The sequence below is a fragment of the Ovis aries genome, chromosome X, assembly GCF_016772045.2.
Source record: "Ovis aries strain OAR_USU_Benz2616 breed Rambouillet chromosome X, ARS-UI_Ramb_v3.0, whole genome shotgun sequence".
Classification (NCBI taxonomy): Eukaryota; Metazoa; Chordata; class Mammalia; order Artiodactyla; family Bovidae; genus Ovis; species Ovis aries.
In genome coordinates this window covers 93,184,337-93,256,425 of record NC_056080.1, presented here as the reverse complement: position 1 = coordinate 93,256,425, position 72,089 = coordinate 93,184,337, and positions in this window count along the sequence as shown.

The following is a 72,089-nucleotide window of genomic DNA, read 5'->3' as shown; positions in this document are numbered from 1 at the left end:
TAAAGAAGTATATGCTTGTTAAGAAAAATTAGACAATGCAGAAATGTTGGAAAACAAATAATTAAAGAGTTCTCCTGGGTCCATGCTGTAATACTAAATTTGGTGTGTGTTGTCTGAGGCTCTTGTAATTGATATGCTGATATGACTACAGAGAAGCACATTACTAATATTAACTGATTATACTCATGAAAATCCTCTGAAACTTGCATTCAACATTGTATTTTGGACATGTTTCCACACCAGTATCCATATTGACTTGCCTTATTCTGCCAGTGGCTACCTAGCATTTCGTTATAAGAATATGCCTGGGATTGCCAATTTTTTTCTGAATAAAGCCAGGTAGTAAATATTTTAGGCTTTGCAGTTCACAAAACTACATAATCTGCTACTGTAGTATAAAAGCAGACATACACAATGGATAAACAAATGATGGTGGCTGTGTTCACAGGTTGTATATAAAAAGGTGTTATCAGGATTTGGAGTATGGATTATAGTTTGTCAATTCCTGGAATCTAGCACAATTCATTAAATGATGAAGGTGGTGCTTATTTTTTAAAACCTCAACTTAACAAAATTAAATACTCACACATTTTTTAATTGAAGCTATATAGAAGACTCTAAAATTAAAAGGAATAAATTTTTTCTCACCCTTCATTCCCTTGTCCCATTCAAAAAGTGTAAGCATTTTGCTAGTTTCTATCTTTTAACTCTTCAGGTGGTTACCAGATCTTTAAATAATATTCTTATATTGTTATTTCTTGATTTAAGTGCATGTTGATCACATAATGTTAAAAAGGTAAAAGAAAAATGTTGATTTTATAATGGTAAAAAAGAGGAAGTGTTTACTTCATTGTTACTTCCTACCTCTTCCTCTCAACATTATTATGTTATTACTTAATTTCTACTGAGGTTTGTATTATTTAAATTATATTCAGTGACTATAATGAAGTATTCTGTGCTTTGTCCTAGGTTAATTATTTAAAATATTATTTTGCATTAACATTTTTATGTTAATATAAGTATATTTATTACAGAACCAAGAATTGACAGATCATACTGGCCATATTTCAAATCTGTCTTCTTGTATACCTTTGACATTATTGTGAGCTAACTCCCAAATTAACACAGACATAATGCTGATATATGCATAGAGTATATAAATGATGCATGCATTAAAAGTACATTTATTTTCCCACATGCATTTAATTGAAATCTTTGCCCTCATTTTAGAAGACAAAGTTTAAAATAATTTACCTCCTGGTTTTCAAAGATATTATTTCATTACATTCAAGCATTAATTGCCATACCTGAGAAGTCTGAGGTCAGTCTGATGTTCAAAGTAACCTATGGGAGTTTTTAAATTTTTAATTTTGGATACTTTTTATCCTTAGCAATTTGACAGCTCTTAGAATGCTTTAAGGTGTCATGTCCTGTTTTTTTAATCACTATTATTCATTTAGCTCTATTTAAACAAAAGTTAGGGCTTATCAATCTGAAGATTTGTGTCTTTATTCTGTGAATTTTCATTTTAAGATATACTGAAAATCCATGGAAACATAAATGTACAGCTACAATAAATTGTTAAAAAGAAAATCTCACTTAATGACTACTCAGATTAAGAAATACATTGAAAGCAATGCAGAAGCACCATATGGTCCTTTGCGATCACAAATCCCCTCCCACTCCAATAAAGTAAATCAGTATTCTGTGTTTTATCATAATTTTAAAAATGTTTTCCCCACTCAAGTATTCATGAAAACTACACATTCATTTTTCCTGTTTTTGAACTTTGCATAGATGAAGTCATATTTGTATTTTGTGTCTGAATTTAGTTGGTTAATAATATGTTTGTGAAATTCATCCTTTTAATTTCTACACAGTCCTCTGCTATAGTATTTATCAAAATTTACTGATTGATTCTATGATTGATGAACATTAGGGTATTTCTAGTTTGGGACTCTTATGAATGATGCTGTTATAAATATAACCTTACACATCTTGTGTTGAACATCTGTTCATATATCCATTGAATGAGTGTCATTCTGCTAGGTCATAGAATATGCAAATGTCCAACTTCTGTAGACAAGGTCAAAATGTTTTCCAAAGTTTACACTCACACTGGAGATATATGGAAATTATATTATTATTGCTCTATATCATTACCAGCACTTTTTATTATGAGTTTTCTCTTTTAAATTTTCTTTTCTTTTTTGGCTGTTCTGGTGGTTACGTAGCATTTTGTGAGGTAAACAGCTGTGTTTGACTTCGTGGCACCAGTCTAAGACCATCTGTTGTGTAAAGAAATAACAATTTTACAGGGTTGCAAAGCAAGACGAAGTTACTCTTGGATGGGCAGATAAGGAATGGCATCTTGGAGAATGTCGTTTGCACAGGAATTGGAAGGAGAGGATAGTGATAATCATGGGTATTAAGTAAATTACATCTTTACGTAGTGTGGAATATTTCAAAGAAATGATTCACTGAAGTATCCCAGTGAAAAGTACGACTACTTTTCTGTTTGACAGAAAATTGAGACTCAGACAAGTGACTCTCCCAAAGGCACACAGCAGAGAAGTGACAGAGTCAGTGTTTTAACTCAAGTGTATCTGCCTTCAGAGCTTATATTTTGGAAGGAGAAACATAGGTAATGCCTTTCATTGAAGAGTGACCCTATGTGATGATTTCTGTGTATGGTTGATTTCACAACAATCCTTCAAAGATTTAGTTGATACCTCAATTTCAGAGCTGAGAAAATTAAAACTCAGAGAGTTTAAAATATCTAACTTGTTTCACTGTGTGATACTTTTACCTAGGTAAGTAAAATCACCTGAGCAAGGCAGGTAAAGATGATAATACATTCAATATATTTGCTGGGATTGTGTCCTTTGGTGTAAGTTGGATGTTCTGCCAAAGTATAGTATAAGATAAAAATACAGGTTAAAACTATGCTAATTTAGGCCTTGACTACGAGATTAAGTAATCCAAGTCTATGCCCCAACGAGTAATGCTGAAGAAGCTAAAGTTGAACGGTTCTATGAAGACCTACAAGACCTTTTAGAACTAACACCCAAAAAAGACGTCCTTTTCATTATAGGGGACTGGAATGCAAATAGGAAGTCAAGAAACACCTGGAGTAATAGGCAAATTTTGCCTTGGAGTACGGAAAGAAGCAGGGCAAAGGCTAATAGATTTTTGCCAAGAGAAAGCACTGGTCATAGCAAACACCATCTTCCAACAACACAAGAGAAGACTCTATTACATGGACATCACCAGATGGTCAACACCAAAATCAGACTGATTATATTCTCTGCAGCCAAGGATGGAGAAGCTCTATACAGTCATCAAAAACAACACCAGAAGCAGACTGTGGCTCAGATCATGAGCTCCTTATTGCCAAATTCAGACTTAAATTGAAGAAAGTACGGGAAACCACTAGACCATTCAGGTATGACGTAAATCAAATCCCTTATGATTATACAGGGGAAGTGAGAAATAGATTTAAGGGCCTAGATCTGATAGATAGAGTGCCTGATGAACTACGGAATGAGGTTCATGACATTGTACAGGAGACAGGGATCAAGATCATCCCCATGGAAAATAAATGCAAAAAAGCAAAATGGCTGTCTGGGGAGGCCTCAGAAATAGCTGTGAAAAGAAGAGAAGTGAAAAGCAAAGGAGAAAAGGAAAGATATAAGCATCTGAATGCAGAGTTCCAAAGAAGAGCAAGAAGAGACAAGAAAGGCTTCTTCAGTGATCAATGCAAAGAAATAGAGGAAAACAACAGAATGGGAAAGACTAGAGATCTCTTCAAGAAAATTAGAGATAACAAGGGAACATTTCATGCAAAGATGGGCTCGATAAAGGACAGAAATGGTAGGGGCCTAACAGAAGCAGAAGATATTAAGAAGAGGTGGCAAGAACAGACAGAACTGTACAAAAAAGATCTTTACAACCAAGATAATCAGGATGGTGTGATCACTTATCTAGAGCCAGACATCCTGGAATGTGAAGTAAAGTGGGCCTTAGAAAGGATCACTACGAACAAAGCTAGTGGAGGTGACGGAATTCCACTTAAGCTGTTTCAAATCATGGAAGATGATGCTGTGCACGTGCTGCATTCAATATGCCAGCAAATTTAGAAAACTCATCAGTGACCACAGGACTGGAAAAGGTCAGTTTTCATTCCAATCCCAAAGAAAGGAAATGTCAAAGAATGCTCACACTATGGCACAATTGCACTCATCTCACACACTAGTAAAGTAATGCTCAAAATTCTCCAAGCCAGGCTTTAGCAATGCGTGAAGAGTGAACTTCCAGATGTTCAAGCTGGTTTTAGAAAAGGCAGAGGAACCAGAGATCAAATTGCGGACATCTGCTGGATCATAGAAAAAGCAAGAGAGTTCCAGAAAAACATCTATTTCTGCTTCATTGACTATGCCAAAGCCTTTCACTGTGTGGATCACAATAAACTGGAAAATTCTGAAAGAGATGTGAATACCAGACCAACTGACTTGCCTCTTGAGAAACCTATATGCAGGTTGGGAAGCAACAGTTAGAACTGGACATGGAACAACAGACTGCTTCCAAATAGGAAAAGAAGTATGTCAAGGCTGTATATTGTCACCCTGCTTATTTAACTTATATGCAGAGTACATCATGAGAAACTCTGGGCTGGAAGAAACACAAGCTGGAATCAAGATTGCCAGGAGAAATATCAATAACCACAGATATACCGATGAAACCACCTTTATGACAGAAAGTGAAGAGGAGGTAAAAAGCTTCTTGATGAAAGTTAAAGAGGAGAGTGAAAAAGTTGGCTTAAAGCTCAACATTCAGCAAACAAAGATCATGGCATCTTGTCCCATCACTTCATGGGAAACAGATGGGGAAACAGTGGAAACAATGTTAGACTTTATTTTGGGGGGCTCCAAAATCACTGCAGATGGTGATTGCAGCCATGAAATTAAAAGGCACTTACTCCTTGGAAGAAAAGTTATGATCAACCTAGATAGCATATTGAAAAGCACAGGCATTACTTTGCCAGCAAAGGTCTGTCTAGTCAAGGCTATGGTTTTTCCAGTAGTCATGTATGGATGTGAAACTTGGACTGTGAAGAAAGCTGAGCACCGAAGAATTGATGCTTTTGAACTGTGATGTTGGAGAAGACTCTTGAGAGTCACATAGACTGCAGGGATATCCAACCATTCCATTCTAAAGGAGATCCCTCCTAGGTGTTCTTTGGAAGGAATGATGCTAAAGCTGAAACTCCAGTACTTTGACCACCTCATGCAAATAATTGATTCACTGGAAAAGACTCTGATCCTAGGAGGGACTGGGGGCAAGAGGAAAAGCGGACCACAGAGGATGAGCTGGCTGGATGACATCATGGACTCGATGGGTGTGAGTTTGAATGAACCCCGGGAGTTGGTGGTGGACAGGGAGGCCTGGCATGCTGCAATTCATGGGGTCGCAAAGAGTCGAACACAACTGAGCAACTGAACTGAACTGAACTGAACCGAACCAGATTAAGATGTTTTAATACTATTCTGCAGTTAGTTGGGAAACGGTGACTTCTGAAAACTAATAGGATAATTGTTGCTGTTGTTCAGTCACTAAGTTGTGTCCGACTCTTTGCAACCCCATGAACTGCATCATACCAGGCTTCCCTGTCTTCACTACCTCCCAGAATTTGCTCAAAGTCATGTCCATTGAATTAATGATGTCATCCAGCCATCTCGTCGTCTGAGGCCCCTTCTTGTCCTGACCTCAGTCTTTCCCAACATCAGGGTCTTTTCCGATAAGTCAGCTCTTTGCATCAAGTGACCAAAGTATTGGAGTTACAGTATCAGTGTCAGTCTACTAATGAAAACTCAGGGTTGATTTCCTTTAGGATTGACTGGTTGGAACTCCTTGCTGTCCAGGAGATTCTCAAGAGTCTTCTCCAGAACCACAATTTGAAAGCATCGGTTCTTCAGTGCTCAGCCTCTTTTATTGTCTAATTCTCACAGCCATTCATGACTACTGGAAATACAATAGCTTTGACTATATGGACCTTTGTTGGCAAAGTGATGTTTCTGCCTTTTGATATGCTGTCTAGGTTTGTCATAGCTTTTCTTCCAAGGATCAAGCATGTTTTAATTTCATGTGTGCAGTGACTGGAGCCCAAGAAAATAAAATCTGCACTGTTTATGCTTTTCCACCTTCTATTTGCCATGAAGTAATGGGACTGAATGCCGTGATATTAGTTTTTTGAATATTGAGTTTTAAGCCAACTTTTTCACTCTCCTCTTAGACCCTCATCAAGAGGCTGTTTAGTTTCTCTTCAATTTATGCAATTAAAGTGGATAATAATATTTTGTAAAGGTAAATTTGGTAATGTAATATCATTTGGGGTGTTGAGATTGGCGTTTGGAAAACTGGAAAGAAAAATACTGCCTCAACTCCAGAGAAGATATAAAGGGGAGATGGTGAAAAGGAAGATGGGGATCAAGGGTTAGAGAGTAGGCCTGTTGGAGACATTCACATCTTTGCTCCCTAGTAAAGATGTCTGATTCATAGTCTATATTTTCTTTGCTTGAATCAAATACAATTTTCAATAAAAATTATTGAAAAGGAGGAATCTATATAAAGTTATTGCTATCTCTAGAAAATTACTATTTCTTCACATGTGTCTAAATGGTTCATTTCCTTTGTAATGTGAAGCCCTTAAGGTAGGAGAAAAGCACACTATTAATCAAAGGGGAAAAAAAATCTTAAAAATGTATATATGTAGGCTCTTTCACACAAGCACAAAATTTGGATATAAAGTTACATACTTAAATGACATCTGAAGGGCCAAGAGTTAGGAGGTTAGCGAAAAGGTACATGAATCATAAGGAAATGGCTAAGAAGATAATCTTAAATCTGCAGTGGTCATTCACATTAATAATATTGGACAATTTGTGATCTGTCAAATCCTATGAAGATTTGTAGTGCCCTTTGCTCAGATGAGTAGTCCTTGAAGTACAGTTAGCATTGTAGTGTGAAATATTAACTGGCTTGCCATGACAGAATGAGTCTAGGCAGCAAACATCTGATACTGTGAGAGCCTTATATTAATGAAGATCAAATGTGGCTACAGCTATATCCAGGAGGCAGAATCTCTGCTTATAGCTGCCAAAACAAGATAATGAGAACGTCCGATTAAAAGTCCTGTCAGTTAATTTTAATGACAACAGTATAGCAACTAATTCACTCCATTAAGTGTCTCCTTCTGATAAAATAATAATTTAATCAGTTTTGGACACATTGGATTTTGCCTTGAAGATCTCACACACACACACACACACACACACAAACGTGTATAGACACACATATATTCTACAAATAAATATGTGTATATATGTACACATATACTCATGCATAAATATATTTCTTTATGAATTGTGATCTAATTAATTACATATTATAATTGATTTCCAGCTTCATGACAATAGATGCTATTTCCTAATTCTTAGGAATGTATCATGAACTACTTATTGCCAAATTCAGACTTAAATTGAAGAAAGCAGGGAAAACCAATAGAACATCCAGGTATGACCTAAATCAAATCCCTTATGATTATACAGTGGAAGTGACAAATAGATTCAAGGGATTAGATCTGATAGACAGAGTGCCTGAAGAACTATGGGCGGAGATTCATGACATTGTACAGGAGGCAGGGATAAAGACCACCCCTAAAAAAGAAATGCAAAAGGAACAATGGTTGTCAGAGGAGGCCTTACAAATAGCTGAGAAAAGACATGAAAGGCAAAGGAGAAAAGGGAAGATATTCATTTGAATTCAGAGTTCCAAAGAATAGCAAGGAGAGATAAGAAAGCCTTCCTCAGTGATCAATGCAAAGAAATAGAAGAAAACAAAAGAATGGGAAGGACTAGAGATCTCTTCAAGGAAATTAGAGCTACCAAGGGAATATTTCATGCAAAGATGGGCACAAAAAAAGGACAGAAATGGTATGGACCTAACAGAAGCAGAAGCTATTAAGAAGAAGTGGCAAGAATACAAAGCAGAACTATACAAAAAAGATTTTCACAACCCAGATAACCATGATGTGATCACTCATCTAGATCATTCATCTTGGAATGTGAATTCAAGTGGGCCTTAGGAAGCATCACTATGAACAAAGCTAGTGGCAGTGATGGAATTTCAGTTGCACTATTTCAAGTTCTAAAAGATGATGCTGTGAAAGTGCTGCACTCAATATGCTAGCAATTTGGAAAACTCAGCAATGGCCACAGGACTGGAAAAGGTTAGTTTTCATTCCAATCCAAAAGAAAGGCAAAGTGAAAGAATGTTCAAACTGCTGCAAAATTGCACTCATCTCACATGCTAGCAAAGTAATGCTCAAAATTCTCCAAACCAGGCTTCAACAGTACGTGAACTGTGAAATTCCAGATGTTCAAGCTGGATTCACAAAAGGCAGAGGAACCAGAGATCAATTTGCCAACATCTGTTGGATCATTGAAAAAGCAACAGAGTTCCAGAAAAACATCTATTTATGCTTTATTGACTATGCCAAAGCCTTTGACTGTGTGGATCACAATAAACTGTGGAAAATTCTGAAAGTGCTGGGAATACCAGACCACCTGATCTGCCTCCAGAGAAATCTGTATGCAGGACAAGAACCAGCAGTTAGATCTGGACATGGAACAACAGACTTGTTTCAAATTGGGAAAGGAATACGTCAAGGCTGTATATTGTCACCCTACTTATTTAACTTCTATACAGAGTACATCATGAGAAATGCTGGGCTGGATGAAGCACAAGCTGGAATCAAGATTGCTGGGAGAAATATCAATAACCTCAGATATGCAGATGACACCACCTTTATGGCAGAAAGCAAAGAAGAACTAAAGAGCCTCTTGATGAAAGTGAAAGAGCAGAGTGAAAACGTTGGCTTAAAGCTCAACATTGAAATACCTAGGATCATGGCATCTGGCCCATCACTTCATGGCAAATAGATGGGTAACAATGGAAACAACGACAAACTTTATTATTTTGGGCTACAAAATCACTGCAGATGGTGACTGCAGCCATGAAATTAAAAGATGTTTGCTCCTTGGAAGAAAAGTTATGACCAACCTAGACAGTATATTAAAAAGCAGAGATATTACTTTGCCAACAAAAGTCCATCTAGTCAAAGCTATGGTTTTTCCTGTAGTCATTAATGGATGTGAAAGCTGAAGTATAAAGAAAGCTTAGTGCCAATGGACCTGATGTTTTTGGACTGTGGCGTTGGAGAAGACTCTTGAGAGTCCATTGGGCAGTAAGGAGATCCAACCAGTCCATCCTAAAGGAGATCATTCCTGAATACTCATTCAAAGGATTGATGCTGAAACTAAAACTCCAATACTTTGGCCACCTGATGTGAAGAACTGACTCACTTGAAAAGACCCTGATGCTGGGAAAGATTGAAGGCAGGAGGAGAAGGGGAAGACAGGATGAGATGGTTGGATGGCATCACTGACTCGATGAATCTGAGTTTGAGTAAGCTTCGGGAGTTGGTGATGGACAGGAAAGCCTGGCAAGCTGCAGTCCATGGGGTCGCAGAGAGTCAGATACGACTGAGCAACTGAGCTGAACTGGAGTGAGGAATGAATTTAAATCCAATTCTTTTTTTTTGGATTATTAGAATGATGGAATGAAGCAGCCTATATGGTTTTCTTAAATGTATATTGCTGAATGCTTACACTGTTCCAGATATTGTGTTAGGCAGTGGAGCCCAATGAACATATAATCCTTTGTAAAGTGTATCATCCTGCTCTTGGACTTTTTATGGACTTCTGAACTGCCCTTGTGTCCAGACTGAAATTAAGTGGTAAGTAATCCTGTAACCTTGATTGCTACAGGGGATGGAGGAATTCACGGCTATCATTTTAAATATCGATTGTTTTACTTCTTTATTACTATGAAGGAAGGTTATATTTTTATTGGAAGTTAGAAATTATTTTTTTGCAGGTTTAGTGAGATATTATTGCCACAAAACATTGTGTAAGTCTAGGTTGTACTTGTTGATTTAGTGATTAGTGATGTTGAGCACTTTTTATATACTTGCTGGCCATTCATATGTCTTCTTTGGAATATATGTCTATTCAGTTTTCTATGCACATTTTAATCAGGTTGCTATTTTATTATTGAGCTATACGAGTGTTTTACATATTTTGGATATTTTACTCTTATCAGATGTATGAATTTCAAATATTTTCTCCCTTTCCTTGGGTTGCCTTTTCATTTTGTTGATGGCTTCCTTTGCTGTGCAGAAGTATTTAAGTTTGATATAATTCCATTGTTCATTTTTACTTTTGTTGCCTTTGCTGTTTGTGGCAAATCCAAGGAGTTTTTCAGGACCAATCTCAGGGCACTTAACCTCTATGTTTTTCTCTAGAGAGGCATGGTATCAGATCTTACATTCAAGTCATAAAGGTATTTTGAGTTGATTTGTGTGTATGCTATTAAGATAGAGGTCCAATTTCATTTTCTTGCCTAGAAGTCAGATCCTATTTGTTTTTCTGAGAAACACATCAATTGATATTTAAATTTGAAAACATAACACAAAAAATTATATTTGTAATGTGATTAAACTGTATTATACAAGAGATTGTCATCGATATGAACAAAATGAAACCTGTGTAGATTAAGTTTCTGTTGGGAAACAATTTCTTCATCATGGGCCTTGGAAGATTAAAATACTTGATTTGAGCTAGGAAAGACATGTCTCGGGAAGTTTACTTTTGGGAGGCAGCCATGATTGTACTTGGGCCTGCTCATACTGGTTGCTATATTTAAAGGAATTTTGTGAGCTGATTAATGCCATGTTGGTAGCTTTGAAAGACACCATGGAAATCAACAATTGCTACAGATCAGTTACCTTCCTACCTTGTCTAAGAGAGCCAGCTTTTGTCACTGTTCCACAAAGTAGAATTTCTCTCTTTTTATTTTCACTAGATCTTCTGCAATTAGATTTTCCAAATATACATAGTCTTTACTTATGGTTAGAGGTTACAGTACAATCGTAAAGCTTATGGCTCTTTTGAGTTTTTTCTTTGGTCCATTCAGTTCAGTTCAGTTGCTCAGTCATGTCTGACTCTCTGTGACCCCATGGACTGCAGCACACTGGCCTCCCTGTCCATCACCAACACCTGGAGTTTACTCAAACTCATGTCCATCGAGTCAGTGATGCCATCCAACCATCTCATCCTCTATTGTCTTCTCCTTCTGCCTTCAATCTTTCCTAGCATCACGGTCTTTTCTCATGAGTCAGTTCTTCACAGCAGGTGCCCAAAGTATTGGAGTTTCAGCTTCAGCAGCAGTCCTTCTAATGAATATTCAGGACTGATCTCCTTTAGGATTGACTGGTTCCATCTCCTTGCAATACAACGGACTCTCAAGAGTCTTCTCCAACACCACAGTTCAAAAACATCCGTTCTTTGGTGCTCAGCTTTCTTTATGGTCCAACTTTCACATCCATACATGACTACTGGAAAAGCATAGTTTTGACTATACAGACCTTTGTTAGCAAAGTCTCTGCCTTTTTTGTGTGTGTGTGCCACTTTATTTTTTTAACTGAAGGATAATTGCTGTACAGAATTTTATGGTTTTATGTCAAACATGAACAAGAATCAGCCATAGGTACACCCATGTTCCCTCCCTCCTGAATCTATATCCCATCTCCTTTCCCATCCCTACCCTTCTAGATTGTCACAGAGCTCCTGTTTGTGTTCCCTGACTCATACAGCAAACTCCCATTGATTATCTATTTTGCATATGGTATTGTAAGTTCCCATGTTATTCTGTCCATACCTCTCACCCTCTCTCTCCTCCCCTTCCCCATGTCCATAGATCTGTTCTCTATGTCTGTTTCTCCATTGCTGCCCTGAAAATAAATTCATCAGTACCATCTTTCTAGATTCCATACATATGTGCCAGTATATGATATTTATATTTCTCTTTCTGATTTACTTCACTCTGTATAAGTCTCTGGGTTCATCCACTTCATTAGAACTGACTCTAATGTGTTCCTTTTTATGGCTGAGTAGTATTCAATTGTACATATGTACCACAACTTCTTTATTCATTCATCTGTCAGTGGACATCTAGGTTGCTTCCATGTTCTAGCTATTGTAAAGAGTGCAAGTTTTGAACACTTATCAGCAAACCATAGGAGGTGAGACATCATATGTGCTTAATATGGGCTCTACTACTTCCTTGTTTGGCATTACTAAATGTGCTCTGGTTTCCTCACCTGAAAGTGGAAATAATGATTTTTCTACTTAACACCTTAAATTACAGTGGATATTAGATTAATCAACAGAAAACACTTTGAGCTATATTTGTTTTAGCTATTGCTTATATATTATATAATGATATTAATGTTATTTTTGCTATTGTTAAGAGACAATTAAGAGGTCTCTGCAACACTGTAGCAGACAAGGACTCAGCGAGGTGTCCAGTGGTTGTATTATGTCTGCAGGGAGCTATATAATGTCCATGTTTAGAGTTCTATATTATAATTCCATTTACAAACTCTTAGTCTGTTCTCAACTTTTATTGTGAAGAATTGAGGGAAAATTTGTATCTGAATCATTGCTTTTATTATTTGTTCTTCCCTAACTACAATGGGGAGAAACAGATAATAACAACAATCCTTAACTACAATGAGGTTTCCCAGGTGGTGATAGCAGTGAAGAATCCACCTGCCAATGCAGGAGATATAAGAGTCACAGGTTCGATACTTGGATTGGAAAGATTGCCTAGAAGAGGGCATGGCAACCCAATCCAGTATTCTTGCCTGGAGAATCCCATGGACAGAGGAGCCTGATGGGCTACAGTCTAGTCCATAGAGTTGCAAAGAGTCAGACACGACTGAAGTGACTTAGCATGCAACTACAATGAATCAGATGAGGGCAGCAATCTTCTATATTGTTTTCTAGTGAATACCTAACACCTTGAAAAGTGGTGCACAATAAGTGTTTAATACATATTTCTTGTATTGTATGAAGAATGAAGAGATGGGCATACTGCATGGAGGAACATGGTGAATTGTGCAGGGGATTTGACTAGAAGATTAGGTAATGAAAGAAAATAGTGGAGGATTTGTATATGTTGATAGTTGCATTATTTCAAACAGTGAAATAAGTTTATGAACACAGACTTGTGTTTTGGCTGTGTCCAAATATATTGACAGAAAAATAAATGCCTTCAGATGAATCCAATCAGCCCATATCATGCTTCAGCTTCTGTAGACTGTGGGATAGCTTTTGCCAGAAGTTATTTCCTTTGAATCCTTACTTGAATATTATATGGTTCTGAATGTATTCAAGGCATCATCTGTATCAGTTCAGAAGTATACGTGGTCCATATTAAAGAGAATTAATTGTTTGTTATTGCAATGTGATTCAACAATATGCTCTTAGATGCTAAACATTTATTTATAGATATTATTTGTATTAAAAATTGAAACATAATGGAAATACAATGTTATATTAGTTTCAGGTGTATTATATAGTGATTTGATATTTGTATATATTATGAAATAATCATCATAATAAATCTAGTATCTATGCCTATAGAAAGTTATTACAATATTATTAATAATATTCTTTATGCAGTATATTACATCCCATGGTTTACTTATTTTATAGTTGGAAGTTTGTACCTGTTCATCCTCTTCATCTATTTCACACCCCCACCTCCCTCCCCTCTGACAACCTCAAATTGGTCTGTTTTCTTTGTTTTAATTTTAGAATCTACATATAAGTGATATCATATGAGTCCTCTAGATCAATCCATGTTTTTCACAAATGGCAAAAGTTCATTGTTTTTTAACAGCTGAATAACAATCCATTGTATTATATATATCACAGCTTCTTTATACATTCTTTCACTGATGGTCACATTACTTGTTTCCATATCAAGGCTATTGTAAACAATGAAGCAATGAACATTGATGTGCATTTATTTTTTTAATTAAAAAATTAATTAATTTATTTCAAATGGAAGCTAATTACTTTACAATATTGTAGTGGTTTTGCCATACATTGATATGAATCAGCCATGGGTGTACATGTGTTCCCCATCCTGAACCCCCCTCACACCTCCCTCCCTAGCTCATCCCTCAGGGTCATCTCAGTGCACCAGCCCTGAGCACCCTGTCTCGTGCATTGAACCTGGACTGGCAATCGATTTCACATATGATAATATACATGTTTCAATGCTATTCTCTCAAATCATCAAACCCTCGCCTTCTCCCACAGAGTCCAACAGTCTGTTCTTTACATCTGTGTCTCTTTTGCTATCTCACATACAGGGTTATCACTACCATCTTTCTAAATTCCATATATATGTATTAATATACTATATTGGTGTTTTTTCCTTCTGACTTACCTCACTCTGTATAATAGGCTCCAGTTTCATCTACCTCATTAGAACTGATTCAAATGCATTCTTTTAATAGCCGAGTAATATTCCATTGTGTATAAGTACCACAGCTTTCCCATTCATTTGTCTGCTGATGAACATCTAGGTTGCTTCCATGTCCTGACAACTGTAAACAGTGTTGCAGTGAACATTGGGATACATGTGTCTCTTTCAATTCTAGTTTCCTTAGTGTGTATGCCCAGCAGTGGGATTGCTGGGTCATATGGCAGTCTTCTTTCCAGTTTCTTAAGGAATTTCCACACTATTCTCCATAGTGGCTGTACTTGTTTGCATTCCCACCAACAGTGTAAGAGGGTTCCCTTTTCTCCACACCCTCTCCAGCATTTATAGTTTGTAGAATTTTGGATAGTAGCTATTCTGACTGGCTTGACATCGTACCTCATTATGGTTTTGATTTGCATTTCTCTGACAATCAGTGATGTTGAGCATCTTTTCATGTGTTTCTAAGCCATTTGTATGTCTTCTTTGGAGAAATGTCTGTTTAGTTCTTTGGCCCATTTTTTCATTGGGTCATTTATTTTCCTGGAATTAAGCTTCTGGAGCTGCTTGTATATTTTTGAGATTAATTATTTGTAAGCTGCTTCATTTCTTATTAGTTTCTGATTCTGAAGGCTGTCTTTTCACCTTGCTTATAGTTTCCTTTGTAGTGCAAAAGCTTTTAAGTTTAATTAGGCCCTATTTGTTTATTTATGCTTTTATTTCCATTACCCTGGGAGGTGCGTCATAGAGGATACTGCTGTGATTTATGTCAGAGAGTGTTTTGCCTATATTTTCCTCTAGTAGTTTTATAGTTTATGGCCTTACATTAAGATCTTTAATACATTTTGAGTCTCTTTTTCTGTATGGTGTTAGAAAGTGTTCTAGTTTCATTCTTTTGCAAGTGGTAGACTAGTTTTCCCAGCACCACTTGTTAAAGAGATTGTCTTTTCTCTATTGTATATTCTTGGCCTCCTTTGTCAAAGTTAAAGTGTTCATAGGTCTAAGGATTTATCTCTGGGTTTTCTATTTTGTTCCATTGATCTATATTTCTGTCTTTGTGCCAGTACCATACTGCCTTGATGACTGTAGTTTCATAGTATAGTCTGAAGTCAGGCAGGTGATGCCTCCAGTTCCATTCTTCTTTTCAAGATTGCTTTGGCTTTTCGATGTTCTTTGTATTTCCATACAAACTGTGAAATTATTTGTTCTAGCTCTGTGAAAAATACTGTTGGTAGCTTGATACAGATTGCACTGAATCTATAGATTGCTTTGGTTAGTATACTTATTTTCACTATATTGATTCTTCCAATCCATGAACATGGTATATTTCTCCATCTATTTGTGTCATCTTTGATTTCTTTCACCAGTGTTTTATAGTTTTCTATATATAGGTATTTTGTTTCTTTAGGTAGGTTTGTTCTTAATTATTTTATTATTTTCATTGAAATGGTGAATGGAATTTTTCCTTAATTTCTCTTTCTGTTTTCTCATTGTTAGTGTATAGGAATGCAAGGGATTTCTGTGGGTTAACTTTATATCATGTAAATTTACTATATTCATTGATTAGCTCTAGTAATTTTCTGGTGGAGCCTTTAGAATTTTCTATGTAGAGGATCATGTCATCTGCAAACAGTGAGAGTTTTACTTCTTCTTTACCAATCTGAATTCCTTTTATTCCTTTTTCTTCTCTGATTGCTGTGGCTAACACTTCCAAAACTATGTTGAATAGTAGTGGTGAGAGTGGGCATCCTTGTCTTATTCCTGACTTGAGGGGAAATGCTTTCAATTTTTTACCATTGAGGATAATGTTTGCTGTGGGTTTATCATATATGGTTTTTATTATGTTGAGGTATGTTCCTTCTCTGCTTTCTTTGGAGGGGTTTTATCATAAATGAATATTGAATTTTGTCAAAGGCTTTCTCTGCATCAATTTAGATAATCGTATTTTTTTTTAATTTCAATTTTTTCATGTGGTGTATCATATTGACTTGTGAATATTGAAGAATTCTTCATCCCTAGGATCAAGCCCACTTGGTCATGATGTATGATCTTTTTAATATGTTTTTGGATTCTGTTTGCTAGAATTTTGTTTAGGATTTTTGCATCTATGTTCATCAGTGATATTGGCCTGTATTTTTCTTTTTTGTGGCATCTTTGTCTGGTTTTGGTATTAGGGTGATGGTGGCCTCATAGAATGAGTTTGGAAGTTTACTTTCCTCTACAATTTTCTGGAAGAGTTTGAGTAGGATAGGTGTTAGCTCTTCTCTAAATTGTTAGTAGAATTCAGCTGTGAAGCTATTTAGTTATGGGCTTTTGTTTGCTGAAAGATTTCTGACTATAGTTCTGATTTCTGTGCTTATGGTGGGTCTGTTAAGATTTTCTATTTCTTCCTGGTTCAGTTTGGGAAGTTATGCTTTTCTAAGAATTTGTCCATTTCTTTAAAGTTGTTCATTTTATTGGCATATAATTGCTGATAGTAGTCACTTATGATCGTTTGTATTTCTGTGTTGTGATTTCTCCATTTTCATTTCTAATTTTGTTGGTATGATCCTTCTCCTTCTTTTTCTTGATGAGTCTGGCTAATGGTTTGTCTATTTCATTTAACTTCTCAAAGAACCAGCTTTTGGCTCTGTTGATTTAGGCTATGGTCTGCTTTGTTTGTTTTTCATTCATTTCTGCCCTAATTTTTATGATTTCTTTCCTTCTACTAACCTTGGGGTTCTTCATTTCTTCCTTTTCTAGTTGCTTTAGGTATAGAGTTAGTTTTTTTTTATTTTTTTTATTTTTCTCTTGTTTCTTGAGGTATGCCTGTATTGCTATGAGCCTTCATCTTAGCACTGTTTCACTGAGTCCCATAGTTTTTGGGTTGTGTTTTCATTGTCATTCGTTTCTATGCATTTTTTTTTAATTTTTTTCTGTGATTTGTTGGTTATTCAGAAGTGTGTTCTTTAGCCCCCATATATTTGTATTTTTAATATTTTTTTCCCTGTATTTGACATCTAACCTTAACACATTGTAATCAGAAAAGATGCTTGAAATTATTTCTTTTTTTTTTTTTTTTTAACTTACCAAGACTAGATTTATGGCCCAGGAAGTGATCTATTCTGGAGACAATTCTGAGTGCACTTGAGAAAAAGGTGAAATTCATTGTTTTGGGGTGAAATGTCCTATAGATAACAATTAGGTCTAACTGCTCCAATGTATCATTTCAAATTTGTGTTTCCTTGGTAATTTTCTGTTTGTTTGATCTATCCATAGGGGTGAATGGGTTATTAAAGTTTCCCAGTATTATTGTTTTACTGTATTGCTATGCTCCTATGTTGGGTGCATATATATTTAGAATTGTTATATCTTCTTCTTGGATTGATCCTTTGGTCATTATGTAGTGTCCTTTTGTCTCTTCCACAGCCTTTATTTCAAAGTATTTTTTATCTTATATGAGTATTGCTACTCCTGCTTTCTTTTGGTCTCCATTTGTGTGAAGTATCTTTTTCCAGCCCTTCACTTTCGGTCTGTATGTGTCCTTTATTTTGAGGTGGGTCTCTTGTAGACAGCATATATAGGGGTCTTGCTGTTTCCATTCAACCAGTCTTTGTCTTTTGGTTAGGGCATTCAGCCCATTTACATTCAAGGTAATTATTGATAGGTATGATCCCATTGCCATTTACTTTGTTGTTTTGGGTTCGAGTTTATAAACCTTTTCTGTGTTTCCTGTCTACAGAAATAGTTTAGCATTTGTTGAAGAGCTTGTTTGATGGTGCTGAATTCTCTCAGCTTTTGTTTGTCTGCAAAGCTTTTGATTTCTCCTTCATATTTGAATGAGATCCTTGTTGGGTACAGCAATCTTGGTTGTAGGCTTTTCTCTTTCATCACTTTAAGTATGTCCTGCCATTCCCTTCTGGCCCAAAGAGTTTCTATCGAAAGATCAGCCCCATTGTGTGTTATTTGTTTCTTTTCCCTTGGTGCTTTCAGTATTTGCTCTTTGTGTTCGATATTTGTTAATTTGATTAATATGTGTCTTGGGGTATTTTGCCTTGGGTTTATCCTGTTTGGGACTCTCTGGGTTTCTTGGACTTTGGTGGCTATTTCCATCCCCATTTTAGGGAAGTTTTCAACTATTGTCTCCTCAAGCATTTTTTCATGCCCTTTCTTTTTGTCTTCTTCTTCTGGGACTCCTATGACTCAAGTGTTGGGGCGTTTGACATTGTCCCAGAGGTCTCTGAGGTTGTCCTCATTTCTTTTAATTCTTCTTTATTTTTTTCATTTCTGCTTCATTTATTACCACCATTCTATCTTCCACCTCACTTTTCCTATTTTTGCCTCAGTTATTCTGTTGGTTCCCTTCCAGAGTGTTTTTTATCTCAGTTATTGCATTATTCATTATTGATTAAATCTTTTATATTTCTTCTAGGTCTTTATATCTTCTCAGTCCTTGTATCTGGTCTATTTATCTCTAACTCCACTTTGTTTTCAAGATTTTGGATCATTTTTACTGTCATTATTCTGAATTATTTTTCAGGTAGACTCCCTATCTCCTCCTCTATTTTTGGTTTGGTGGGCATTTATCATGTTCCTTTACCTGCTGAATATTTCTCTGCCTTTTCATTTTGTTTAGATTGCTGTGCTTGGGGTGGCCTTTCTGTATGCTGCAAGTTTGTGGTTCCTCTTTACTGTGGAGATTGTTTTCTATGGGTGGGGTTGGATGGGTGGCTTGTAAAGGTTTCCTGGTTAGGGAAGCTTGACCCATGTTCTGGTGGGTAGAGCTGTATCTCTTCTCTCTGGAGTGCAATGAAGTATCCAGTCATCAGTTATGAGATGTCTGTGAGTTTGGTGTGACTTTTGGCCACCTGTATTTTAATGGTCAAGGTCATGTTCCTGTGTTGTTGGATAATTAGCTTGGTATGTCTTGCTCTGGAACCTGTTGGCTTTTGGGTGGAGCTTGGTTTCAGTGTAGATATGGAGGCTTTTGGATGAGCTTTTGTTGATTAATATTCCCTGGAGTCAGGGGTTTTCTGGTGTTCTCATTTTGGATTTAAGCCTCATGCCTCTGGCTTTCAGTCTTATTCTTATAGTAGCCTCAAGACTTCTCCATCCATACTGCACTGATGATTAAATATCTAGGTTAATGGTGAAAAGATTCTCCACATGGAGGCACAGTCAGAGAGGTTAAAAGAGTTACATGGAGAAGAAAAGAGGAAGGAGGGTGATAGAGGTGACCAAAAGGAGAAGAGGGGGAATCAAAAGGGCAGATCTAGCCAGTAAGCAATTCCCTATTTGCTCTCCACAGTCTGGAATATTCAGAGAGTTTCACAGAGTTACATAGAGAAGAGAAGAGGGAAGAAGGAGATAGAAGTGACCAAGAGGAGAAGAGTGGGAGTCAAAAGGAGAGAGACCAGTCTAGCCAGTAATCATTTCCCAAAGTGTTCTCCATACCCTAGATTCACAGAGTTGGGTAGAGAAGAGAAGGGGGAGGGAGGACATAGAGGTGACCTGGGGGAGAGAAAGGACAGTAAAAGGGGGAGAGAGCAATCAAGCCAGTAATCACACTCTTAAGCAAAAATGGGTACTGAAGATTGGATTCTTAAAGGTACAAAACTGATAACAAATACTAAAAAGCAAAGATAAAAAAATCTAGAGTAGAGGTTGAACTCTGAAAAATACAATATTAGAAAACAAAACAATCACAAAAATTATAAATATATATATATGAAATTTGCTTTAAAATAAGGTCTTTTTTTGCAAGATAATAGTACATTATAAAAATGAAAATTAAGGGAGTAGCAAAGAACTTAACAATTTTAAAAATTTAAAAATGATAATGGTAGACTATATCTAGGAATTTCTCTGGAGCTGTTGAGGGCAGTGTAGGGTTAGTTCAGCTTCAGATAGTTCCTTGTTCCAGCTTATACTGCTTTTCAAGTTCTATAGGCCGCTTTCAGTGTAGTCAGTGCTAACTAGAGGGTTTTAATCTGTTGCACCTGTCACATCAAAAGTGGTTCCCTCTTCTTTGTTTATTTTGGCTTCCTCTGTTTGCAAGTCTCTTCAGTGTCTATTTCCACCCTGACACAAGGTGGCAAAGGTGGTCACTTATTTAGGCTCATATAAGCCTTTGACTGTGTGGATCACAATAAACTGTGGAAAATTCTGAAAGAGATGGGAATACCAGACCACCTAACCTGCCTCTTGAGAAATCTGTATGCAGGTCAGGAAGCAACAGTTAGAACTGGACATGGAACAACAGACTGGTTCCAAATAAGAAAAGGAGTACGTCAAGGCTGCGTATTGTCACCCTGCTTATTTAACTTCTATGCAGAGTACATCATGAGAAACACTGGACTGGAAGAAACACAAGCTGGAATCAAGATTGCCAGGAGAAATATCAATCACCTCAGATATGCAGATGACACCACCCTTATGGCAGAAAGTGAAGAGGAACGAAAAAGCCTCTTGATGAAAGTGAAAGTGGAGAGTGAAAAAGCTGGCTTAAAGCTCAACATTCAGAAAACAAAGATCATGGTATCCGGTCCCATCACTTCATGGGAAATAGATGGGAAACAGTGGAAACAGTGTCAGACTTTGTTTTTTGGGGGTCTCCAAAATCACTGCAGATGGTTATTGCAGCCATGAAATTAAGAGACACTTACTCCTTGGAAGAAAAGTTATGACCAACCTAGATAGTATATTCAAAAGCAGAGACATTACTTTGCTGACTAAGGTCCATCTAGTCAAGGCTATGGTTTTTCCTGTGGTCATGTATGGATGTGAGAGTTGGACTCTGAAGAAGGCTGAGCACTGAAGAATTGATGCTTTTGAACTGTGGTGTTGGAGAAGACTCTTGAGAGTCCTTTGGACTGCAAGGAGATCCAACAAGTCCATTCTGAAAGAGATCAGCCCTGGGTGTTCTTTGGAAGGAATGATGCTAAAGCTGAAACTCCAGTACTTTGGCCACCTCATGGGAAGAATTGACTCATTGGAAAAGACTCTGATGCTGGCAGGGATTGGGGGCAGGCGGAGAAGGGGACGACAGAGGATGAGATGGTTGGATGGCATAACGGACTCGATGGACATGAGTCTGAGTGAACTCCGGGTGTTGGTGATGGACAGGGAGGCCTGGCGTGCTGCGATTCATGGGGTCGCAAGAGTCAGACACAACTGAGCGACTGAACTGAACTGATTCAGTTGTACTGTGGGGAGGGAGGATCACTGCGAACAGATATCTCTGGCATGTGTAGGGATTGCTCACAGTGTCTTTGCCACACTGAGTTTGCCCCACTCACGGCATGTGTGCTTTCCCAGTCTACACTGCTCAAGCTCCAGGTTGCTCTGCAGGGGAACTGTCTAAAGTGGGCCCTGGGTTACGTGCACTTCCCAGGTCTATGCCACTCAGGTTCAGGTTCTCAGGTACTCCAGAAAGGCACAGACTCAGTTGGGCCTGCCTTTTGTGCCCTTCCCAGCTCAGGCGACCAGGTGCTTGGTGAATGCCCTCTCCCATGTGGGAAGTGCATCTTATCACTTCCCCACTCCCAGCTCCTTGGTTTCCTGGGTGTGCAGCAAGAACACTCTCTCAGGTGTGCCATGTGTCTCCTCTGGGGAGCTGATCTCTGACTGTGACCCTCCCAGTGGATGTCAACCGTCCAGGATCCCAGGAAGACTTGGTTAACAACTGGGAGCCTGCGCACAGTTTGGTGGAGGATGCTGTCTCTGGGGCTGAGATTGACCCTTGTCTTCTGGCTCTAGCTGTTGCCTGCCTGCCTGTCTGCCTCCAGCGGGGGGGGGGGGGGGGGGGGGGGCAAGCTGGTCTGCAGCTGACTAGGTCTCCTCTAGTTTTCATTCAATCCTTTTTCTGTGAGGAGGACAGGCTGTGCCTTAAAATTTTTTCACAGGAAAGTTCTCTCTCTCTCTCTCTCTCTCTCTCTCTCTCTCTCTCTCTCTCTCTCTCTCTCTCTCTCTCTCTCTCTCTTTTATTTCTCTCTGGCTATCCCACAGTCTGGGTTGCTACCTCATGTTAGCTCCCTCAGATTGTACTCCAGGTATTCAGACCTGGTCCTTATCCTAAGCATGCACCCTTTTGTTCCCTGTTCAGTCTCTGCTCGCTGCTGGCAGATGCAAACCTCTGGGCTACTTCTCCACTGGGAATTGCAGTTAAGCAAGTACTGTATGTTTTTTTTTTTTTTTTTTTTTCCTCCTGATTATGTTGCCCTTTGAGATTCCAAAATCTCCTCACAGACCTGCCAGTGAGAGGGTTTCCTGGTGTTTGGAAACTTCTCCTTCACGACTCCCTCCCCAGAATTGGTCTCAGTCGCTAACTATTTTGTGTGCCTTTTTATCTTTTGTATTTTGTCCTACCTCCTTTTGAAGAGAATGGGCTGCCTTTCAGGATTCCCAGTGTCCTCCACCAGGGTTCAGAAGTTTTTGTTCTGGAAGTTTCTCAGCATTCAAATGATGTTTTGATGAATTTGTGGGGGAGAAAGTGGTCTTCCCATTCTATTCCTCCACCACTGTAGAACCGCTGTATATATCTTTTGAAGTAGTGTTTTTGTATTCTTCAGGTAAATACCCAGAAAAGAAGTTGCTGGCTCATATATCAGTTCTATTTTTAATTATTTTGGAAATTTTAAAATTTTTGTATAGAGGCTGTACAACTTTACAATGCCACCACAGTACACAAGAGTTTCCTCTTTTCCCCCACTCACCAACACTTGTTTGCTGTCTTTTGATGATAGCCATTCTGACAGGTGTAAGGTGGTAATCCATTGTAGGTTTGATTTGCACTTCCCTGATAATCAGGAATATTGAGCATCTCTTCACATGCCTGTTGGCCATCTGCGTGTCTTTGAAAAAAATATCTATTCATGTCGTGAGCCCATTTTTCAATCAGGTGGTTTGGTTTTTAATGCTGAGTTGCATGAGTTATTTGCATTTCCTGGATATTAATTCCTTATTATATACATAATTTGTAAATATCTTCTCCAACAAGAACCTGCCTTTACAATTTGTGGATAGTTTCCTTCACAGTGCAAAATCTTTTTAATTTGATGTAGTCCCATTTGTTTATTTTTATTTTCTTTCACTTGCTCAAAGAGACAGATCCAAAAATATGTTGTTATGACCAATATAAAAGACTGTACTATGTTTTTCTTCTATGAGTTTTATATTTCTTTGAGTCAAAACAAAACCTCATCTCTGCCTCTCTCAGGTATTTAGACTCTGAAACATCAAAGAGTCATAACAAAAGGAAAAGAAAGAGAAAGAATTAAAAAGTAAGGAAGAATGTTCTGAAGCCTGGGTGAATTGGTTTTTCCTTGGGCACGGTTCATACTGAGCAATATGCTAAGGAGAAGGCGAAGTGTTCTTGTAACTGAACAAAACTTTATTTTTGGTTTCTATTGTGTAATTCTCTTTAATGATATTCATTGAATGAGAAAGAACAATACAGCTAAACTTTTCCAAAGTGGACTCTGCAGTACCGGTTCCCAGTTCAGTTCAGTTCAGTCACTCAGTTGTGTCTGACTCTTTGCGACCCCATGAATCGCAGCATGCCAGGCCTCCCTGTCCATCACCAACTACCGTACTTCATTCATATTCACATCCATCGAGTCAGTGATGCCATCCAGCCATCTCATTCTCTGTCGTCCACTTCTCCGCCTGCCCCCAAACCCTCTCAGCATCAGGGTCTTTTCCAATCAGTCAACTCTTCCCATGAGGTGGTCAAAGTACTGGAGTTTCAGCTTTAGCATCATTCCTTCCAAAAGAAATCCCAGGGCTGATCTCCTTCAGAATGGACTGGTTGGATCTCCTTGCAGTCCAAGGGACTCTCAAGAGTCTTCTCCAACACCACAGTTCAAAAGCATCAGTTCTTCAGTGCTCAGCCTTCTTCAGAGTCCAACTCTCACATCCATACATGACTACTGGAAAAACCATAGCCTTGACTAGATGGACCTTAGTTGGCAAAGTAATGTCTCTGCTTTTTAATATGCTATGTAGGTTGGTCATAACTTTCAAGGAGTAACCATCTTTTAATTTCATGGCTGCAGTCACCATCTGCAGTGATTTTGGAGCCCATAAAAGTAATATCTGACACTGTTTCCACTGTTTCTCCATCTATTTCCCATGAAGTGATGGGACCAGATGCCATGATCTTTGTTTTCTGAATGTTGAGCTTTAAGCCAACTTTTTCACTCTCCACTTTCACTTTCATCAAGAGGCTTTTCGTTCCTCTTCACTTTCTGCCATAAGGGTGGTGTCATCTGCATATCTGAGGTGATTGATATTTCTCCTGGCAATCTTGATTCCAGCTTGTGTTTCTTCCAGTCCAGCATTTCTCATGATGTACTCTGCATATAAGTTAAATAAGCAGGGTGGCAATATGCAGCCTTGATGTACTCCTTTTCTTATTTGGAACCAGTCTGTTGTTCCATGTTCAGTTCTAACTGTTGCTTCCTGACCTGCATACAGATTTCTCAAGAGGCAGGTTAGGTGGTCTGGTATTCCCATCTCTTTCAGAATTTTCCACAGTTTATTGTGATCCACACAGTCAAAGGCTTTGGCATAGTCAATAAAGCAGAAATAGATGTTTTTCTGAAACTCTCTTGCTTTTTCCATGATCCAGTGGATGTTGGCAGTTTGATCTCTGGTTCCTCTGCCTTTTCTAATACCACCCCAGTCAAGAGCATTTCCTTGAAATGCAAGTTGTGCTGATTACATTAGTGAGGTTTCAGAGCATAGGCAAATGACTCCCACAAATTCATGATGGCATGAGGCAACAGCCTCTGTCATGAAATTTAAATTTTGTCACACACATATCATTTAGAGTATAGATGATCTGTTGTATGAAGAACTTCACCAGATCATAAGAATTAGTGTCCAGTCATTGTCCAGTAAGGCATCTTTACAGTGAGGATCTAGAAAGGCCAGACAGTAAAGGTGGGGGATTTTCAGCACAAATTATTTTTTTAATGGTCTGCATTGTCATTTCCTAAGTGCATGACCATGATTTAACCTGTCTAAAGGTACTTGCATATTATGTACCAGATGAAATTTTGATTGTTGTTACAATTTTGCAATATTGTTGAAGATCAAAATGTGACTTTACCATGAACACCTTCAGAAACAGAAATTCAGAAGATAAATTTTTATTTATACCTATTTTCAAATCTTTAAATGTAAATCTGTTTCCTTTATCAAAGGAAACAAATAGCATTCTCTTCAAACCACTCCAAAAAAGTATTTGAAAGAGCCATAAAGTAGATATAAATTGGTTTCTGCCAGTATTGACATCTCTTCAGATCATTTTCAAGGTGTTCTGCAAGCTGATATTACAATGTTTTTTTTTTTTCACATAGGATTTCTATTGGTAATCTCTGCCTTTGTCATCTTTACATACAGAAAATCACTTCATACCTATTTAGATAGTATAATTATTTTATAATGGTTTAGTAAAAGGTCCAAAGCTTGATTGTGTTTTATTTTCTCACACCTGGGCTAACTTTCATTAAACATTGGAGCTAGAGGATCTTAATCAGCCTGGCTGCTAGGACTGATGGGCTGCTACTCTTTAGAATCACTCAAGTGTTTCTGAAGGTAACAATCATGTTCAAAAATGCTTTGGGTCAATTTATATAAAGTTTATTACTACTATAACATTTTGTAGTTTTGCATTTCCATTTGAGGCAGATGTATTTTGTCTATGTCTGCACTATGCCAAATATATATATATATATATATATATATATATATGTATATATGTATATATATGTATACATATACATGTGTATATATATATATATAGGAATATGCTAAACATATATATATGTATCTATATATACATGTATATATATAGGAATATGCTAAACACATATATATGTATATATATGTATATGCATATGTATATATGTATGTGTATATATATATATACATATATATAGGAAGTTTGGATATCCAGCATACAGAATTGTCAAATGATACCAAACAGCTGGATATTTTCACTTGTGTAAGCAATTTCCCACGTCATAGAGAAAGGTCTCATTTTAAAAAAAAATTATTGACATATAGCTGATTTACAATGTGGTGTTCATTTCTGGTATATACACAAGGATGCAGTTATATAATCTTTTAAAGATTTTTTTCCATTAGAGTTTATAACAAAATATTGAACAAAGGGCTATTTTATGTTTGGTTTCATGTATTTCTTTTTTAATTAGAGCAAATATTCAGTTCAGTTCAATTAGGTAGCTCAGTCGTGTCCAACTCTTTGTTATCCCATAAACTGCCACACACCAGGCCTCCCTGTCCATCACCCACTCCTGGACTTTACTCACACTCATATATATTGAGCCTGTGATGTCATGCAACCATCTCTTCCTCTGTTGTCCCCTTCTCCTCCTGCCTTCAATCTTCCCCAGCATCAGGGTCTTTTCAAGTGAGTCACTTCTTCCCATCAGGTGGCCAAAGTATTGGTTTCAGCTTGAGCATCAGTCCTTCCAATGAATATTCAGGACTGATTTCCTTTAGGATGGACTGGTTGGATCTCCTTGCAGTCCAAGGGACTCTCAAGAGTCTTCTCCAACACCACAGTTCAAAAACATCAATTCTTTGATGCTCAGCTTTCTTTATAGTCCAACTCTTACATCCATCCATGACTACTGGAAAAACGATAGCTTTGACTAGACAAACCTTTATTGGCAAAGTAATGTCTCTGCATTTTAATATGCTGTCTAGGTTGATCATAACTTTTGTTCCAAGAATCAAATGTCTTGTTAATTTCATGGCTGCAGTCAGCCATCTACATTGATTTTTGAGCCCCCCAAAATAAAGTTAGATACCGTTTCCATTGCTTCACCATCTATTTGCCATGAAGTGATGGAACCAGATTGCATCATCTTAGTTTTCTGAATGTTGAGTTTTAAGCCAACTTTTTCATTCTATTCTTTCACTTTCATCAAGTGGCTCTTTAGTTCTTCTTTGCTTTCTGCATAAGGGTGGGGTCACCTGCATATCTGAGGTTACTGATATTTCTCCCGGCAATCTTGATTCCAGGTTGTGCTTCATCCCGCCCAGTGTTGCTTATGATGTACTCTGCTTATAAATTAGTACACAGGGTGACAATATACAGCCTTGACATACTCCTTTCCCAGTTTGGAACCAGTCTGTTTTTCCATGTCCAGTTCTAACTGTTGCTTCCTGACCTGCATACAGATTTCTCAACAGGCAGGTCAGGTGGTCTGGTATTCCCATCTCTTGAATTTTCCACAGTTTGTTGTGGTCCAAACAGTCAAATACTTTGGAATAGTCAATAAGCAGAAATAGATGTTTTTTCTGGAACTCTCATGCATTTTTGATGATCCAACGGATGTTGGCCATTGTATCTCTGGTTCCTCTGCCTTTTCTCAATCCAGCTTATACATCTGGAAGTTCATTGTTCACATACTATTAAAGCATGGCTTGGGGAATTTTGAGCATTACTTTGCTAGCATGTGAGATGAGTGTAATTGTACAATAACGTGAGCATTCTTTGGCATTGCCTTTCTTTGGGATTGGAATGAAAACTGACCTTTTCCAGTCCTGTGGCCACAGCTGAGTTTTCCAAATTTGCTTGCATATTGAGTGCAGCACTTTCACAGCATCATCTTTTAGGATTTGAAATAGCTCAACTGGAATTCCATCACTTTCACTAGCTTTATTTGTAGTGATGTTTCCTAAGGCCCACTTGATTTTGCATTCCAGGATGTCTGACACTAGGTGAGTGATTAAACCATCATTGTTATCTGGGTCATGAAGATATTTTTGGATAGTTCTTCTGTGTATTCTTGCCACCTCTTCTGCTTCTCTTAAGTCTATACCATTTCTGTCTTTTTTTGTATCCATGTTTGCATGAAATGTTCCCTTGTTATCTCTAATTTTCTTGAAGAGATCTCTAGTCTTTACCATTCTATGAAACTGAAAGTAAAGTCACTCAGTCATGTCCAACTCTTTGCGACCCTGTGTGCTGTAGCGCACCAGGCTCCTCCATCCATGGGATTCTCCAGGTAAGAATACTGAAGTGGGTTGCCATTTCTGAGGACAGCTTTCTTATCTCTCCTTGCTATTCTTTCAGTTCAGTTCAGTTCAGTTCAGTTCAGTCACTCAGTCAGGTCCAACTCTTTGCGACCCCATGAATCTCAGCACGCCAGGCCTCTCTGTCCATCACCAACTCCCAGAGTTCACTCAAACTCACGTCCATTGAGTTGGTGATGCCATCCAGCCATCTGATCCCTTCATTCAAGTGTGTTTATATTTTCTTTTCTCCTTTGCCTTTAGCTTCTCTTCTTTTCCAAGCTATTTGTAAGGCCTTCTCAGACAACCATTTTGCCAGTTTGCATTTCTTTTCCTTGGGGATTTTTGATCCCTGCCTCCTGTACAATGTCATGAACCTCTGTCCATAGTTCTTGAGACACTCTGTCTATAAGACCTAATCCTTTGAATCTATTTGTCACTTCCACTGTATAATGATAAGGGATTTGATTTAGGTCATATCTGAATGGTCTAGTGGTTTTCCCTACTTTCTTCATTTAAGTCTGAATTTGGCTATAAGGAGTTCATGGTCTGAGCCACAGTCAGCTCCCAGTCTTGTTTTTGATTACCATATAGAGCTTCTTTTTCTTTGGCTGCAAAGAATATAATCACTCTGATTTTGTTATTGACTGTCTGGTGATGTCCATGTGTAGTGTTCTCTTGTGTTGTTGGAAGAGGGTCTTTGCAATGACCAGTGCAATCTCTTGGCAAAACTCTGTTAGCCTTTTCCCAGCTTCATTCTGTACTCCAAGGCCAAATTTGCCTCTTAGTCGAGGTATTTCTTGGCTTTCTACTTTTGCATTCCAGTCCCCTACAATGAAAAGCATATCTTTTTTGGTTTGCATGGCACTGGAGCGAGTGTGAGGAGATACCCCATGTCCATGGAAAGAGAAGCCCAAGCAAGATGGTAGGAGGGGCAAAGTCAGGACCCAGAGACCCCCACAGAGACTGAGGCAGAAGCATGTTTGAATGTCTTCTGTGGAGGTACAGGTCAGCTGTGGACTGTCGCAGGGACATGTGCTCTGGGTGTAGTAGACCTGGGTATTGCATAAGGACTCTTGGAGGAGGTTGCCACTAACCCCACCATAGAGCTGCCAGAACTTATACGGGACTGGGAAACAGACAATTGCAGGGCACACACAGAATGTTGTGTGCAGCAGGACCAAGGGGAAAGGAGCAGTGACCCCAAAAGAGACTGACCCAGACTGACCCTGAACACCCATGGGTGTTCAGGAGTCTCCAGCAGAGGTATGGGTTGATGGTGGCCTGCTGCAGGGTTGGGAGTATTGAGTGTAGCAGTGTATGCATGGGACCTTTTGAAGCAGGTCTTCATTATCTTCATTTAGTTCAGTTCAGTTCAGTCACTCAGTTGTGTCCGACTCTTTGTGACCCCATGAATCACAGCACACCAGGCCTCCCTGTCCATCACCAACTCCCGGAGTTCACTCAGACTCACATCCATCGAGTCAGTGATGCCATTCAGTCATTTCATCTTCTGTCATCCCCTTCTCCTCCTGTCCCCAATCCCTCCCAGCATCAAAGTCTATTCCAATGAGTCAACTCTTCACATGAGGTGGCCAAAGTACTGGAGTTTCAGCTTTAGCATCATTCCTTCCAAAGAACACCAAGGGCTGATCTCCTTCAGGATTGATTGGATAGATCTCCTTACAGTCCAAGGGACTCTCAAAAGACTTCTCCAACAGCACAGTTCAAAAGCATCAATTCTTCAGTGCTCAGCCTTCTTCAGAGTCCAACTCTCACATCCATACATGACTACTGGAAAACCATAGCCTTGACTAGACGGACCTTAGTCGGCAAAGTAATTTCTCTGCTTTTGAATATACTATCTAGGTTGCTCATAATTTTTTCTTCCAAAGAATAAGCATCTTTAAATTTCATGGCTCCAGTCACCATCTGCAGTGATTTTGGAACCCCCCAAAATAAAGTCTGACATTGTTTCCACTAATTACCCATCTATTTCCCATGAAGTGATGGGACCAGATGCCATGATGTTCGTTTTCTGAATGTTGAGCTTTAAGCCAACTTTTTCACTCTCCTCTTTCACTTACATCAAGAGGCTTTTTCGTTCCTCTTCACTTTCTGCCATAAGGGTGATGTCATTTGCATATCTGAGGTGATTGGTATTTCTCCTGGCAATCTTGATTCCAGCCTATGTTTCTTCCAGTCCAGCGTTTCTCATGATGTACTCTGCATAGAAGTTAAATAAGCAGGGTGACAATATACAGCCTTGACGTACTCCTTTTCCTATTTGGAACCAGTTTGTTGTTCCATGTCCAGTTCTAACTGTTGCTTCCTGACCTGCATACAGATTTCTCAAGAGGCAGGTCAGGTGGTCTGTATTCCCATCTCTTTCAGAATTTTCCACAGTTTATTGTGATCCACACAGTCAAAGGCTTTGGCATAGTCAATAAAGCAGAAAGAGATGTTTTTCTGGAACTCTTTTACATTTTCCATGATACAGCGGATGTTGGCAATTTGATCTCTGGTTCCTCTGCTTTTTCTAAAACCAGCTTGAATATCTGGAAGTTCACGGTTCACATATTGCTCAAGCCTGCCTTGGAGAATTTTGAGCATTATTTTACTAGCGTGTGAGATGAGTGCAATTGTGCCATAGTGTGAGCATTCTTTGGCATTGCCTTTCTTTGGGATTGGACTGAAAATTGACCTTTTCCAGTCCTGTGGCCACAGCTGACTTTTCCAAATTTGTTGGCATATTGAATGCAGCCCTTTCACAGCATCATCTTTCAGGATTTGAAATAGCTTAACTGGAATTCCATCACCTCCTCTAGCTTTGTTCATAGTGATCCTTTCTAAGGCCCACTTGACTTCACATTCCAGGATGTCTGGCTCTAGATAAGTGATCACACCATCCTGATTATCTAGGTCGTGAAGATCTTTTTTGTACAGTTCTTCTGTGTATTCTTGCCACCTCTTCTTAATACCTTCTGCTTCTGTTAGGTCCATACCATTTTTGTCCTTTATCGAGCCCATCTTTGCATGAAATGTTCCCTTGGTGTCTCTAATTTTCTTGCAGAGATCTCTAGTCTTTCCCATTCTGTTGTTTTCCTCTATTTCTTTGCATTGATCGCTGAGGAAGACTTTCTTATCTCTCCTTGCTATTCTTTGGAACTCTGCATTCAGATGCTTATATCTTTCTTTTTCTCCTTTGTTTTTTGCCTCTCTTCTTTTCACAGCTATTTGTAAGGCCTCCCCAGAGAGCCATTTTGCTTTTTACATTTCTTTTCCATGGGGATGATCTTGATCCCTGTCTCCTGTACAATGTTAGGAACCTCATTCCACAGTTCATCAGGCACTCTATCTATCAGATCTAGGCCCTTAAACTATTTCTCACTTCCACTGTATAATCATAAGGGATTTGATTTATGTCATACCTGAATGGTCTAGCGGTTTTCCCAGCTTTCTTCAATTTAAGTCTGAATTTGGCAATAAGGAGTTCATGATCTGAGCCACAGTCAATTCCCAGTCTTGTTTTTGTTGACTGTATAGAGCTTCTCCATCTTTGGCTGCAAATAATATAATCAGTCTGATTTCGGTGTTGACCATCTGGTGATGTCCATGTGTAGAGTCTTCTCTTGTGTTGTTGGAAGAGGGTGTTTGCTATGACCAGTGCATTTTCTTGGCAAAACTCTATTAGTCTTTGCCCTGCTTCATTCCACATTCCAAGGCCAAATTTGCCTATCACTTCAGGTGGTTCTTGACTTCCTACTTTTGCATTCCAGTCTCCTATCATAAAAAGGATATCTTTTTTAGGTGTTAGTTCTAAAAGGTCTTGTAGGTCTTCATGTAACCTTTCAACTTCTACTTCTTCAACATAACTGGTTGAGGCATAGACTTGGATTACTGTGATATTGAATGGTTTACCTTGGAAATGAACAGAGATCATTCTGTCGTTTTTGAGATTGTATTCAAGTACTGCATTTCGGACTCTTTTGTTGACCTGATGTCTACTCCATTTCTTCTGAGGGATTTCTGCCTGCTGTCGTAGATATAATGGTCATCTGAGTTAAATTCTCCTATTCCAGTCGATTTTAGCTCGCTGATTCCTAGAATGTCAACGTTCACTCTTGCCATCTCTTGTTTAACCACTTCCAATTTGCCTTGAACCTCTACCATAATTTGGCCCCAGGTAAATAGCAGGGAGGGAACACAGCCCCATCCATCAACAGAAAATTAAATTAAAAATTTACTGAGGGTTGCCCTGTCCATCAGAACAAGACCAAGTTTCCCCCTCAGTTAGTCTCTCCCATCAGAAAGTTTCCAGAAGCCTCTTATCCTTCTCCATCAGAGGGCAGACAGAATGAAAACCACAATCACAGAAAACTAATCAAACTGATTACATGGACCACAGCCTTGTCTAACTCAATGAAACTATGAGCCATGCTGTGTAGGGCCACCCAAGACAGACCGGTCATGGTGCAGAATTCTGACAAAACGTGGTCCACTGAAGAAGGAAATGGCAAATTACTTCGGTATTCTTGTATGAAAAAGCAAAAAATAGGACACTGAAAGAGGAACTCCCCAGGTCGGTAGGTGCCCATATGCTACTGGTGATCAGTGGATAAATGACTCCAAAAAGAATGAAGAGATGGAGCCAAAGCAACAAGAACACCCAGTTGTGGATGTGACTGGTGATGGAAGTAAAGTCTGATATTGTAAAGAGCAATATTGCATAGAAACCTGGAATGTTAAGTCCTTGAATAAAGGCAAATTGGAAGTGGTCAAACAGAGGATGGCAAGAGTGAACATTGACATTTTAGCAATCAGCAAACTAAAATGGACTGGAATGGGTGAATTTAACTCAGATGACCATTATATCTATTACTGTGGGCAAGACTCCCTTAGAAGAAATAGAGTAATCTTCATAGTCAACAAAAGAGTCCAAAATGCAGAACTTGGATGCAGTCTCAAAAATGACAGAATGATCTCTGTTTGTTTCCAAGGCAAACCATTCAATATCACAGTAATCCAAGTCTATGCCCTGCCCAGTAGTGCTGAAGAAACTGAAGTTGAATGGTTCTATGAAGACCTACAAGACCTTCTAGAACTAACACCCAAAAAAGATGTCCTTTTCATTATAGGGGCCTGGAATGCAAAACAGCAAATATTAATAGCAGCTATTTTTACCAGCCGATACTAGATTAAGTGATGGTTGAAAGAAATTTCCTTGTCTTCTATTTCTATTTGATTCAAGCTGTTACTCAGTGTTTTGCAAAATCCAAACTCCCCTTTGTATCAGTGAATATGGTGGTTACTCACTGAAGAGTCAAGTTTTGCATATTTAAGTAGCTTTTTTTTTTTCTTCTTCCATTGCCACCTTAATGGCACTAGGTGGTCAAGAAAATCAAGAAAAAAATGTGGGTTTTGATTAAGCTTTAAAACTGGCAGTGGCAATAATATGAAAGTAAGCAGTTTTAGCATCTATAAAATGAACTCATATTGAAGGTCTCTTTTACACAGCAGGAAGCACGACTTTGAGAAATTTGACCCAGGAGGGACACATTATCTTAGCAAATGTTGTTATTGTTTTGTTCAGTCACTCAGTAGTGTCCGACTCTTTGCGACCCCATGCACTGCAGCACGTCAGGCTTCCCTGTCCTTCACTATCTCCTGGATTTTGCTCAGACTCATGTTCATTGAGTTGGTGTTGCCATCCAACCATCTCATCCTCCTTTGCTTCTTTCTCCTCCTGCCTTCAATCTTTCCCAGCATCAGGGACTTTTCCAGATGAAGAGTTTCAAACAAGTTAATGGAGGCCATGGACCTTTCTACAATATGCCTCTTATTACCTCTGTCAGCCAGAGGTTGGCTGGTCCATGTGACGAAGTGGTATGTAATGTATTAGGAGTAATATTTTAGAACATTTGTGAAAGATACACCTAAAGAAGAAGGCCTATGCTTTCTCTTATTCAATAGATATTTGTTGGGTATCTCATACACACTGTGCTGAGCACTGTGAGATGTGAAGCACGAGGAAGTGAATATTGAGTAGCTGAGTGCATGAAAAGTATAAAAGGGCATCATGTGGAATTAGATTGACAAGAATAAAATGTCTGCCCAAAAAGTGTAGAGGTGCTGTAGTGTTGAACATTGACATAACCAGATTGCTCATCAGTCTTTTCTCAGTTTAATGCATTCTCTTTTTTAAAAATTGTCCCATTTTTTCCTTATTTAGCTTGATAGTCACTTCATTAACCCACTGGGCCATGGTTTAGCCAATATACATTCATCATGGCTTTATCATCTCAGATAACAGACTCATGCAAATTCCCTTTAGCAGAAATTAGTAGGTATATAACGATCCTGAAAAGCCACTTAGTAAGTGTGAAAAAGTTGATATTACTCTAGATTTTCATCATTGATCATAAAAGATGTAAGAGCCTTTATCCTTTGCTTTGAAGATTAGGATGAATGTCAAAGTGAGATATTGTTTCTTTTACAAATGAGAAAGTGATTTTATAATGGAATAGACAGAAGAATCATTGGTATAGAGTATTATAGATATCCAATACTGCCTATAAAAAGATGTTCTAAATAATTTAGCTTCACTACCTATGGACTGTCAACTGAGAGAGTAAGGAGATAAGACAAGGAGAAGATAAATGTAGAAAATTATGCAATGGAATACATCTACACATATATCTGATTCTTTTCAATAATTTTCAATATATTTTATAAAGTGTTCTGTGATAAATTTTACCATGAAATATATATTCAGATTTCTTTCTTACAAGAAATATTGAGGGAACCATATCATAAATTGATTTCCTCTCCATTCTGTACTGCCCATGGATAGTTCAAAGATATCTGAAGAGAAGATATATCTTCAGTGAATAAAGCAAACACTTATATTCAGTTCACTTCAGTTCAGTTCAGTCGCTCAGTCATTTCCTACTCTTTGCAACCCTATGAATCATAGCATGCCAAACCTCCCTGTCCATCACCAACTCCTGGAATTTACTTAAATTCATGTCCATTGAGTCGGTGATGCCATTCAGCTGTCTTATCCTCTGTCATCCCCTTCTCCCCCTGCCCCCAATCCCTCCCAACATCAAGGTCTTTTCCAATGAGTCAACTCTTCTCATGAGGTGGCCAAAGTATTGGAGTTTCAGCTTCAGCATCAGTCCCTCCAATGAACACCCAGGATTGATCTCCTTTAGAATGGACTGGTTGGATCTCCTTGGAGTCCAAGAGACTCTCAAGAGTCTTCTCCAACACCACAGTTCAAAAGCCAATTCTTTGGCACTCAACTTTCTTTACAGTCCAACTCTCACGTCCATGCATGACCACTGGGAAAACCATAGCCTTGACTAGACGGATCTTTCTTGGCAAATAAATGTCTGTGCTTTTGAATATGCTATCTAAGTTGGTCATAACTTTCTTCCCAAGGAGTAAGCGTCTTTTAACTTCATGGCTGCAATCACCATCTGCAGTGATTTTGGAGCCCAACATCAAGAGAAGTGAAAAGCAAAGGAGAAAAGGAAAGATATAAGCATCTGAATGCAGAGTTCCAGAGAATAGCAAGGAGAGATAAGAAAGTCTTCCTCAGCGATCAATGCAAAGAAATAGAGGAAAACAACAGAATGGGAAAGGCTAGAGATCTCTTCAAGAAAATTAGAGATACCAAGGGAACATTTCATGCAAAGATGGGCTCGATAAAGGACAGAAATGGTATGGCCCTAACAGAAGCAGAAGATATTAAGAAGAGGTGGCAAGAATACACAGAACTGTACAAAAAAGATCTTCACTACCCAGATAATCACAATGGTGTGAACACTTACATTATATCCTGTCAAATCAAGATTTAAATTTGGACTTGGTGATGGAGAACTTAGCTCTGTGATTTTGGATCATTGCTTTAAATATTTATTTTCCCAGCCTGCAGATGTGTCAAGTTAGGAATGAGGTCAGCAGTATGCATAACCAGGGGTATCTTCAGACTGCAAGGGATTGTTCCACAACATTCTCTCTGATTGATTCTCAAATGGTGTAGGATCTGCTTCCTGATCCTCTGCAAGCCTTGAAGACCATGGATTCCATCAAAGGATTATAAAATTTCTTAAACCTCAAAGGTACATTCTAGGCCAAAGGCAAAAAGGGCCAGTGGAATGATTGGTATAACATCAATTTTTCTGTAGGATGGTAACATTTTACAGACATCTATCTTAACATTATTAGAATAGCAATAAATAAGATGCTGTTAAAAAATAATCTAGTAAGAATAAACTTAAATAGACCAAAAAGGTGATACAAATGCAAGTTTCCACAATATTTTGAGGTTTACAATATCTGTACTTACATGAGATTAATATATTTTCTTCACACTCTTCCATGATTACCTCACATAGACATTTCTCACTGTTGTTATGAAACATTATTGAATTCACTATATGTATATATCTTTCTTATTGATAGCTACCCATGCAATCCATCCATTTTCCTAGATTCTCAGTGCTAATAAATTTTATTTCACTAAATTATATAAAAGATAATTATTAATACATAATCTATCTTATACATGAAGAAACTGAGGTTTCAGAATAAGAGATTTGCACAAGGTCATAGAGTGGGGAGAGGCTGAGATTTTGTTTGAGATTTGACTCTAGTATTCATCTATACCTTTGATCTCCATGTTGGTGGTTTAGTCACTCAGTCATGTCTGACTCTTGTGACCCCATGGACTATAGCCTGCCAAGCTCCTCTGTTCATGGGATTCTCCAGGCAAGAATATTGGAGTGGAGAATTCCCTTCTCCATTTGACTTCCCTTCTCCATTCCCTTCTTCATTTGATCTCCATACAGCCCTACAATAATCTTTCTTATTTGTCCTATCTATTCATTCTCTAAATCCTTGGGTTGAGAAGATCCCCTGGAGAAGGAAATGGCAACCCACTCCAGTATTCTTGCTTGGAAAATCCCATGGACGGAGGAGTCTGGTAGGCTACAGTCCACAGGGTCGCGAAGAGTTGGACATGACTGAGTGACTTCACTTCACTTCATTCATTCTCTAAACAAGAATAGTTTGCTTTAACACACTAACTGGACCAAATCATTTTTGTTCTTAAAAAGTCCTCAAGAAACTCCCTAGCGGTCTAGTGATTAGGACTCAGTGTTTTCACTGCTGAAGGCATAGGTTTGATTCCCTGGTTAAGGAACTAATATCTGGACGTCACTCAGCGTACCCAAAAAAACAAAATTAAAAGTCCTTGAATGGTTTCCTTTTGAATTTTAAAGCCAAGTTCTTACCCTTCCTCCTCTCATCAAGCCTTTGAAGACTGAGATGAGTGACTGGTATGTCACATCTCATACAGATAAGGTTTACAACCACACAAACTTCTTGCCATTTTCTGATATGCTGTGTTCTCGCTCATCATGCTGCGACTTTGCTGCTCCTCCTTCCTGGAAATTCACCATTCTCATTTCTAAAGTGAAAGTGAAGTCGCTCAGTCGTGCCTGACTCTTTGCAACTCCATGGATAGTATCCTGCACCAAGCTCCTTTGTCCATGGGATTTTCAAGGCAAGAGTACTGAAGTGGGTTGCCATTTCCTTCTCCAGGGAATCTTCCAGGAGACCAGGGATTGAACCCAGGTCTCTCACATTGTAGACAGATGCTTTACTGTCTGAGCCACCAGGGAAGTCTTCTTATTTCTAAGTACAACCCCAAACAGCTGTCTTCATTCAATAGATGTGACATGTTCTTTCACACATGCATGTCTTTGAACTCAGTATATTCTTTGCCAGGAATGCCCCTTTTCTAATTCTCTGGGTGGCAAATAAGCTACAAGAATCAACTTATAAACAAACTTCTTATGAAATTCCTTCTAAGCATTTCCTTTGAATATCTCCAATTTTTAGTATTCCATAACACATAGATTACAACATAAACTGTGCCTCCAGAACTAATACAGAGAAGCATATCCTTGCTGACCTTCTCTACTGAATAAGAATACTCCATCCTCTGAGTTCACATAGCAACTTGGACATAGTTTCTTTAGTGGATTTTGGTGTTTTTTTTTTTTTTGCCTTACTATGTGACTACTTGTTTGAAAATTGGTCTGCTTTCCACTGTACATTGAGCTTTTTGAAGTAGGCACTGAGGTGTAACATTCCTTTTTTATTTTATTGAAGCATAGTTATTTTACAATGTTGTGTTAATATCTGTTGTATAGCAAAGTAATTCAGTTATTATATATATATATTGTTTTTTATATTCTTTTTTAATTATGATTGTCACAGGATATTGAATATAGTCCCTTGTGCTATACATTAGTGTTTATCAATTCTCTATATACTAGTTTGCATCTGCTAATCCCAAACTCCCAATCCATCCCTCCTCTACTGCCTCCCCCTTGGTAACCATGAGTCTGTTTTCTATGTCTGTGACTCTGTTTCTGTTTCCTAGATATGTTTATTTGTGTCATATTTTAAATTCCACATGACTGATATCATATGGTATTTGTATTTCTTTTTCTGACTTACTTTGGTTAGTATGATAATCTCTAGGTCAATCCATGTAGCTGCAAATGGCATTATTTCATTCTCTCTATGGCCAACCATAAAGAATGCTGAGTGCTGAAGTGCTGAATGCTGATGTGCCAAGAACTGTGGTATTGGAGAAGACTCTTGAGAGTGCCTTGGATTGCAAGGAGATCAAACCAGTCAATCCTAGAGGAAACCAATCCTAAATATTCATGGGAAGTACTGATGCTGAATGTGAAGCTCCAATACTTTGACCATTTGATGCAGAGAGCTGACTAATTAAAAAAGACCCTGATGCTGGGAAAGATTGAAGGCAGGAGGAGAAGGCAACAACAGAGGTTGAGGTGGTTGGATGGCATCACCAATTCAATGGACATGAGTTTGAGCAAGGTCCAGGAGTTGGTGATGTACAGGGAAGCTTGGTGTGCTGCAGTCCATGGGGTTGCAAGAGTCAGACACGACTGAGTGGCTGAACGACAACAATGAATATTATATATATGTATATATATATATATATATACATATATACATACATACATACATATATATATGAACACTTTATTTTTCATACTACCTAGCATAAGGCTTGACATATTGTTACGGCATGAATAAATGTACGGAATGAATCTTTAACTTCAAATTCAGATAGTGATGGACGCTCACCTCAAATAGACATAGATTCATTAAAAAATGTTTCAGAAAAGTAAAATGCATTTTGTAAGCTTTTGGAAAATAAAATTACAGAATCTTTTCATAGATTGTCATATATATACAAACGCTTGAAGGAATAAGCCAAAATTAAGATGCGTGGATAAACTAATGAATGAATCAACAAAAAGTCTCCCTTCGTTATTCTGTAACATTGAGAAATTGGTATCACATCTTTGTTCATGTATCCATTAAACCATTCAGAAACATTCAGTTTTTTTTTTTTTTTCACTGCCTAAGTTTAAGACATCCTTTGGTAAAATGTCAGAGTTAGATTGTTCCTATAGTCTTCATTGGCCACTTGTACCACTTAATAGCTAAGAATGAACTTCTAGTGAATGGGAAGTTTTCATTTGACCAATAGGAGCAAAAGGAAAAGGCAAAAGCCAGGAAACTACTTAACTGTCCCTTGAGTCCTTTAGGATGGGTCTGGGTCTAGAACTACCAACCTATGAAAAAAGAATATTAATTGGAGCCACTTACCTGTTTCTGAGTGCAGTCGTCAGATTTAATGAAAATCTTGTGCAGTATTCAAGATCATTTCAGATAACCTTTCTGCAAAATGCTCAGAAGTATGTGGCTCTCTAATGTTTGAATGAAATGTTACACATTTACATTTAAGAGTTAATATGAAGCTATGTAATTGGAAAGAAAAACTCTATAGATTATAATCAAATCCCAAGTGAGTTCATTATAATTATATTTAATTCATCAAATGACAAGAAATTTAATAAAGACTAGGACCTGGCACCTCTCCTGAATAGAGAAAGAATCTGATCAGTCTAGGTTTTTCATTTTTCTTTCCTCATTTTAAATTTCAAATAGAAAAACTGAAAATTAATAGATCTGACCTGAGATCTGAGATCCACTGTGAAGACAGAGGTTCTGAAATTTTGTGTGTCTTACATGGTTGAACCAGAAATCCGTGGTTCATTCAGATATACTGGAAGTCTATCCAGTCACGTTCCAATGCCCTAATCTTGTTCACTGTTGGGGAAATGAAGTCTGGGCATCTCACAAAGAGTTTTTATTATAGTCAGAGAAAAAGATAACCTAAAATATTCTTTCACAATCAGGAAAATTAGGAAAAAATACTGACTTTCTATTGATGAGTTCTATTTAATTAAATCTTGTGGTATCTACTTCTATATCTTGGCTTAAGCACTTTCTCTTCCAGGAAATATCCTCATGCTACTCCTTGTCTGGTCAAATCACATTCAAATAGGACCAGCTCAGCTACCTTAGAATCTTCTTTTATTAAGCTTTCCATAGCCATGATCAGAGCATATACTTTTAGAGTTGGAATGAACTATACATACTATGCATGAGAGCCATAGATTTCACTTTATAAATTAAGCAATTAACCAAGAAAAGAAAATGGATTTGTAGGTCATACAACTAACTGGCAACAAAACTAGAAATAGAAAATTCCTTCTGACTACTTGACTGGTGCTCTATTCAGTATACCATTCATTCCTCCCAATGACTTTTTCTTTATCTGAAATCCTACAGTCATCTTCTGCCTTATCATCTCTCTTACAGTTGTGTTTTTAAGTAACTATTTAATCATCACATCATTAATTCCCTTTTCTTTGTGGATGATGACATTTTTTATTGCATACTACTTAAGAACAAGGACTGTATCCTTCCTTGTTTGTGCCCTTTCTTCAGGATGCATCAAGCAGAGTGCATAGTACATAGAAATTCACTGTCAGCCTAATTTTGATTTAGTATTTTCAAAGAGGTAGCCACAAACTTTTTAGGATAGTGCATGTGTAGAAGTACTTACATTTAAGGTTACATAAAATATTTTCTTGCAGAAAGAAACATTTTTATACTGTTATCTGAGTTTTTTAGATAAGGAAAATTGATCTATCAAAGTAAATAGATATAATTTTTGGCTTTATGAGTCTCCTTTCTATGAATAGATATGTAAATAAGTAGGTTCCATTAGTTTGATATCTATAAGTCATCTTCCTCCTTTTCCTAATAGTACTGCAATTTTATACAAGATGAATATTTTATTAATTGCTTCAGACTTAGAGATTGCATTCCAGTTGAACTTTGAAGTGTAATGAAATCTGTCATTTGAGGAAGTATGCTAAAATAATCATTTTTCATAATTTAGGCTTCCTATTCATTCTCTCCCCTGGAGAAGGAAATGGCAACTCAGTCCAGTATTCTTGCCTGGAAAATTTCATGGACAGAGGAGCCTGGTAGACTATAGTCCATAGGGTGGCAAGAGTCACACATGACTGAGAGACTGAACAAAACAGCAACAACATTCATTTTCTAGTGAATGGTTGTTACTTTCCTAAAAGTAAAATACAGGTTCTTGCAATTAGTTACTGCATCTTCTATTTGATCTATATTAATGAAGAGAAATACTTCATTTAGAAAAACCAATAAAATATGTTTCTACAAAACAGCTGTTTGTATTTTAGATTATGAAACCATTTAATTGTTCATGGTAGCTTCATATTTGCTCAAGCACTCCTTCTCTAATTTATATGTTTGATAAAATCAGGTCGGGGTAAAGGTGAGGTTACACGTTGGTGATTCTCAGAGCTTAAATTCAACTGATTAAGTAGTAATATAGTATCTGAGATCTGATTTAAAAAGAACAAAATCAATGAATAATGGTTAATTAAACACAGTGCATACTTCCTCAGCTAGCTTAACCAACTTCCCGAGGTTCAGACCTATAGTTATTGTCAACGAGCTTTCCACTAGAAGAGAAATTATATTAATGAAAAAAATAATTTCTTATATTCTGTCAAAGGGGGGATAATAGAAAGGGGTTGATAGAAAGTAAATAAAAAACAGAAAATGTGTGTGTGTCCTTGTATCTGTTTATTAAAATTCAGCCATTCACAAAAAATTTGTGGTAACATGTTTCATAGCCACACTTGAATGCATGTAGCAGACACTCACTGTGGTGGACATACCCTAAGTTGACCCCTAACTAATCATACCCTTAAATAATACCCTCCCCTTGAGTACACCAGATCCTGTGGTTTGCGCTTAATCAATATAGTATGACAAAGATTGTGGGTTGCCTACCATTATATGAGTCTATATTTTAGTAGACTTCAGCAAGAAATTCTCTTGTTGACCTTGAAGAATCTAATATCCATGTTGTGAACTGCCCATGGAGTAGACCATGCAGCAGAGAAATGTGAGGTTTCTAGGAACTCAGAATGGCCCCTGACCTACAGCCAGCAAAAACCAGAAAAGTTAGTTCTATAGCTACAAGGAACTGAATTGTTTCAAAGAGGACTTCTAGCTACAGAATGGAATGCAGCCTGGCCAACACCTTGACTGTTGCCTTTGAGAAACTGAGGAAAGGTTGTAGTTAAGTTAGACTCAGACTCATGATCTACACAAGCTATAAAATTATGTATGTGTTTTTAAATTGCTAAGTGCCGGGGTCCAGCCCCAGTGGATCCAGGGTGATTCGAAGGTGGGGACAGAGTCAGTGTCCTGGAAAAAACTTATTTAATTACAGATATAGAGGGAGATTAGAAACAGATAGTGTAGTAGGAGAATTAGTGGAGAAAAGAGGCTGAATAACTGGTTTACATGGAATACCAATCACCACCTACATAGGCCACAGGCGTCTTTCCATTCTCCCAAAGGAGAGGAGGCACTGAGGCCTCCCCGATCCGATCTCAGAAACCCAGGCAGAATTAGCAGGCTTGGTGAGTACCCACATTTCAGATGGGAATCCAGCCAAGAAAACGGGGAGCGAGAAAGAAACGACACAGGGGAATCAGTCTTTCCAGAAACTGATCCAATTTCTTTATTTTTCAGGTTTGTTTATATACATTTTTCTTATACATAGGGATGAATACAGAGTCACGTGGGGGTCAGCAGACCTGACCCTTGTCACAATCAGATGCTTCATATAAAATTATACAAAGGTCTTATGAGTTTCATCATCTTTTAGCCATGAGGTCTGCTGACATTTTATGGCCCTTTCTGAGGTTGGTCAGTTAACCAGAAAACTTATTTTTCCAGGGGTGATTTTTTCTTAAATCAAGCGCCACCCTCCAAATAAAGTTGCATTCCTATAGGGTGAGGGTGTAGTGAGTTACAATCAAGAAAGGAATTTACTTAACCTAAGGTTTAACATGATTAATCTTAAAGGTTAATACTTATTTTTCCTATATGCTATTTATATTCATTATAAGGGCAGGAATATGAAGTTTTAGCAGCAAATATTGACTCAACAGATGTAAACCCTTCACCAATGTTCCCCTTAAGATCTATTTTGTTTTAAGATAGTGATAAAGTTACATTTTTGCATAGCAAGGACACAGTGATTTATAGTGATTTATAACAAAGTACAGTGATCTATAACAAAAGAGAAGATTCATTAACTCAAAAGTCTAGTATTGCTAACATCAAAAAACTACTATATTTCCTTTTCTATATTCCAAATACATTGATTAATATATTCCCAGGTGCCTTAGGATATGGAGGCCTGATGGCAATCATTGACTCATCAATGAAAAAAGCCCTACGCTAATACTCCAAACTCTCTTCTGTTTATGGTTGAGAGGTTGTCACACAAGCTAGTCTGTCAGCAGAGAGGTTTGACCTGAGACATCCTTGTCACACCCAGGGCAGTGAATTAGCAGTAATTATTGGCAGGACAAATGAAAAAACCCTTCACCAATATAATTCCTAATCAACCTACTAATACTATACTAATGATCTTCTAACTTCTCAAAGGAGTCTGTATTTAGAAAGCTTTAAAACATCCCGTGCCTCTCACAGTTGGGAGGCTGTAAACAATCACATGTGGCCTGATGAGCCTGATCAGGCAGGCCAGAGAACCTCCAGAGTTCGTAAGTTGAAACACTCTTGTCACGCCCAGGAATTTTTATTAACTGGAGCTGCACGTTAACTCCTTCTCTGAGAGAAATGGTTATGGGGGAGAGCTCCCCGTAAAGTACTCTGGTTTTGGGTTAGATGCTCGGGAACAGGGGGTTTCCTGAGGCTTGATCACGCCTTTGCGTATGCCAAGCTTCCTTCCTCATGACCTTTGCCATGGGCGGAGTTCCTCACGCTGGCTCCCAACAGCTAAGTTTGTGAAAGTATGTTGTTCAGTAAAAGAAAATTAATGCATTCATTTAACTTACTGCAATAATATGATAGTTCTTTGTGGACTAGGAAAGGAATTCAAAAGTTGGCAAGTACTGAAGTTTCTGTGGAAATTTGTAATTCTTATCATGAGTTCCCTGTATCTCTTTGGGTGTATCCTCTGTTCTATGATCTACTGAATAGCTCCCATAACAACTTGAGCTTGCAACAGGCCAATTCTAGTCAAATCTCAGATTTACTCACATGCTTTAAGTGGTGGCTTTCACCAGTAACTGTCTCAATTAACTTTCCCTTTTGTTCTTTTAAATTTCAATTGTAAGTTTCAATTCCAAAGCAAGAAAATCTCCTGAGCTATCTCATCTTTCCATATCAGATTGTACTTTAAATCATCACCTAGTCTACATACTAAAAGCCATTGTGTCAAGCATTTCTCTGTGTTCTAATTGGCCAGGAGACAGTGCATAAGTGGATAAAAATCCTGTCCATCAATGGTTTTGTCTTGAGGGCCTAGGTATTGGGTAGTTTATTTTAGTAGATGGTGGTGCTAGTGGTAAATAACCTGCCTGCCAGGGCAGGAGACATAAGAGACGTGATTCAATCCCTGGATCAGGAGGATCCCCTTGAGAAGGACATGGCAAACCACTCCAGATTTCTTGCCTGGAGAATCCCACGGATAGAGGAGCCTGGTGGGCTACAGCCCATAGGGTCACAAAGAGTTAGACATGACAGAAGTGATTTAGCACACACAAACGAGTGTAGACCAGTGGTAAATTTCAAAGCTCTAGTAGAGACGATTGAAAAGGTCATAAAATACTTAGGAAGAATGGATTCTATTGAGTTGGCAGACAGCTCACTTGTCTACACTAAATTTCATATAATGAAATATAAGAAAGCATAATACAGAAAAACATAATGACCCCATAGAGCAATGCTGGAAGAAAAGAGAGCCATTAGGATATCACATGTTTGGAAAGAGTCAAAGAGCAAGAGAGAGAGCACAAGCAAACAAGATTAGATGTATTAGAATCTATCATATAGTTTCTACGTCTGAATAAGTAAATTCTGCTCTGCAGTAAACAAGAGCTCTATTTTCCTTCTCCTTGAATTGTCTGTTCATGGTTCCTTCTTTATATATATATATATAATATATATATATGGATAATTCTATTTTCTTATTGAGTTATAACAGTTCTTTATATATTAGATCAGTAACTTTCTGTCATGTTTTAAACATTTTTCAAGACCTAAGTTTATTATCTGTCTTTAGTTCTGTATAATGTTTTCAACTATAGCATTCATAACAGCTACTACTTCTAAGAATAAGTAAATGAAATATACACGTTAATATTTTGGGTTTTGTGTAGCTCAATGTATCAATATTTTTACAATTTCTGTTTTGGCTTGTATGCTTGGAGATTTTTTTTTCTAATTTGAGATCATATAAACAGTAACTTTTTTTCTATTTATTTCTTTTGATTTATGGTTTGATTATATATATATATTTAATGAATCTAAAATTTATTTTGGTATCTGGTTCATTTATCAAGTTTATATCATATACTAATACATTAACATATATTTACATATAGTATATAATGATTCTTTAAAATAATCAATTGGCTCCAAAACACCTTAAAAACCCCATTCTTTTCTTGTGATTTTAAGTCATTTTTATTATATACATAATTCTTATAGAAATGAAGATTTGGGGGTATTTCTTACTGTGTTCTTTCATTTGTCTATTGTCTTGTATTTTTGCAAATATTCTGATTTTTTAAGATCACATACAATTTTATTCAGGTTTATTAAGTTATAATTGATAAAATTCTAATATATTTTAAGTGTGCAATGTAATAGTTTGATATATGATATATTGTAAAAGGACTTCAATCACTAAGTTAACGAGTCAACATTAATTATCTCATACTTACACTGTTTTTAGTTAAAAAAATAACATCTATTTTCTTTGCAAATTTCAATTGTACAATACAGTATTATATAGTCACCATCACATGCATTAAATCCTCAGACCTCACTCATCTTAAAACTGGAGATGTGTACCCTTTTACTAGCCTCTCTCTATACCCCACCCCCAGTCCCCAGCACTGCAGCCTCTGGCAATTGCAACCATATTCTCCGTTTCTATAAGTTTGACTTTTTGCCCTCTTTTTACCCCCAATTCACATGTAAGTGATGCTATGCAATGTTTGTCTTTCTCTTTCTGGCTTGTTTCACTTAGCATAATACCCTCCAGGTTCATACCATATTTTTGCAAATGACAATACTTTCTTCTTTTTTAAGGTTGAATTATATTCATTCATAGATCAATTTATCAATCAACAGATAGGTTTATCACACTTTCTGTGTTCGTCAGTAGAAACTTAAATTGTTTCCACACCTGAGCAATTGTGAATAATACTGCAGTGAACATGGGTGTACAGATTTCTCTTTGAGATAGTGGTTTCATTTCTTTAAATACCCAGAATTGGGATTGCTGGATCATGTTGTAGTTCTTTTTTTTTTTTTTTTTTTTTTAAGCCATCTCCATACTGTTTTCTATAGTGGCTGCAGTCATTTCCATTCCCACTAGCAGTATATAGCACCCTTTTATCGAGCATATAACACCCTTTTCTCCACATCCTCAGTAGCATTTCCTATTGCTTGTCTTTTTGATAATAGACTTCATAAGAAGTATGAGGTGACATTTTGCTGTGGTTTAATTTGCATTTCCCTGATATTGGTATGCACAATCCCCACTGCACTTCACTTGTGTTTGGTAATATATTTTTCTTTATTTTGTTCATTCATTCCTTTCTTTCTTCCTTCCTATGTTTCCTTTTAAAATTCAACTGAGAAAAACTTCTGGCTTTTGTATATTTTCATATTATGATAGCACTCAAAGCCCCATAATTGTTCATTTTTTATTAGAGATAATATATTTTAGTAATATATTTTAATCTTTTTATTCCAATTAGCACTGTACCTAGCTTTTTTTTTTTTTGCTGATTTTGAGTGCCTGAAATATTGCTGCTCATCATTGTGTGTGTGTGTGTGTGTGTGTGTGCGTGCGTATGGCCTTTCTATACCTTATTGCCATTCTTTTTTAGCTCATCAGTGAAGTAAACAACTCAGAGCTGAGAATATTTTTTTCTAATAAGAAATTTTAATTAATTTTAATTTATCATCATTCATACAATTTTTAATTTTACTTCTTCCATCTTATTATAAAGCTCTCTTTTTAATATTCTTGTCATTCCCACTTATACATTTTATAGACTATTTTTGCTTATTATTATTTTCCACAGTGATTTAGAGGACAGATATCTTGCTTTTAATTCCAGAACTATATTTATAATTGTTATATCTTCTTCTTGGATTGATCCTTTGATCATTATGTAGTGGCCTTCTTTGTCTCTTTTCACAGCCTTTGTTTTAAAGTCTATTTTATCGGATATGAGTATTGCCACTCGTGCTTTCTTTTGGTCTCTATTTGCATGGAATATCTTTTTCCTGCCCTTCACTTTCAATCTGTATGTGTCCCTTGTTTTGAGGTGGGTCTCTTATAAGCAGCATATAGAGGGGTCTTGTTTTTATATCTGTTCAGCCAGTCTTTGCCTTTTGGTTAGGGCATTCAACCCATTTATGTTTAAGGTAATTATTGATAAGTATGATCCCGTTACCATTTACTTTATTGTTTTGGGTTTGGGTTTATACACCCTTTTTGTGTTTCCTGTCTAGAGAATATCCTTTAGAATTTGTTGGAGAGCTGGTTTGGTGGTGCTGAATTCTTAATTCCAGAAGTAGTTATCACAAAGCTTTTCAAAGAATTCTCAAATTTATATTGAATTTGCCACAATAAAAAAAATAAAACATTTTTATTGTCCATTGTAGAAAAGCAGTTAATTACTTTTATTCACCTCTTTTCTTCATTTCCCCAGTCTTTTATCTATTCTGTGATTATCACTTTTTTTAACAGAGAACATCACTTTCAAAGATAAAATATTACCGGATTTATAGCCATATTTAGAAAAAATATTTGTACTCAGTCTCATATATTTAATTGAATTCCTATTTTTAATACATAATTCCTTCTACAGATAATTTTCTTGGTTGTTAGTTCTTGAATGATTCTTTTTTCATTCTCCATCAAGGCATTCAAGTTATATTTTTCAGGAAGCTTAATTTCTGAAAGTTTGAATGTCTGATTATGCCACTCTCTGCTCCTATCTCTCCAGGTATTTCCCATCTCACTCAGAGTAACAGCCAGTCCTTACATGGACATAAATGACCCTCTATGACCTGCAACCCCTACCTTTGATCTCGTCTCTTACCCTCCTCTCCTTTTCTCACACCATTTCAGTTGCACTATCTCCCTTACTACCCCTTAAACATGCCAAGCATGGTTCTGTCACATGATTTTTTTTCTCACTATTCCCAATGCCTGGGATGATCTTCCCCAGAGATCTCATCATTTTCTCCCTTACCTAATTCTAATATTTACTTACATGAGAGCATATCAGAGATACCTTCATTTCCATTCTGTATAAAATATTAATAGTAATTACCCATCCTTCACCTGGTGTAGTCTTATGTTTGTGCACTGCTTTACTTTTCCTTACAGCACTTACACGACATCATCTGTTTGTTTACTGTGTCTATCTCCTTCCACTGCAAGTAAAGTGTAAGAGATCAGGGACATAGTGTGTCAATTTCATTGAGGTATTATAACTGCCTAAGACAGTACCTGACATATGGTAGGGTGTCAATAAATATTTGTTGAATAAAATAAATGAACTGCTTTCCATGGACTTCACATAAGAGAGGCAACTTTACTTAAATGTAGAGTTTGAGGCAATCTCTTGAGCAATCCTTGACAGGATGTTTTGATGCTAAACCAATCCATCCCAGTTTCATCATGATGAAACAGAGAGCTTGAAAGGAAGCTATTATTTCAAATTTGCATAATTTCTTTGATAAAGAATCAAACATTCACTCTGTAAACAACTAATAAACATACACTAGGGACTGGGTGGTATTTTATCACTGAAGACATAGAAATTAATCTGATACTATCTCTTTTTTCAAAGAATTCAATAATATTGATAAAATAATAAATGCAAAGTTCAGAGGAGTGAAGATACCCAAGTAAAGTTCGATTTTCAGTACGACAGTTTGGAGGAAAATGAGTTACTTTCTAATATGTGATTAGGAGCTCCAGTGTGAAGTGTGCTGTAAAAAAACCAGAAACTTGTTTTCAATCCTAGTGGAGAGTCTTCATGAAAGCCACTGAATAGCGTGGTGTATTACTTAACTAATTTATAAAATTGTCATAGAAATAACTAAGTATCCAATTCCCCCAACATATTTCTCTAAATGTAGTGCACTGTGCTTCATTCACTTCCACATATGTTGTATTTCTGATTAAGGAACTGTGTGAGCTACATAATTTTTTTCAATTATACTTAAATTTCATGATCGTGGTGGTGGTACTATAATCCAATTATCTTAAATTTTATCACTAGTCACTATTAATTATGTAATCTCACTTCTTTTTCACAAACCAAAATATGAATCCCATTAGTTCAATGGTTATATTTTAATCCCCTCTCTTGGAATCTCTAAAGGACTGCCTCATATGCTTGCACAAACCAGTCTGTTACCTGTCACCACCACGTGGCTGTGAAATTTGTTGTACAGTCACTCAGTCGTGTCTGACTCTTTGCGACCCCATGGACAGCAGCATGCCAGGCTTACCTGTCCTTTACCATCCCCTGGAGCCTGCTCAAACTCATGTCCATCAAGTGATGCCATCAGTGATGGCATCCAACCATCTTATCCTCTGTTGTCCCCTTCTCCTCCTGCCTTCAATCTTTCTCAGCATCAGGGTCTTTTCCAATGAGTCATTTCTTCCCATCAGGTGGCCAAAGTATCGGAGCTTCAGTTTCAGTACCAGTCCTTCCAATGAATCTTCAGGATTGACTTCCTTTAGGATTAACTGGTTTGATCTACTTGCAGTGAAATACACCTGGTTATTTGTCTCTTGATGTGACGCCCATTTGTCCACATTCACGGAATATGCAGAAATCCTACACAGGCCTTAACAAATTGTGAGAAAAATCAATGATTATACTAAGGATGCTGAATGTAGATGTTTCCAGAATATGTCTCAGTTCTGTGTAGAGTTGGGGAAACATTGTTATTATTTGTTACATGTAATCTGACACTGCTTTGCTTGTGCCTGGCTTCTCAGTTTCATTTCAAATTTGTACCCTCTCTTTTCCTCAAACCTTAGCAGTTTTCTCATGAAAATATGTACCATAAATATCTAGTCCCCCTAATATGAAGAGCTCAAAGCAGCCCATAGATCTGGACAAAAACTGGATGCTTTATCAACCTGAATTTTCTCCTTATTTTTCTTCTGACATTCTTCCCCATTCAAGCCCTTCCTCCTCTAACCATCATAATCAAGTGGTCACAGTTTTTGAGGTACTAAGTGATGGAGTAGAAAAGTGTACTGTCTAGTTAACAAAGCCTCAATTCAGTGAGAAAAAAAATAAAACGTCCTTTGTCTGGAAAATCACAATATATAATGATATTTACAAAAGTGTTGAGACATATCCTTCATGGCTCTCAAGGTGCATTTTCAGTTGTTGTTATTCTCAATACTGTCATCATCAGACTCAATTCAACATTAATTCAAATCTCTGAGACTAATTGGTACTGCTCTATAGTCACTGATAATCTTATTTATCAAATTGAAACTCAGATTTGCTCGAGGTACTAAGCAAGGGGTATTTAAAGTAACATGAGCTACTGAAGGGGAAGGAAAAAAAATCACAGTGGATCTGTTAACAAGAATTTCTACCCCATGTTAAGTGCAAACCAAGTATTCCTGATGGACAGGGGGCTTTGTTTATAAGCAGTCGTTCAGAGCCCCTGATGTCTTCAGTCTTCAATCTAGAGTATATTCTGATTATATTGTAAAGTATTAGGATTCTAAAGTTCTTCTCAGGTCATGAGGACATGTCTAAAGACACTGTTTCCCATTTAATCAATGTCTTTTTTTTCCTTTATTTATTGTAAGAAATATTTATTGAGGATGTGCAATGGCTGGGCACTGGGCTAGATGCTGAAAATAAAGGCTTCAAACAGACCCCAAAATCATTGCCCTCATTGAGTTTTATAGTCAGGAAAAGACTGACATCAAAAGAAATAATTTCCAAATTACTTAAAATACATCATTATTTAATTACTGATGATTGATATGAAAAATAAATACATGTTAATGTATAAAAAAGGACACATGGTCTTCTTTGGAGAAGTGATGTTTGCATTGGAACGGCAGACAGAGGGTCTCAGACAGGAAAAATGCAGATGTGCAGCATGGGGAGTCTGGAAAATAGTTGTTAAATGTAGACTCAGCTACAAAATAAGACTGAAAATAAAGGAGGGAGGTAATGGAGATTTTGTTCTTTACCCTGAATTCACTGAGACATCACTGAAGGGTTTTCAACAAGATGGTGATTTAATGAGATTTAGAGAGATGGTTCTGACTGCTATTTAGAAGAGGAAACTGATGTGTTAGAGAGAGAATGAAATTTGGAAGCACAGTTAGGAGACAGATATAGTCATTCTGGTGAGACACGTTGGTTGGCTAGACTTGGGTTTTATGACTCAAGGTACATTTAGAATGTGGTTTAGAGCTTTTGGTGGTCATTTGAAAATAAGGATATGTCAGAGAAGAATAATTCAGGTCGAGTGATAGGTTTATGGATTCTACAACTAGATAGACAGTAAGGGCAACAAATTAAATTCAGTTTGGGCCATGCTGAATTTGGAAGAGATCAAACTGGCATTATTGAACCCCCTGTTCAACATACAAGTCAACTCAGAAAAAAAGTGACAAGTTAGAGAAAGACTGGGGAGTCATCAGCATATATATATGCTATTTGCTTCAACACTGAATGAGGCTACCTAAAAAGGATGATTATATCATTTATGGTCCAAACCCAGACTCTTTTGAGAGTTGGAGAGGATACTATTAAGAATTATACCAAGATGGCAAGCATAAACCAGAATTGTCCTGTGTCAATCATGACTGTCCTTGGCGAATATATAAAGGTCAACCAGAGAAAGTAACAAAGTGCAGTCAATAAGAAAGGAGGAAAGTCAGGGAAGTACAGTGTCACAGAAGCCAAATGCTGCTGTGAGGTCAAGTGATTCCCCATGATTAAATAAAGTTATTTGTTGCATGATTCCATAGCACCCTGTACATTTTTTTTAATTACACTTATTATGACTGCAAAGATATAATTTAATTGGTATCTGTCTTTCTATCTTGGAAGGCAGTACCTGGCATATGATTGTTAATAAATATTTGTTGAACAAATGGAGAATGATGAAACAATAATTTCCACTGAATTTAGCCAACAAAAATCATCAGTGCCCTTTTCATAAACAGTTTGGATAAACTAGTAGGGAACTGAGTCAGTTTGCTAGAGAAGTGAATGGAGAAAAGGAAGATGGCAAAGACTGGCAACTCTTTCAGAAAGATGGCTGTGAGCCATTGGCTAAATGGACACCTGTTCTAAGTGGATTGATTGTTCCTTTGGGTCCTGGGAAAATGTCAGGTTTTTTTTTTTTTTAAGTGACTTCACTAGATAAGGGCAGATAGTCCTCATTTATGAGCTTTTAGATGGCTATGATGTGGTTTCCTTATATATTATATATTTTGCCTAGAGTTTGCTTTGGTCTTTTAAGAGGATAATATTTTTTTCTGTTCCTGTTTTATTAGAAATTTTATTTTGTGAAATTTGCCCTAATCTTCTGTAGAAACACATGAAACCAACTACCAGCAATTTTCTGAAAAAGTCACATTCCAATAACCTGATCTCATATCATTTCTGTTATTACATTCTCCAGCTTGTGTTTCAGATGTATCTGAAACACAAAAAGAAGAAACATACCACTTCTCAATGGTATACATACAAGAATATAATTTTGTGCCTGAATAATGTAAATTGATTTCCCCTAAATGAGTCAAGCCAGTATCTGAAAGAAAAAAAAAAAAAAAAACAAGAGAGAGAGAGAGAGATTCCAACAGAACATGAAAGTGTATAGCTATGTAAATAGAGCACAATCCCTTCTTTAGGGATATATCAGCATCTGAGAGACCATTTGCAGATTAAGTCAATGCAATTACTGCTTTACCTAGATATCAATTTATTGCAGTTCCAAGGACAATGTGATATTATATTTTATTTCTTTTAAAATATTTATTTTTGTGTTGATGATTTTAGGCCAACATCAAAAATTGCTTTTCCATCTTTCAGTTTCCTATATCACTATTAATAATAAAGATGTCTTTGTTTTTGTTTTTATTTTTAATCACCATGTAATCAATTAATAGAATATTAATAGAAGATGTCAGTTTCTTAGCTCTTTATACCACTGTCTATTTAGTCATTCACCAAAGCTCTACATTTAGATATTATCTTGCTAGATTACCTCTGTTAAGTACTTTGGTATTTTGCAAACAACTAATTAACCTTTTGAACCTCATTAAGGAATAGTAAGGAGGAAAATAATTACTGAGTCTGGAATTTGGTCAGACCACTGAGGCTAATACATTATTATTAGGAAAGAAAAAACAACAACCTTTAATCTTTTTAATGACTGCAGATGATCACAGCATATTGTGTTAAATATTTGTTTAAGAGAACCCATATTGGAATAGAGGGATCCAACAAAGGGCCAGGTCACAGACTCAGCATAACCCAGAGGAAAATGTCCACCTCAGATTCACTAACTCCAATCGTTGCTGCAGTAGAAGTGGCTACAAATGGCAACTTGCACCTACATATATAACACTTCACAGTTTGCAGAAGGCTGTCACCTACATTATTTCAGTTTATCCCTGAAACAATTCCTTGAGGTACATGGCTCAATATTATCACCTTTATTTCAGAGACAAATAAAGTGTCAAATGAATAAATAATGTCGTAAGTATCATGAAACTATTTAGTGTTGAAGCCCAGATTTAAACAGTGAAATCCCCTTTGCAGTTTTTCTGATGACACAACATGATGGTTGTGTATTATTAACCAAGGATTCTCTCTGAACTCAGTGTAACCACTTTTCCTTTGTAAGCCTCAGTCTGAATTTAATAAGAGGTGGCATTAGGACAGCTCTGAAGAACATTTTTAATCTCTGATGGCCTCCAGATCTATGCAAAGTACCCACGCTTGGCCACTCAGGAGTCACCAGGTCCTAGAACATAAGATGTGGCTTGCTCTGAGTGGCCTGCTAAACTCTTGCTATGTGTTATCTAAACATATCCCCACAAAGAACATTATGAGCACACCTATAAAATTTGACAGTCAAATCTTTACTGAGTATTAACTACCTAAAGAACTATGTGCTCATAATGTTCTTATTTTCCTTATTTTGTTTCCTTGTTTTGTTTTCCTTATTTTGAAAGAAGTTTGTTCTCTAGGTAGGGAACTCAATTAAACTGAGAAGTTGTCAGGCTTCTTTTTTCGTAAGTTGCAACTTGTTGAGAGATGAGAGAGTGGAAAGGGTCAAGAAAAGAGAGAGTAGGATACAGGCATCAGAGAGATGAGGATGCATATGTGTGTAGTACTAAAAAGAGCTGAGATTAAGAGGAAAAAAATTATGCTATACTATGTAAAAGGAGATAGAAGATCCACTTAGAAGGGACTAGCAAAACAGAAATAGAAAAAGATAGCTACCCACAGCTTAATAGGATAAGAAACGAGTTGACTGTCAGGCCTATGACAGAGGAAAGGAAAACTGTCTCCCTATTCTGAACTTTGGAAATTTGGAAAATTGGATTTTGTTTAGTTGTCAGATTTAGCAAATAAATTTATTTATATGGTGCTCAGTTAAATTGGAATTTTGGATACAAACCAAATATGTTCTTAATGCATCTTCTCTGCAATTTGGGGGGCATATTTATATTCAAAAATCATTTGTTGTTTATCTGAAATTCAAGTTTAACTGATTACCTTGTAACTTTGTTTTAATATAGCAACCTATTAACAGGAGAAATGTTACCTAAGAGCATTACTGCTGTGGGGAGGCAAAGCAATCACCCAAATACTGTAGCAGATGGTGGGGCAGGGAGGAGGGTGGTGAGTCACCCTCTCCCATCTCCAGCTTTAAGTTCCACTACATAGAGACCTCGAAGACATGACTTAATTTACCAGGACTTAGTTTCCTATTTGTAATATTGTATATTGTGACACTAAGTCAGCTTCCTTGGGGCATTGTGCACATTAAATGAGTATACACATGTACAGACACTTATAGAAGAGGGATACAGAGATATTTCATATATATATATATATAATATACAGATATATTTCATATATATATTATATATATAATATATGTAAACAGAGATATTTCATATATATATTATATATATATAATATATGTAAACAGAGATATTTCATATATATATAATATATATATATATAATATATGTAAACAGTCTCAGGAACATAGTAATTGTTCCATAAATTTTAACCCTTATTATCTAAATATCTCATGATAATGAGCTTTCTCCTGGGTAACACCCAGAAACAGCTTATGGAACACATTAGAATTTCCTGAGGATCCCATATAGTTGAAGGACAAGCCAGAACTTACAGCTGTCAAATGGACACAGACTATTTTCATTTGAAAATTAAAAGGAAGTATGCACTTAAAACTTGATGACATCTGAGGTATTCATTCTTTCTTGGCTAACAATACTGATTAATTTATTCTTCCCTTTATCCATCCATTTAACAGCTTTTATTAAGCAGTTAGTATAGTACCTGGTGCCCAATGATTGCTCAGTATATTAGTCCTTATCAAGAGATCATTTAATTATTACAAACTGTGCTAAGATTATTATGAAGGCCTTTTGCTAAGAGAGTAGGTGACAAGGTTTATATCAGACCTGATCAAGAATATCAAGAAAGTGATATTTTAGCTGAGCTTTGAAGCATGGATACCAGTAAGCCAGTCAAAGTTTAGTGGGAAGAATATTCCAAGTAGAAATAAAGGTTATTCAAAGACCTGGATGTGGGAAATAATGTACCCACAAGAACCCATCTGAGGAAGTAGGGAAAGCAGATTTGAATTTTCATAGAATGAAAGGAAGAATCAGGTCATGCAAAGTCTTGTAGGTTTGAAGATTTAGGGACTTTTTGCCTAAGATCAGAAGAAAATAAATAAATAAATAAGGAGTGACATTGTCAGATCTTTGTTTCTAAAAGATCCTTCTAGCTGCTGGGACAGTGATTTGGAGTGACATCTGAATTATAAATATTTAGATGTTAAATATTTTAAATATTTCTCATTCTACTTTTCTTAGACTGACTTTCAAGAGCTTATGTGATGCACCTCCAGCTTGTTACCTTCAACAAATCCCCTAACCTATCTGGAACACCTGTCCCCAAGCTTGATGTATGTCTATCTGATCTGTGAATTGGAGCAATGCTCAAAGCCACCTTCTCAATGAGCCTCTTCACTACAAGTGTAGTGTGCTCTGAGTTCTCAGAAAACAGGTTTTGTAACTTTCTTTAGGCATTGTTTATTTTTTACATATACATGAATCTATTCTTTTTTTAAATTCTTTTCCTATTTAGGTTATTAGAGAATACTGAGCAGAGTTTATCCCTGTTGCTTATCTGTTTTAAATATAGCAAAGTGTACATGTCAATCTCAAACTCCCAATCTATCCCTCCCTCCCACTTTTCCCAGCTAGTAACCATAAGTTCATTCTTTAAGTCTGTGAGTTTGGTTCTGTTTTGTAAATAAGTTCATCTGTATCATTTTTTAAGATTGTGCATATAAGTGATATTATATGATATTTTTATTTCTCTATCTGACTTACTGGGATACCTAGGTGACTCAATGGTAAAGAATCTGCCTGATGATGAAGGAGACAAAGGAGATATGGGTTGATCCCTAGGTCAGGAAGATCCCCTGGAAGAGGGAATGGTAACCCACTCCAGTATTGTTGCCTGAAAAATCCCAAGGACAGAGAAACCTGGTGGGCTACAGTCTATGAGGTCGCAAAGGGTTGGATACGACTGAGCATGTCTGAGTTACTTCATTTATCGTGATAAGCTCCAGGTCCATCCATGTTGTGTGGTAGTCTCTCAGTCGTGCCCAACTCTTTGAGACCCCACGGACTGTAGCTCGCCAGGCTCCTCTATCCATGGGATTTCCCAGGCAAGAATACTGGAGTGGGCTGCCATTTCCTTCTCCAGGGGATCTTCCCAACCCAGGAATCGAACCCAGGTCTGCCGCATTGTGGGCAGACTCTTTACCATCTGAGCCACCAGAGAAGCCCAAAGTGAAGTTGTTCAGTTCTGTCTGACTCTTTGCGACCCTCTGGACTGTAGCCTACTAGGTTCCTCCATCCATGGGGTTTTCCAGGCAAGAGTACTGGAGTGGGTTGCCAGTTCCTTCTCCAGAGTATCTTCCCGACCCAGGGATCAAACCCGGGTCTCCTGCATTGTAGGCAGACGCTTTACCTTCTGAGCCACCAGGGCAGTTCAATTCAGTTCAGTTCAGTCGCTCAGTCACGTCTGACTCTTTGTCACCCCAAAGACTACATCATGCCAGGCTTCCCTGTCCATCAGTACCTCCTGGAGCTTACTCAAACTAATGTCTATCAAGTCAGTGATGCTATCCAACCATCTCAACTTCTGTTTTCCCCTTCTCCTCGTACCATCAATCTTTCCCAGCATCAGGGTTTTTCCCAGTGAGTCAGTTCTTCACATCAGGTGGCCAAAGTATTGGAATTTCAGCTTCAGCATCAGTCCTTCCAATGAATATTCATAACTGATTTCCTTCAGGATTAACTGGTTTGGTCGCCTTGCAGTCCAAAGGACTCTCAAGAGTCTTCTCCAACACCACAGTTCAAAAGCATCAATTCTTCGGCACTCAGCTTTCTTCACAGTCCAACTCTCACATTCATACATGACTACTAGAAAAACTAGATAGACCTTTGTTGGCAAAATAATGTCTCTGCTTTTGAATATGCTGTCTAGGTTGGTCATAATTTTTCTTCCAAGGAGCAAGTGCCTTTTAATTTCATGGCTACAGTCACCATCTGCAGTGATGTTGGAGCCCCCAAAAATAAAAGTCTTATACTGTTTCCACTGTTTCCCCATTTATTTCCATTCAGGTAATGGGACCATTTGCCATGATCTTAGTTTCCTGAATGTTGAGTTTTAAGCCAGCTTTTTCACTCTCCTTTTCCACTTTCATCAAGAGGCTCTTTAGTTCTTCATTTTCTGCCATAAGGGTGGTGTCATCTGCATATTGGAGGTTATTGATATTTCTCCTGGCAATCTTGATTCCAGCTTGTGCTTCATTCAGCCCAGTATTTCTCATGATGTACTCTACATATAAGTTAAATAAGCAGGGTGACAATATATGGCCTTGACGTATTCCTTTCCCAATTTGAAACCAGTCTGTTGTTCCCTGTCCGGTTCTAACTGTTGCTTCTCGACCTGCATACAGATTTCTCAGGAGACAGGTCAGATGGTCTGGTACTCTCAGCTCTTTCAGAATTTTTCACAGTTTGTTGTGATCCACACAGTCAAAGGCTTTGGCATAGTCAATAAAGCAAAAGTAGATGTTTTTCTGGAACTTTTTTGCTTTTTCGATGATCCAGCGGATGTTGGCAATTTGATCTCTGGTTCCTCTGCCTTTTGTAAATCCAGCTTGAACATCTGGAAGTTCACAGTTCACGTACTGTTGAAACCTGGCTTGGAGAATTTTGAGCATTTCTTTGAGCATGTGAGATGTGTGTAATTGTGTGATAGTTTGAACATTCTTTTGTGTTGCCTTTTTGGGATTGGCATGAAAAGTGAACTTTTCCAGTACTGTGGCCATTGGTGAGTTTTCTAAATTTACTGGTATATTGTGTTAAGCACTTTCACAGCATCATCTCTTAGGATTTGAAATAGCTCAACTGGAATTCCATCACCTCCACTAGCTTTGTTCATAGTGATGATTCCTAAGGCCAACTCGACTTCACATTCTAGGATGTCTGGCTCTAGGTGAGTGATCACACTATTGTGGTTATCTGGGTCATGAAGATCTTTTTCTATAGCTCTTCTGTGTATTTTTGCCACCTCTTCTTAATATTGTCAGCTTGTGTTAGTTCCATACCATTTCTGTCCTTCATTGAGCCTATCTTTTCATAAAATGTTCCTTTGGTATCTCTCATTTTCTTGAAGAGATCTGTAGTCTTTCCCATTCTTTTGTTTTCCTCTATTTCTTTGCATTGATCACTGAGGGAGGCTTTCTTACCTCTTCTTGCTCTTCTTTGGAACTCTGCGTTCAAATGAGTACGTCTTTTATTTTCTCCTTTGCCTTTATCTTCTCTTCTTTTCTCAGCTATTTGTAAGGCCTCCTCAGACAACCATTTTTGCAAGTGATATTATTTCATTCATTTTAATGGCTGAGTAATATTTTATTGTATATATGTACCATATTTTCTTTATTCATTCTTCTGTAGATGGACATTTAGGTTTCTTCTATGTTTTGGTATTGTAAACAGTGCTGCAATGAACTATGGCTGCAATGAACTATGGCTTCTCTAGATATATGCCCAGGAGGGGGATTACTGGATCATATGATAGCTCTATATTCAGTTTATTAAGACATACTCCCCATGAACAGTATGAAAATACAAAAAGATATGACACTGAAGGATGAACCCCTCGAGGTCAGTAGATGTCCAATATTTTACTGGATAAGAGCAGAGAAAGAGCTCCAGAAGAAAGGAAGAGGCTGATCCAAGGCAGAAACTATGCCCAGTTGTGGAATTGTCTGGTAGTTAAAGTCCAATGCTGCAAAGAACAATATTGCATAGGAATTTCAAATGTTAGATCCATGAATTGAGGGAGATAATTGGAAGTGATCAAATAGGAGATGGCAAGAGTTGACATTGATATTTTAGGAACCAGTGAACTAAAATGGACTGAAATGAGCGAATTTAATTCAGATGACAGTTGTATCTACTCCTGTGGACAAGAATCCCTTAGAAGAAATGGAGTAGACCTCATAGTCAACAAAAAAGTTTGAAATGCAGTACTTGGGTGCAATCTCAAAAGTGACAGATTGATCTCAGTTTGTTTCCAAGGCAATCTAGTCAACATCACAGGCATCTAAGTCTATGCCCCAACCACTGATGCCTAAGAAGATAAACTTAAATGGTTTTATGATGGCCTACAATATCTTCTAGGAATAATTCTAAAAAAAAAAAAAAAAAAAAGGAAAGAAAATGATGTCCTTTCCATCATAGGGGACTGGAATGCAAAAGTAGGATGTCAAGAGACACCTGGAATAACAGGCAAGTTTGACCTTGAAGTACAAAATGAAGCAGGGCAAAGGCTAAGAGTTTTGCCAAGAGAACATACTGATCATAGCAAACACCCTCTTCAAACAACATGAGACGACTCTACACAGGGACATCACCATATATCAATACCGAAATCAGATTGATTATATTCTTTGTAGCCAAAGATGGAGAAGCTCTCTACAGTCAGTAAAAACAAGATGTGGAGCTGACTGTGGCTTAGATCATGAACTCCTTATTGCAAAATTCAGACATAAATTGAAGAAACTAGGGCAAACCCCTAGATAGTTTAGGTATGACCTAAATTAAGTCCCTTATGATTATATAGTGAAAGTGACATATAGATTGAAGGAATTATATTTGATAGAGTTCCTGAAGAACTATGGACAGAGGTTTGTAACATTCTACAAGAGGCGGTGACCAAAACCATGCCCAAGAAAAAGAAATGAAACAAGGTAAAATGGTTGTCTGAGGAGGGCTTTCACACTGTTGTGCTGGAGAAGACTCCTGAGAGCCCCTTTGACAGCAAGGACTTCAAACTAGTCAGACCTAAAGGAAATCAACCCTGAATATTCACCAGAAGGACTGATATTGAAGCTGAAGCTCCAGTACTTTGGCCACCTGATGCAAAGATCTAACTCATTTGGAAAGAAGACTGAGGGCAGGAGAAGGTGCTGACAGGGTATGAGATGGTTGGATAGCATCATAGACTCAATGGGCATGAGTTTGAGCAAGCTCCAGGAGACAGTGGAGGAGAGGGAAGCCTGGTATGCTGCAGTCCATGGATCTCAAAGAGTCAGACACCTTGAGGGACCAAACAACAACAAGAAAAACTGTTCTCCATAGTGGTTTTACCAATTAATATTCTGACCAACACTGTAGGAGGGTTCCTTTATCTCCACACCCTCTCCAGCAATTATTGCTTGTAGATTTTTGATGATGGCCATTCTAACTGGTGTGAGGTGAAATCTGATTATAGTTTTGATTTGCACTTATCTAATAATTAGAGATGTTAGGCATCTTTGTTGAGGTACTTTAATGGACCAGAACCTGGTGGTCTGGAGTCAACCGATAAGAAAGTAAAGGAGAGAGAAAGAGGCTGATATTCCTTGGTTTATGCAGAAACCCAATAAAGTCCCTGACACAGGGCTTGCTCTGTTTATGGAGGCCTCAGGCGCCCTCTCAATGGAGTGAAGGCACAGAGCACCTTCTCAAGAGGGTCTTAGAAGCCCGGGCAGGAAAGTGAACTCAGAGAGCCTCTGCGCTCCAAAGAAATAGCCTGAGAGAGAGAGAAGGAGAGAAAGCAAGACACGGGGACCAAAGCTCTGATGGAGCAAAGGTTTTTATTCAACATTGTGTAGGTATTTATGCTGTCTTACAAGATAGCTATTTTCAGCAGAGATAAAATAAAAACTTACAAGGAAACATGAAGTCACCCATATGAAAGAGAGAGGGTTGCAAATAATCACTTTTACCATATGGTTCATAGAAAGGAAGAGGGTACTTATCACTGTATAAAAAAAACTAACGAAGGAAATTCCTGGATTCCTCAGCCCCTGGCAGAGGCTTGCCTTTCCTCTTAATTCCTGAATATTCAGAAATTAATAAGGAATTGAGAATTCTTGACAGATCCAAAACAGCACACAGGAAGCCTTCTGTTAAATGCTTCCTGACAATTCCCCCTATTTTATTATATTTGTAAAAAAAAAAAAAAAGTCCTGACCAAATGAGTTTGGTTAGTATTAACCAACCTTATAGACAAGTGAGTGTAAACAACAAGTATAATTATCAAGACAATCACCGAAGTTACAGTTCCAGACCTGATACTGTGGGTAATACTTTGAAACCATCCTCGTGGGTCTAGCCTGGATAATTTGTTCAGCTAAAGTTTCCAAATTAGGGGAAGAGGAGAGATTTTTGGAGGTTTTTTATTAACTTTCTTAGGGCAGTCCCTTTTTAAATAGTTCTTATCTCCACATGTAATGCATCCTTCATTTCCCTTAAGGCAACAACAGTTGTTTCAGCTAGCATTTGCACTTCTGAGTTTCTGATCCTAGATTGTGATAAGCCTTCAAATAATCAATAATAATCCCTGTCTCACGAATTGAGCTATAGCTTTTTACATTCTTGATTCACATTTTCATAAGCAAGTAATTTCTCTAGTTGCCTTTTAGCTTCTTCTCCAATGACAGTATGGGAAATAGCAGTTTGTAATCTACCTAAAAAATCAGCATACGTTTCATTGGGCCCCTGTAATATTTTAGTATAGCTACCTGTAGGCTCCCCTTGAGGAGTAATTTGATTCCCAAGCTTCAAGGGCCACTGTTTTTAATTGTTCATGTAACAAGGGAGGGCACTGTATTTGAACTTCTATAGCATCAAATTGCCCTGTGCTATTTAGCATTTCAAAAGTAATTTGATCTTGTGTCATGCCAGCTCGAGCATTTCTGTTAGCATGTTCTCTGGCTATATCATGAAACCACATCATCCACTGAAGATATTCTCCTGGTTTAAGGAGAGCTTTTATTAAAGTTTGCCAATCATGGGGAATAAAATTTCCAATAGAGGATATTATAGAATTTAGAAGTACTTTAGTAAAAGGTAAATGTGGCCCGTACATAGTTATAGCTTTTTAAAATTTTTGCATGTGATAGAAGTTAATACCCTCATATTGAAGCATTATGTGCCCTTGAGTGTCAGGATTTCTTAAAACTGGAAAGGCGAAGAAACCATCAGCTTCAGAGACCTCTGATTGCAAAGCCAGCAATTCAGAGAGCCTCTGTAGTGAAGGAGAGTGAGTAGGTAAATTATTGTTATTCACAAAAGTGTTGTTGGTTTTAATCTCAAAAGGTGTCTTAGCAGAATAGTTGCCAGAATCATTCGGTTCTATCAAGGGAGAGATGTTGGGATGTGTCCATGGGAAGGGGAGGAGCACTTGGAGCAATGAGGGCAGGGCTTCTAGGAAAATTCTGAAATATTTTATGTTGTTCTAATTGGGCCTTTCATAAGGTATCATCATCTAATTCATATTCATGCAATAAGTGTTCTGCCTGTTGCTGAGTATTAGGAGGGCTAGAATTACCTTGTAATTGCAAAATCATGGCTTCAATACGAGCCCACAGGGGCCAAAAATCTATTGGCATATTTTTTCCCTGTCTGGGAGCATGTTCAACATTCTCTATGGGCCAGTGCCAAATTTTTAAATCAAAACTACCTTCTTCAGGGAACCAAGGGTTGCATTCAACCACTGTCTGAAGGCAAGCCTCTATTCACTGAGGCAAAACTGAAAACCCCTGAACTTTAAACAAGTGCTGAAGTAAAGTAGAAAAGTGATGGGGCTTTCCAGCCATTTGACCCATGTCTTAGTACTTAATGGCCTCAATAGGCCCTCGAGGTCACTCTGTCCAATCTACCAAGTGTACCAGGTCCCTGTTTGGGCGCCACTTCTTGAGGTCCTTTAATGGACCAGAACCTGGTGATCCGGAGTCAGCTGATAAGAAAGTAAAGGAGAGAGAAAGAGGCTGATATTTATTTCTTGGTTTACACAGAAAGCCAATAAAAGCCCCTGACATAGGGCTTGCACTGTTCACAGAGGCCTCAGGCGCCCTCGATGGGGTGAAGGTGCAGAGTGCCTTCTCAAGACGGTCTTAGAAGCCCGGGCAGGAAAGTGAACTCAGAGAGCCTCTGTGCTCAGAACAAATAGCCTGAGAGAGAGAGAGAGAGAGAGAGAGAGAGAGAGAGAGAGAGAGAGAGAGAGAAAGAGAGAGAAAGCAAGACACGGGGACCAAAGTTCTGATGGAGCAAAGGTGTTTTATTCAACATGGTTTAGGTATTTATACTGTCTTCAGTTCAGTTCAGTTCAGTTCAGTCACTCAGTCGTGTCCAACTCTGCGACCCCATGAATCACAGCACGCCAGGCATCCCTGTCCACCACCATCTCCCAGAGTTCACTCAGACCCGTGTCCATCAGTCCGTGATGCCATCCAGCCATCTCATCCTCAGTCGTCCCCTTCTCCTCTTGCCCCCAATCCCTCCCAGCATCAGAGTCTTTTCCAATGAGTCAACTCTTCTCATGAGGTGGCCAAAGTACTGGAGTTTCAGCTTTAGCATCATTTCTTCCAAAGAAATCCCAGGGCTGATCTCCTTCAGAATGGACTGGTTGGATCTCCTTGCAGTCCAAGGGATTCTCAAGAGTCTTCTCCAACATCACAGTTCAAAAGCATCAATTCTTCGGTGCTCAGCCTTCTTCACAGTCCAACTCTCACATCCATAGATGACCACAGGAAAATCCATAGCCTTGACCAGACAGACCTTAGTCAGCAAAGTAATGTCTCTGCTTTTTAATATGCTATCAAGGTTGCTCATAACTTTTCTTCCAAAGAGTATGCCTCTTTTAATTTCATGGCTGCAGTCACCATCTGCAGTGATTTTGGAGCCCCCAAAAATAACATCTGACACTGTTCCCACTGTTTCCCCATCTATTTCCCATGAAGTGATGGGACCAGATGCCATGATCTTCATTTTCTGAATGTTGAGCTTTAAGCCAACTTTTTCACTCTCCTCTTTCACTTTCATCAAGAGGCTTTTTAGCTCCTCTTCACTTTCTGCCATAAGGTTCTGTCGTCTACATATTTGAGGTTATTGATATTTCTCCCGGCAATCTTGATTCCAGCTTGTGTTTCTTCCAGCCCAGCGTTTCTCATGATGTACTCTGCATAGAAGTTAAATAAGCAGGGTGACAATATACAGCCTTGACGTACTCCTTTTCTTATTTGGAACCAGTCTGTTGTTCCATGTCCAGTTCTAACTGTTGCTTCCTGACCTGCATACAGATTTCTCAAGAGGCAGATCAGGTGGTCTGGTATTCCCATCTCTTTCAGAATTTTCCACAGTTTATTGTGATCCACACTGTCAAAGGCTTTGGCATAGTCAATAAAGCAGATAAGGATGTTTTTCTGGAACTGTCTTGCTTTTTCCATGATCCAGCGGATGTTGGCAATTTGATCTCTGGTTCCTCTGCCTTTTCTAAAACCAGCTTGAACCTCAGGGAGTTCACGGTTCATGTATTGCTGAAGCCTGGCTTGGAGAATTTTGAGCATGACTTTACTAGCGTGTGAGATGAGTGCAATTGTGTGGTAGTTTGAGCATTCTTTGGTATTGCCTTTCTTTGGGATAGGAATGAAAACTGACATTTTCCAGTCCTGTGGCCACTGCTGAGTTTTCCAAATTTGCTGGCATATTGAGTGCAGCCCTTTCACAGCAGTATCTTTCAGGATTTGAAATAGCTCAACTGGAATTCCATCACTTCCACTAGCTTTGTTCGTAGTGATGCTTTCTAAGGCCCACTTGACAAGATAGCTATTTTCAGCAGAGATAAAATAAAAACTTACAAGGAAACATGAAGTCATCCATATGAAAGAGAGAGGGTTGTAAATAGTCACTTTTACCATATGGTTCATAAAAAGGAAGCGGGTACTTATCACCGTATAGAAAAATTAACGAAGGAAATGCCTGGTTTCCTCAGCCCCCGGGAGAGGCTTGCCTCTCCTCTTAATTCCTGAATATTCAGAAATTAATAAGTAACCGAGAATTCCTGACAGATCCAAAATAGCACAGAGGAAACCTTTTGTTAAATGCTTCCTGACACATCTTTTCATGTGCCTTTTAGCCATCTGTGTGTTTTCTTTGGAGAAATGTTTATTTAGCTCTTTGGGCCAATTTTTGCTTATGCTGTATTTTTTTTTTTTTTTGAACCACATGAACTGTTTTAAATTTTGGAGATTAATCCCTTCTTTTCATATCATTTGCAAACTTCTTTCTTAAAAAGCATATTCTAGATTTAAAATCCATTCTTAGCTCTTTCACTGGACTGTCAGTTCCTTGAAGGCAATCACTAATGTTCTCTGTCAACTTCCAGAATATGCTATGTGCACAGTACAATTTGTGTCAGCAAATAAGTAAGTAAATATTTATTCTCTATTCCAGTGAATGCAAAATAAAAGCAAAATAAATGGCTAAATTGGCATAATTTATTTTTAATCTCAGTGCCCTCTAAAACTGATCATTTTTTTTAAGTAAGACTAGGTTTTATTACTTTCAATGTAAAATAATTTGCAATATTCCAAGGCTTTGTGAATAAAAGAACAATTCTTTCCTTTTTAAAAAACTCAAATTTTTATGCAATTTTAAAGAAAGCAGAAGATATTAAGAAGAGGTGGCAAGAATACACAGAAGAACTATACAAAAAAGATCTTCGCGACCCAGATGATCACGATGGTGTGATCACTCACCTAGAGCCAGACATCTTGGAATGTGAAGTCAAGTGGGCCTTAGAAAGCATCACTACGAACAAAGCTAGTGGAGGTGATGGAATTCCAGTTAAGCTATTACAATTCTGAGAGATGATGCTGTGAAAGTGCTGCACTCAGTATGCCAGCAAATTTGGAAAACTCAGCAGTGGCCACAGGACTGGAAAAGGTCAGTTTTCATTCCAATCCCAAAGAAAGGCAATGCCAAAGAATGCTCAAACTACCACACAATTGCACTCATCTCACACGCTAGTAAAGTCATGCTCAAAATTCTCCAAGCCAGGCTTCAGCAATACATGAACCGTGAACTCCCTGAGGTTCAAGCTGGTTTTAGAAAAAGCAGAGGAACCAGAGATCAAATTGCCAACATCCGCTGGATCATGGAAAAGCAAGACAGTTCCAGAAGTCATCCTTATCTGCTTTATTGACTATGCCAAAGCCTTTGACAGTGTGGATCACAATAAACTGTGGAAAATTCTGAAAGAGATGGGAATACCAGACCACCTGATCTGCCTCTTGAGAAATCTGTATGCAGGTCAGGAAGCAACAGTTAGAACTGGACATGGAACAACAGACTGGTTCCAAATAAGAAAAGGAGTACGTCAAGGCTGTATATTGTCACCCTGCTTATTTAACTTCTATGCAGAGTACATCATGAGAAACGCTGGGTTGGAAGAATCACAAGCTGGAATCAAGATTGTCGGGAGAAATATCAATAACCTCAGATATGAAGATGACACCACCCTTATGGCAGAAAGTGAAGAGGAGCTAAAAAGCCTCTTGATGAAAGTGAAAGAGGAGAGTGGAAAAGTTGTCTTAAGCTCAACATTCAGAAAACGAAGATCATGGCATCTGGTCCCATCACTTCATGGGAAATAGATGGGGAAACAGTGGGAACAATGTCAGACTTTATTTTTTGGGCTCCAAAATTACTGCAGATGGTGATTGCAGCCATGAAATTAAAAGAGGCTTACTCTTTGGGAGAAAATTATGACCACCCTAGATAGTATATTCAAAAGCAGAGACATTACTTTGCCGACTAAAGTCTGTCTAGTCAAGGCTATGGTTTTTCCAGTAGTCATGTATGGATGTGAGAGTTGGACTGTGAAGAAGGCTGAGCCCCGAAGAATTGATGCATTTGAACTGTGATGTTGGAGAAGACTCTTGAAAGTCCCTTGGACTGCAAGGAGATCCAACCAGTCCATTCTGAAGGAGATCAGCCCTGGGATTTCTTTGGAAGAAATGATGCTAAAGCTGAAACTCCAGTACTTTGGCCACCTCATGAGAAGAGTTGACTCATTGGAAAAGACTCTGATGCTGGGAGGGATTGGGGGCAGAGGATGAGATGGTTGGATGGCATCACTGACTCGATGGACGTGAGTCTGAGTGAACTCTGGGAGTTGGTGATGAACAGGGATGCCTGGCGTGCTGTGATTCATGGGGTCGCAAAGAGTTGGACACGACTGAGTGACTGAACTGAAATAAACTGAAAGATTACTTTCCATTTACATTTATTACAGAATATTGAATATATTTCCCATATTGTATGATACATCCTTTAGCCTATCTTAACTTTTTTTTTTTCTTAAATATTGTTTTACTTTTGCCTGAATGGGACCAATTTCTATTCAGAGGTCTATCCATGTGCTTGACTGGAGAGGACCAGATAGTTTTTCCAATCTCTTCCATAGATACAGAGGTATAATATGTAGTATATGAATATATTCAATGAATATAATATTCATTGGAACGACTGATGTTGAAGGTGAAACTCGAATACTTTGGCCACCTGATTTGAAGAGCTGACTCATTTGAAAAGACTCTGATGCTGGGAAAGATTAAAGGCGGGAAGAAAAGTGGGCGATGGAGGATGAGATGGTTGGATGGCATCACCGACTCAATGGTATGAGTTTGAGTAAACTCTGGGAGTTGGTGATGGACGGGAGGCCTGGTGTGCTGGAGTCCATGGGGTCGCAAAGATTAGGACACCATTGTGTGACTGCACTGAACTGAACTAATCTTTAAAGTTGGTGTAAGAATGGAATAGTGTAATGTATAATTATCTATCCTAGGTTCAAGTTCCAGATAACTACCTATTATGTATGCATTGACTTTTATCAAGTCTTTAGTAAACCATGTCTAAAACTCTATAAGAATATAGGCTTTAGTAAACCAAGCTCATAATTCTATAAGACAGACATTTTTGATATCCATGAGGTTATGTGTGTGTCCAACCTCACCCTTCTGTCACACACACACATCATCAACATCATCATCATCCATCATCCTTTTCCATAATCCACAGCTTAATTGAGAGATATTCCCATGTTCAAAATTGTGTAATCCTTTTTGAGTTTATTGTTTTCTTCTGGAGACTACATATTAAAAGATGAAGGAAAGGACATCAAGATGTCCCTCTGGAAGCCTGCACCTGAGTAGTACATTTCCAACTATAAATGTACGATGCCACGAAGAACTTTTCTATTGAATTGTCTTTAAGATTTTTATGACATGAACCATTTATAAAATCTTAATGAATTTGTTACACTGTTGTTTTGGTTCAGGGTTTTGGATGTGCGGCATGTAGAATATTATCTTTTCAATCAGGGATCAAACCTACACCCCCTGCATTGGAATGCAAAGCCTTAATTTCTGGACCACCAGGGAAGTCCTCAGGAAGGATTTTTAAACAACTACTATTTTGCCATACTTCCTTAATAGAAACTGATGGAGGGGGGAGTTAGAAAAGATTATGTGTAACTCTTGTTATCCAGCTGTTTAGTATTTAGTCTTCTTAAGATGTATCAATATTAATAATTTTAATCTGTAATTTATGAAACACAGCTGGGACTTTTGTTGTTCATTTTGTCATCCCTCCCATGCCCTTTAGAGATGATAGTGTATAAGTTCTCACTCCCAGTTTTGGTCCAGCAGATGGAAGTTTTGAGATAGTTTCTCCATGAGATTGCCATAACAAAATATGCATTGAGTTCTCTAAACCGATTTGTCAAAGATTTCAAAAAATAACTATCCAAATTTATCACCAAAAATGAAAGTCAGATATAGCATGTCATTCTAACTAGGACTAGCAATTCACAACTGATGTTTCTCTGATATGCCAAAACCATTTTAGCATCTTTGTTGTTTTTCAGTTGCTAAGTACTGTTCAACCTTTGTGACCCCATGAACTGCAATGCAACAGCCTTCCCTGTCCTTCACTATCTCCCAGAGTTTGGCAAATTCATGTACATTGAGTCAGCGACGCTATCGAACCATCTCATCTTCTGCTTCCCCCTTCTCCTTCTGCCCTCAGTCTTTCCCAGCATAAGGGTCTTTTCTATTAACTCCACTCTTTGCATCAGGCAGTCAAATATTGGAGCTTCAGCTTCAGTATCAGTCCTTCCAATGAATATTCAGGGTTGATTTCCTTTAGGACTGACTGGTTTGATCTCCTTGCTGTCCAAAGGACTCTCAAGAATCTTCTCAAGCACCACAATTCAAAAGCATCAATTCTTCGGCACTCAGCCTTCTTTATGGTCCAACTCTCACATCCATGCATGACTACTGGAAAAATGATATCTCTGTGTATATGGACCTTCGCCAGCAAAGTGATGTCTCTGGTTTTTAATATGCTGTCTAGGTTTATCATAGGTTTTCTTCCAAGGAGGAAATATCTTTTAATTTCATGACTGCAGTCAACATCCAAGAAAATAAAATCAGTCACTGCTTATACTTTTCCTCTTTCTATATGCCATGATGTGATGGGACTGGATGTCATGATCTTAGTTTTTTGAATGTTGAGTTTTAAGGCAGCTTTTTCACTCCTCTTTCACTTTCATCAAGAAGCTCTTTAGTTCTTCTTCACTTTCTGCATTAGAGTGGTATCATCTGCATATCTGAGGTTGTTGATATTTCTCCCAGCCATCTTGATTCCAGCTTGTGCTTCATCCAGCCCAGCATTTCACATGATTGAATAAGCAAGGTGACAGTATACAGCCTTGATGTACTCCTTTCCCAATTTGGAATCAGTCTGTTGTTCCATGTCTGGTACTAACTATTGCATCTTGACCTACATACAGGTTGCTCAGGAGACAAGTAAGGTGGTCTGGTATTCCCATCTCTTTAAGAATTTTCCACATTTTTTTTGTGATCCACACCGTCAAAGTCCTTAGATTAGTCAGTGAAGCAGAAGTAGATATTTGTCTGGAATTCCCTGGCTTTCTCTATTATGTAATGAATGTTAACAATTTGATCTCAGGGTCCTCTGCCTTTTCTAAATTCAGCTTGTACATCTGGAAATTCTCAGTTCACATACCGCTGAAGCCTATCTTGAAGGATATAACGTTACCAGCATGTGAAGTGAGTGCATTGGCAGTTTGAGCATTCTTTGGCACTGCGCTTCTTTGGGATTTGAATGAAAAAACTGACTTTTTCCAGTCCTGTGGCCACTGCTGAGTTTTCCAAATTTGCTGACATATTGAGTGCAGCACATTAACAACACCATCTTTTAGGATTTGTAATAGCTCAGTTGGAATTTCATCACCTCCACT